The sequence below is a fragment of the Sander vitreus genome, chromosome 9, assembly GCF_031162955.1.
Source record: "Sander vitreus isolate 19-12246 chromosome 9, sanVit1, whole genome shotgun sequence".
NCBI lineage: Eukaryota > Metazoa > Chordata > Actinopteri > Perciformes > Percidae > Sander > Sander vitreus.
The window spans coordinates 23,456,059-23,528,147 of record NC_135863.1 but is presented as its reverse complement, the minus strand read 5'-3'; the positions used below and the strand labels follow the sequence as shown (position 1 = coordinate 23,528,147).

At 40.3% G+C, this 72,089-nt stretch overlaps 2 protein-coding genes across 2 annotated transcripts; both read right to left on the bottom strand.

The window, feature by feature from the left end:
• Positions 1-29,226: 29,226 nt before the first annotated feature.
• hs2st1b (heparan sulfate 2-O-sulfotransferase 1b) lies at positions 29,227-43,240 on the bottom strand. The gene is made up of 7 exons (XM_078259402.1): positions 42,617-43,240; positions 38,714-38,952; positions 34,345-34,430; positions 33,130-33,268; positions 32,924-33,021; positions 30,140-30,297; positions 29,227-29,537 (listed from the first exon to the last, which is right to left on the bottom strand). The coding sequence occupies exons 1-7, from the start codon at positions 42,738-42,740 to the stop codon at positions 29,311-29,313; spliced, it is 1,071 nt and encodes a 356-aa protein (XP_078115528.1). The 5' UTR covers positions 42,741-43,240; the 3' UTR covers positions 29,227-29,310.
• A 14,172-nt stretch (positions 43,241-57,412) lies between these two features.
• LOC144522945 (claudin-18-like) lies at positions 57,413-62,974 on the bottom strand. The gene is made up of 5 exons (XM_078258190.1): positions 62,755-62,974; positions 60,194-60,358; positions 59,971-60,109; positions 59,084-59,197; positions 57,413-57,554 (listed from the first exon to the last, which is right to left on the bottom strand). The coding sequence occupies exons 1-5, from the start codon at positions 62,972-62,974 to the stop codon at positions 57,413-57,415; spliced, it is 780 nt and encodes a 259-aa protein (XP_078114316.1).
• Positions 62,975-72,089: the final 9,115 nt, after the last annotated feature.

Sequence of the window (72,089 nt, the reverse complement as noted above, 5' to 3'; positions counted from 1 at the left end):
TCCAAAATGCAAAATGAAGTGAGAATGGTCATCTGTATAGTATATGATTAAAGCTATATGTTTAAACAGTGGAGAATAAGCTAATGAATTCATTATGTGCCATGTTTAAGATAGAGCTATGCACACACTGAACATAGTGAGTATCCATTGGCACTGACCCATGTAGAAGCAAAGTGACTTTGGAAATGGATGAGTGTATTTTTGATTATTGTATGTAGAACATGGCTGCGGTATTGTTAAAGCTTTACAAGTTTGCATGAGAAAAGTTGTGCTGCGAAAGAGAACAAGGATAAAAAAAATTAAGTTCTGATTACAATTATGGGACGTGACACTTAGCTGATTTCAAATCAGCAAGGCCAAATTTCACAAAGCCTGTCAATGGTGGCAGCAAGCTCGCCAGATCCCTCCCCAATCAAAAGTTTACTCTATATAATTTTACGCAATCAGATTTCTCCACAGTCATCCAGTGCAATCAGGTAATCAGAGGGGAGCATTAACAAGACAAATGGGGTTTAAAAAGTGGGTGCACTCTGTTTGCAGGAACTTCCTATGGAGAAGCCCCCTCCCCTCCTTGATTACTTCTATCACCCTCATACAGAGCAACATCCCCGCTAAATAGCTTTTCTACTACAGTACAGGCAGTATGTTCCGTAGTGATTGACTTTACATGTAAAATTCGACAGGTAAATTGTTACTCTTAAGGCTATTTATGTCAAGTGATTAACTGCTCCAACTTCAGGTTCTCTGAATGATTTATATTGTACAGTAATGACACTGCAGCCCTTTTCACACCTTTCATTAAATGTGAAAATCCTGTGATCCAAATTGCACAGTCAGTGACTATTTTTGCTGGATTTGTGCTGACTGCTGTCTGTCTTCTTGTATACAGTGTTTCCTACATACGCTCTGAGTACCATACTGTAGATTTCTAGAATGATGTTAATACTAGGTTTGGGTTGCAGCAGCTATTCTTAAATACATGACTCCTAGATTCCACCAGGCGTGTCTGCGCTGCGTTCCGCCACAAGCATTCACGTCCACTCAAGAAGATACTTGTGATCCCACCAGCCGCGACGCGGCACGTCGTAGAAGCATTCCAAAAGGCGACTCTTCGCTCCGTTAAAAATACGTGCCAGGTCTTTTTTTGATGGAAAAGGACGGGCAGGGAGTGGAAGGGCTGAAGCATAATCACCTTGATCAATAATCACATGAGGAGAGAACAGAGAGGGGAGGGGCTGCTCCTCAGTCACAGAACAGAAGAGAAAGTGACTGTTTTGGCAGCCGCAAGATAGAAATACCTCGCATGCTTGCTGGACAATACAATACAATACAATCTTTTCAACAGAAAGTCGCCAGATTTGTCGCTAGTCGCTTTTGTGAAAAAGTCGCTAAGGGGGTTTGAAAAGTCGCTAAATCTAGTCGCTAAGTTGGCAACAATGTTAAATTGTCTGTACAGGACACAGGAGTCTTCTACCCGGAAGTTGTTGTAAACAATAACTATAGCACCTCCCATTAAAAGCTATCACATTTTTGAGAGATAACATGTTAATTAGTAAGCTTTAGAGATGGTAGTATGTGGATTGTGTTACCTTTGGACAGAGCCAGGCTAGCTGTTACCCACTGTTTTCAATCTTAATGCGAAGCTAAGCTAACCAGCTGCTGTTGGTAGCTTAATATTTACTGTACAGACAAGAAACTGGTATCAATCTTCTCATCTAACTCTCAGCAAGAAAGCGAATAAGCGTATTTCCCAAAACTATCTATTCCTTTAACCACAGGAAACTTCTATAAAATAATATATTTGGCTATAATTATATTGGTTGGACTGTGACGTATATCATAGACAGAGGTGGGCCATTAGGCACAGCAAGGCCTTCTCTGCTGGCCAAGAGATTGTCAGAATCAGAAAATGATATATGTATATTTTTATATTATATATGTTTAATTTAAAAAAAAATCTCTCCCCCTGTGGTGCTGCTTCCAGTGCTTCTCATAAATTAGAGTTTTTATCCAATCAGATTTCCCCCCTGTGCTGTCGCCGGGTGAAAATCTCAGGCCTACAGAATATTGAGTGAATCCCTCTGCTGTTTAAGCAAATAGGGACAATGTTGTCGATTGTCATATTCTTTAGTCAATCAAATTTCGAGTTTGCCTTGTTGGGCGTATTCTTTGACAGGCCGGAGCCTTCTAGCTGGCCCAGCCATCTTCGTCAGGATGTTTTTGGGCCAGTTAGCCAACTAAAGCAAAACTAGCTAGCATCACATGACCGTTGCAGTAATGTTTGTTGAAGTTTGTTTAGAGTTTAAAATGTAAAGTTATTGAAAGAAAGGAGCATGAACTTTTTCTTCAAATGATGGGCAGCTTTGATAAGATTTTTATGCATTTTAGTAAAATGATTTTACTAGCTATTACTGCTTGTTTTAGATTGTTGCAGTTGGGGTAAATGATGACCAGATTTAATCTTTGTTTGTGCATGATGGCATATGTGTGTTTAGCCAGGGGTGTCGGACTGGGGGTGGAAATGGGACTAAGTACCAAGCACATCCACAGCTATTCATTCCAGCATCTTTTTGGGCCCTCCTCACATGACGGCCCAAAAAGATGCTGGAATGAATAGCTGTGGATACAGGGAGGGGCCCATAGAGAATGCCTTTCTACAGAATTTTGTGCTTCGCCCCTGCATTTAGCCCAGCAGCTTGGCTGGAGTTTGTGGGAAAGCCTGTTGATTCCTGATTGTGTTATTTGTGTTTAACAGCATTTTTTTTATTACTTTGTGGTTGTCCTATGAGTAAATGTGACCAGGGTTATATGTGATGCAGCATCCTGTCATACTGCGTAAAAGTGATGGCTTCAGTCACCGTGTATTCATGTGTCTGCACAACCCAGTCTCACGGCAGTTCGTAAAATGTTCATGTAATTTAATCTATTGATTCGTGTACACGGATACGTTTATCTCGTTTTTTTCGTGATGGTCAGCATGTTTTTTAAACTAATGTATTTCAATGGGAAGCATCTTTCGTGATCACAGCACGATTCGAAATCTGAAATGAAGCCGATTCACGGCAGACTGCCGGAAAACAGGAGCCGAACAAGTCCACCCATCCCCGGAAGAACTACAAGTACACTAGCTTTGTAGGAGGTTCTGGGGAACGTCTCTAGTGGTAATTGAAGTTTTAAAATATATTGGTATATTTCTCATAAGTAGAAGTTGGCAGTGTAGAATTTTGGATACGTCCTGGGGTTTTTTGGGATGGGGAAGACACTGTTTAAAAACTGAATCGTTAAATAGGTGAAAATAGCTTATTAACATATTTGACAGTGCTTACAGTGGGTAAACTTTGGTGACCATATCTACATGACAGTTGAGGTCCAGAGCTTTCTATAACAGCTAGTCCTATGTTGTAGCACCTTCTGTTGCTAAATGACAAGCCTTCAAACATGGACTGCTGTGAGACTGGGTTGGCAACTATTTAGGTGTTGAGCCTTGTGTCAAATCACTTTATTCCATACGATAATGCCCTAGTGTCATGGTAAGGTTATTCAAAGGTTTTTTAAATGCTAAGGATAGTACTGAAGGCCCAAGTGTAAAACACATGGCCCGCCACTGATCATAGATAGATAGATAGATTATACATGACAGAGATTTATTCTGTGCAGCACCTTATTGGAATTGTGTCTTTTCTCCCAAAACTTTTCTCACAGTTATAATGATACATTCCTTGGTAATCTAACAGATTGACCTCTTCACACACTTTCATTGGCTCTGAAATAACTAGGGAAGACAATGTGGAGATTGACAAAAGACAACAGCAAAATGAAATAGGCCCTCTCTCCGGCCCTTAGGGTCTTTGCAGCTATTCTAATTAAGCCCATCCAGATACAGAGGAGCTGGATTGGGGCAGTTTCTCATCAGGGTCCCTCCATGAGCTTCTTTTGTCATGAGCACACAGCCAATTACAAAGCTCAACAATAGAGTGGGGAAGTCTTATACCCTCCACAAAGATGTGGGACTATAGAGATCTCAATATATCCATAAGCATGAAGTGACTTTGTGAAAACACTCTCACCTTCCTAAGAAGTGAAATCATATATGCGTTCTGCATTTTTTGGTGGACATTAGACTTAGAACAAACTTGCGGGTTCAATTCCCTGCAGTAAACACATCATTTTATGTTTCCAAGGGAACACTACAGATCCAGTAATAGAGTGGTTTTTAAAATATGCATGTCCCACTAATTAAAATGAAATATATTTCTGTGTAAAATAAATCTGAACAGTTCCCACTCTACATCAAGACAAGCCAAAGATAACCTCACTTGTTTATCATCTTTGCATATTAGTCTTGGCGAATAATATGAGTGGCTGTGTAATCTCCGAGCTTGCCAGACCTTAGATTATGGAGCTGTCTCTCATTTTATTCATTGTGCACAGAGGGTAATTACCCAGAGATAAGTGTTCCTCTATCAGGGGTCCAGTCACAGCGCTTCGAAAGCAATCTCCTCAGACACGGGTCCCTTCCCATGGCTATTTGGGCGACACAGAGTGGGAAGTGGGTGCTGGAGGACGGCGGCTGAGCGCTGTGGTTGCCTGCGTGCGAATGAGGCCTCCTGACAGTCACGGCCAGGTAGGCCAATCTTTCAATCAGACACCCTATTTAACATTGCAAAGCTCTACTGCCCTGCCTCATTTATAGCCGCTTAGGTTGCTTGTGATGAAAAGCAGATAACAGTGTACAGTCACCCTTCCACCTCTTTCCTCAGATGGAGGGAAAACATCCTCTGGGGCCATGGACTATTATTTTTTGTGTCACATAAAAAATGAATGCTCCATCGGATTTGTAGGAAAATGAGACGTTGTGTCAGAAAGTGCAATTACTCACTGAGAGAGGATTCTGTTTTCTGTGTGATTTTTGATGAGGATAAGTGAGGCAAGATTAATGCTTCTAAGAAAAATCAATGAGTGAAAGAGAAAACATATTTTTGTGTTGTGAATTTGTATCCAAAATGTTTGACCTGGTGACACACACACACACACACACACACACACACACACACACACACACACACACACACACACACACACAAACAAATTGATGTAAAGCAAGGAAACAATAACCCTCCCTCTACATGGAGGAACAGACAGACTTTAAATAACACTGTTCAACATAACAGCCCAGAAAGAGAATGGTGTTTATGCATTAGATATGAAGACATTTCTGAGGATGAAGCGGTCATGCTTGACTTAAAAGCCCAATCAATAATATGTGTGGTTGTGTAGGCTAACTTACAGGTAATTAACTACATAGTCTATATACACGACGTTCCACTTCCGGGATTGCTCCGGCGCCGCCGGAAATTACGCCTGATGTCCAACATTTAGGCTGGATGTCTGGCCTCCCTTTGTGTTGGCATTCTAAACTCTGCTGGATTTATGAGGACTATGGTTAACTGCTCCTCAGATCTCTGCAGGGTAATACGAGACAGCTAGCTAGACTATCTGTCCAATCTGAGTTTTCTGTTGCACGACTAAAACAACTTTGGAACGTACACATGTTCCACCAAAACAAGTTCCTTCCCGAGGTTATTTTGCAGAGGCGTCGTTGCTCCGTACAGCACTTAGCGCCGCCCAAGACGATTGTGATTGGTTTAAAAAAATGCCAATAAACCAGAGCAGGTTTTTCTCCCATGCCGGAATGCGAGACTATTAACTACATGGTGAAAAAAAAAATTGTTGTCTGTGTTTAACACACATTACTGATGTAAACTAACCTTTTGCAGCATCAGACCTGTCAATCAATTTGGGTATCATAGCAGGATTGGATTACAGATTGTTGCAAGTGGCTCAACCGATCTAGCTTGTTTGACACGTAGGACCGCACAATGTGTTGCTGTGATTTGCAAGGTGTGGGCGACCAGTGGTGGAAGAAGTACTCCGATCCTTTGCTTAAGCAAAAGTCATAATTGGCAACTACAATGTAGGGCTACTCGTTAACGCTTTAGAATAATACAGCCCGCAATGTACACTGTAATTCTTCTCAATTTACAGTGTGATTTTTTTTTGGGACTAAAAAGGCTACATTTGTTCAATCAACAATTGTGACATATATTTACATTTATAGTGACGACACCCTCTAGTGGCCAGAAGCCAAGCAGGAAGTAAGGTGACGAAGTATAAGTGTGCCACATTTCTATGGAAGTAGGTAGGTTGGGGAGGTGGACGAGCTTAGCATACAGATTGAAAACATTGGGAAACAGCAAGCCTGGCTCTGTCCAAAGGTAACACAATCCACCTACCAGCACCTTTCTTTGAGTAGAGCTGTAGAGACATTTGCATAAATCTTCTCAGTGCTATAATTCCAGCTTCATTCGGAACTCTTTTACATTTACAAACACAGCCCTGTATGTACCGTTTGTCAAGTTTATTTTCTCTGAGCTGAATAGCCGCTTCTATATGCGTTCAAGGGACATAAGGAGACCTTATGTCTACCACGTCACAGTCACAAAAGTAACTCTACTATGAGACTATTGATGAATAGCATTGATTGGAAGTTTTTGATTATAGAAAATAAACATCTTACCTCAACACACTGAATGGAGCCACCTCATAGTTCAAAGCACTTCTCCTCCCAAAGCACATATTGAAAGTATGTGCTGCAGCTTTACCTAATTCTACATTGTCACATGAACATCGTTACCATGGTCAGCATATTTAATGGAAATACAAAGATAACATCTGGAATGACATGTTGGTTACTGATTGAAAATATTTCAACAATATGAGTTCTCACGTGGGTCAGGATCTGATTCAGACGAGCGAATGAAGTCTCTCCTTGAGCTCAGAGTAAAGCAAATCCACAACAAAAGCCATTCTGTCACTTCTGAAATAACATAAAATGTTCTGCACGTAGCCTAGCTAGGTCTACTGTAGGTTTGGTGTATAAATATAGTATGTTAAATGCAATTAGGTTGAGCAGACAGTTCGAAACATTACAAGCTTGCCTCAACTCAGCTGGCTCGGCTTGCAGACAACTCACGAGTCCTCGATGACTCGTGAGTTCTCGCAGCCGGCTACGTTGTCATGAGTGGATCTGACTCAGAAGAGCGAGTGAAGTCTCTCCTTGAGCTCAGAGTAAAGCAAATCCACAACAAAAGCCATTCTTTCACTTCTGAAATAACATACAATGTTCTGCACGTAGCCTAGCTAGGTCTACTGTAGGTTTTGGTGTATAAATGTAGTATGTTAAAATGCAATTAGGTCGAACAGACAGTCCAAAACATTGTAAGCTCGCCTCGCCGACAACTCGTATTTTTTTTCAAAAAACTTTATTATTCAAGTACAGATACGCATACACATTGAAAACATTAAATGCATACATACATACATACATGAAAAAGGGGCACATGAAATGTACATTAAATAGGTTGTAAGTCATTGTAAATGTTCAGAGTCCAGATGACTTTTATTATTTGTCAGTCCTATTAAAGTTTCAAAATATAATGTCAGGCCTAATTGCAACACAAAAATCCCCTGCGGCCAAAATTATAAACCACCATTATAAGAGAGATGTCTGTAAAATGATTTACAGGACACCTACAACTGAAAACAAGTTCAAGTATTACTCTTTGTATTATGACTTCTCAATTTATGAAGGTTCCATATTTGTAAAACTTATCCAGAGCTTAAAAAAATATATTTTTATTTGTGTGCGTTTAAGGTTTACGTTCTAATAAAGCGGTAGCTAATCTGCCCGAACTGTCTTATTTTCAAAATGTCTGATCGTCAGACTGCTCACGTTTGTTGCCCTCTCTGACTTATTTGTAGTTATGTCCTTATGTAAATTGTGAAATCTTGGCAGTTACTGTTGAAAAATCTTAGATTACAGTATCAAAGTTTACACCCCTGATGGGTTTAGTGAAAACTCAGCTTTACATACATTCAAATCATCATACGTTCTGAAATGGGTCTGAATTGTTTTTACACATTTTTAACTTGACATTGATAAATGGTATGTAGGCTATTAACATTAAATTAATGAGAAAAGATTTATTTATTTTACCCCTAAACTGCTTTGTAAGATAAGATAAGATAAGCCTTTATTACGATGTATAACTATAATAACTATAACTGTTTTGTAGAATCCTTTTCAAGTCTGATAAATCATTGTTTTTCCAAGGTAAGTGTGGAAAGTGAGTAGCTGCTGAATTGCAGTCACCTTATGAACTGACGGTATACTGAAGGTATAAATATATAAAGTCCAACAGTTATTTGCCAAAGATAATGCTCAAGTCTCTTATAGCAACACATACTGTAGATGCTACTTAACTTCAAATCAGTTGTCTCCAAATGTGAACTCTGGAGCAAAGTCGAAATAAGGACACTTCCTTTCGAACCAGCCATTTCATTTCCCCTGTACCTTTAGGTTTTTGCCTCAGATGATCCCACTGAGAGTCTTGTGTCACTCGGGCACCCAGAGCAAACACAGACTGTCCCTGCGGCTGATGTTGTTTTACTTTTATTTATAATGGGGAAGGTTTTGCTAAGCTTGCATATTCTTTTCTTGCTCTTGTAACCGCATATATCTAGTTGTTGGCCTTTTGAGCAGCATTAGCAGAACAAATGGGAGCAAAAGTGGTTGTTTTTGGAGGCGAACACATTACTCATTCCTTTTCAGCACCGAGATTTTCCCAGCTGGTGTGGGGAGTCCAACAGATACAAATCCTAATTCTTTCACTTCTAGGCTACTGCTGCCTTGGTAAAAGCCCACTTTACTCATCCAAAATATACTTTGTGTGTATTCAAATTGGAGTGAATAAGGGGAATAAGATAATACCATGATTGTTCTTATATGTGGACCATCTACATTGCATCTTTAGTAAGTTCTCCAAACCGCACGTTGCCTTTCTCCCCTGCTGATTCCATACAGTCCAACTGAATAGCATCATCACATATCCCTCTTGCCAAAAAAAATACACTCCTTCTCACAGACAAGAGAGTAACAGCACCAAACCATTTCCTGGTGTCACATGTTTCAACTCCGCGAGGCTGAAACAATTCTTTCTTTCATTATGATGAAACATGAGATGCCAGATAATCTCGTAAATATGTGTTGTATTTCTTTTTCTGCACTCATGCTGGTTAGGAGAAAGAGGCAGGCCTTTGTTTGGGGCTTCCTTGCTCACAGGAAGTGATTGCAGTGAGACAGTGAGGGACACTCATCTCTTGGAAAGGGGGAATGCGCAAAGACGTATCCCTTTTTGATCAAGGCTTGCTGACGGATCGCCCGGAGAAAGGCAAATGGGGATCATACCAGGGCCTGATGACAAGAGGCCAATTTTGATGTCCCTTTTCTCTCATTGCGGTGCTTCTCTTTCAAGCCCAAATCTGGTTCAGCAGCCTGGGAAAATGGCCTTTTACCCACCTTTTCTTGTCACAGAGTTGACAGGACAACTAAGAGCTAAATTGAATTTAGATGAATGTTGAGACTAAATAAACTGCTTGTGTCTTAATTCGAGTTGCAATGAATAGGCTCCTGATTGCTTCATGGAGTATTTTTCTCATCTATTTTGCCGGATAAAACATTTATCAGGAGTCTTTTAGCTGTGGTCATTCTTTTGTCTTTGTCACTGGATTTGATTAATGTGCTATTCATTCGCAAATGCAGTCTGCCACAAAATGCACACAGAGAAGGGGAGAATTCGGCCCCTGGAAATCCATAAAAAGTGGACAAAGTGAGAGTAAAGCACTGAAATAAAAGCTGTCTGCTAGCAAAAACAAGTGCCCCGCTTCGTTTCATCCCAGATTGTTTAATTGAATAATGTTGACCCATGTGAGAAACATTATATCTGAGCAACATCAAGCTCCATATTCAGTGTAACTCCAACCTCAAAGGCCACATGTTCTCGCCGTGTTTATAATGCATTAGTGGAACAAACTCTACACTGTACTCTCTTTACAAATCCCACCTGGCCATGTATTAGTTGCAGATGTGGCTCTCTAATTCATAATGAACTCATAATGGCTTTGTTAGTGCAAGATTGTTTTCCTTTCCCCCCTCACACACACGTAGATGGAGATAATCTGTACTGGAGGTGTGGCAGTGCAGGAGAAGATATTGCACGCAGCATGAAACATAGACTTTGGAATGTGTTGTTGCAAGACAGCAGGCTTTGAATTGCGTTAATGTGACTCACTCATCATGAATAGAATGGATCTGTATTATTAAATACCATTTTTTCCCCCTTTAGGGAGTCACCTTTCTGTATCCGCCAAGATGATAATGACTTCTTATAAAGGAAAAAAATAAAATCCACATATGAGCTCTCCAACATACACAAGAGAAACCGCAGAAGTTCAGCAGCTTGTTTAATTGAATGTCTGACTGTATTTGCGGCAGATGAAACCATGACACAGAACTGCAAATTAATGACTGCATATTTTGATCGTGCGCTGATTTAAAGGAGAGCTCAAGGACTAGACATACGATAAAGTAGAACAAAGGATGGAGATCTAAGGGCATCAATTAACAGCCTGATTCAGCTTTTATGTCAAAGAAACGTGTGTCTTTTTTTTTTGGCTGCATAGAGTCATATTGACTATATTAGTGCGTAGAAGTCTCACTTAAATATTATGTTTATTACACATATTGGTAACGTTATATCAAAATATCTGCCCAGTGAAAGTTATGAATGCATATACTTGCGTGACAATAACATATGAATGAATGTGTTCTGTTGTTTAGTATTCCTACATCACAGCATATTCCGTTTTCACCACGTTGGACAGCAAAAGTAACAAAAATTGAACTCAGTAGATTGATAATTGACCGTTCGCAAAGCCCTGAGTCCCCCTATTTACCGTTGCTATGTCTGTCAAGCTTTCTATTCCCTCAGTGACATATTTACTTCTCAAAATTCTTAGTGGTTCATTTTACACAAAAACAGGCTCCTCAATTCTTGCCGGCTGATATGACAACTTTAACTACCATATTTATCGTGGCTAGCTGGCTAACTAACTAGCTAATCAGTTTTAGCTTGATTTGAATCGGAAATACATACATGAAACAGCTTAAATACTGAGGCTAAATGATGGAAAAGTCATCTGATCCATGTAGAAGACAAATAAAGAAAAAAAAAATTAAATAAAGGAATGGAGTTGTTTTTGTACTGCAGGATAGAGCGAGTTAGCCCTATAGTTTTACATAATGTACAGCATAATAAGGGACAATTTAAGATCATGTGGATGTTATATCTGACATAGCCTAGTATGGATGCTTAGTTTATGGAAAAACATACTTGGACAAGCAATGCAGAGGATATGATGATGATGAGATTTATGCTTCATTGTTCATACCTTGAATCAGTTTTACTATTTTATGACATGAGGTTTTGAGGATGAGAACTAACCCATGAATGGCTAACTTAACAATATATTGGGTAACATTTGGGAAGGGGTTAATGGAGAGTACATTTAACAAAATCACGACACAGCTGCTAACGTTAAACTGAACACTGTAGTAGGATCCAGAACAGGCTCCCAGGCAGGGGGTAATTATTACACAGTGGATGTCCCAGTCCTGAAGGGAGCAGTTTCTATCTTAACCCTAGTCTGGCTCAACGGAAGTACATTTCCAGGATAATTGCCTAACATCTGGCGCGTGTGTCCCTCATCTGCCGCGAGCTGTGTGTTGCCGTTCTCAAACTCCGTTCTCTTCGGGAAACATCGACAAACTTTGAGCTAACAAGCCACATGCTGAAAATGTAATTGTACATTAAGGCAGGCATGCTTGGTTCTTTTGGTGAATGATTGTAAAGCTTGCCAAAGAATGTGTTTACGGCATTTACTCTCTAACTGGGACATTTTCGGACAGATATGAGAGGATTGCTGTGGACGAAGTACACACAGCGATACACTGGTAAGAGCAAATTACATTTAACCTAGTCTCGCAATGCCAGACCTTCCTCCACAGCGCTGTGGAGGAGGGTCTGGCTAATCCACACAGCATTGGGAGAAAAACGTGCTCTGGTTTATTGGAATTTCTTTAAACCAATCACAATTGTTTTGGGCTGCGCAAAGCACCGGGCGGTGCCGCTGCAAAATAGCCTCAGGAAGGCACTTGTTTTGGTGGAACGTGTGTACGTTCAAAGGTTGTTTTAGTCGTACAACAGAAAACTCAGATTGGACAGCTAGCTGTCTGGATTTACCCTGCAGAGATCTGTGGAGCAGTTAACCAGTGGTGGAGGAAGTACTGAATCTCAGTACTTAAGTAAAAGTACAAATAACCAGAGACATATTTAATTTAGTAAAAGGAGAAGTACCACAATGACAACCCTACTTAAGTAAAAGTAAAAAGTACCTGATTTTAAATGTACTTTAAGTATTTAAAGTAAAAGTACTTGCATAACGATTTATTCTCTTAATCTTATTTGCATATTACCAAAAACAAAGTTGGTTAGTTCGTTACCTTGCACCTTGGTCAGTGAGGGCACTGTGTCTAGCGACCCGTGATTTACAAAGGGGTGGTTCAGTTATTTTGATGCTGAGCTTCGACAGTATCCATACTGTCCACTACCACAAACAAGGCCTGGCTTTCAAAAAAAGTTCCTATCCTAACCAGCATAAAACAGAAATATGTTGTTAGAATCGGAATGCGGTTGGTTTTATTCATGCAAAATGTAACGAAGTAAAAGTCAAAAGTATGCACTATTGATTCTACTTAAGTACAGATACGTGAAAAATGTACTTAAGTACAGTAAAGAAGTATTTGTACTTTGTTACATTCCACCACTGCAGTTAACCATAGTCCTCATAAATCCACCAGAGTTTTAAAATTCAACACAAAGAAAGCGGAAGGTAATGGTACATCTGGCAGAAAAGAGTGACAACAGAGCAATCCCGGAAGTGGAAGGTCGTGGATATAGACTACATTTAACCATCTATCCAGCTTATTTAAATAGATCACGTTACTGTATTGTGTGAACAGTTACCTTAATTTAATATTGTATGCAGCGTTTTCTTTTGCAGGGTCCAAATTCTCCACCAAAACAAGTTCCTCCCCGAGACTATGTTGCAGAGCCACCGTCGGTGCGTCCGGAGCTTAGCGCCACCCAAGACGATTGGGATTGGTTTAAAGAAATGCAAACAACCCAGAGCGTTTTTTTTCTTTTTTCTCCTATCCTAGAATGTATTTGTGGTGTAGCCAGATTTTACTCCACAGCGATGTGGAGCTAGGTCTGGCAATGCGAGACTATCTTAATCCTAACCCAAAAAAAGAATGTACTTAGCTAACGATATGCCAATGGGATATGGCTACATAAGCATTAGCTGGACTTGCTAACATTTGCACCTTATGCTAGAACACCAAAGTCTTTAAATGCCAGGTATTTTCTTCATACAGCCCCATGCACGCTACATCGGCCTGTGGAGAAATCCAAAACTTGAGAGACCTGCCTTGCCAAGTTACAGTTGCTAAGGTATCTAGCGAATAGTCAATTTATGTCAATTTCATGTCAGGCTCAACTATCAACATGGAAATCCCTGCTGTAGCCTACACACTGCCCAATTTAAGATCAGCCTATAACTCCTTTAAAAAATCTGCTTATGATTTTCAAATACCAACAGACGGTGCCAAACACACAAAATGTATTGAGCAGCTTATTTTTATGATTTATCTGTATGGATTTGGCCAATCGCCTCTGCTCAAATCAAGCTCTGAGGAAAAAGGAGCAAAGGAAACATTTGGAAGCAAAAGGTCTGACCATGGATCAAGTTTTTAATTTATAACTAGTGTGTATATACAGAAAGACCTCTCATGTATTAGAGAGCTGTGCTAGATTCAGATATAGAGCCTGGCATGTGCAATGCTGGAAATCACATCTACTGTAGTGGTAATACTGAGTGCCAGGTGCTTTGGAAACCTCTCAGATTTCCATTATTTTGCACTGTAGACTGTGCCTGCATGCATACAGTTGTTTTCACAGAATAAGAGCACTTTGACAAAGAGATACCTTATTATACTGAGGAGTATGTCATCCTGCTTTCAGTTGGAAAGCATGTTGATGACGTGCAAAGAACAAAGCCGGAACACATGCGGTGTGAAGTATTAAATTAAAATGTGTCTTCCCTTGTAGATTTCACCTCGCCACTTTGATGTCTGACCTTTGAGGAAGAAGTGTATACATCTGCACGATCTGTTAGTGCAACGTGTGTATGTGCGTGTGTGTGTGTGTGTGAGTGACCAGGTTAAACATTTTGGATACAAATTCACAACACAAAAGATGTTTTATCTTTCACTCATTGATTTTTATTATATTTTATAATCCAACAGCAATCAACTCTAAATGAAACAGGGATGATGAGGGTGCTATTTTTGTGTGTGCGTGTGTGTGTGTGTTTGTGTGTGCGTGTGTGTGTGTGTGTGTTTGCGTGCATGCGTGTGTGTGTGTGTGTGTGTGTGTTTGTGTGTAATCTCATTAGGGAATTCTACCCCTGCGAAAAGATTACGCAATAAGGAAAATAAGGATGATAAAGAAAATGAAAGAAGGAAAAAAAGCATGAGGAAATCCAGAGGAAAGGAGGACTGGGGATATTGTAATTAGTTGCACCTGTTTCCTTTAACCCAGCTCCAGTTTCCCTCTACAAACGCATGCAGATTACCCATCAAAGCCCCTCGTCGCTGCGTCTACTCAATGGATCCTTTGTTGCCAGTTGTCAGGGAGGCGGCCCACAAAAGTATGTAACACAAGCAGGCCACATTGCTGTGGAACTTACAGTACATGCAAGCCTCCACCGGCCACAACAAGAATAATAGGGAGTGTTTGTAGACACGGAGTCTACATCACTCCAGTCTCCATGTAAGACACTGGTGGCACTTCTTTTCAGATGTGACCACAACAGTTGCATCATCTGTCAAAGCTCTTAAATGGGTCTGTATTCGCTGTAAGGGAAGAAGAATGCGTTCTGCCACACAGGCCTCATATCAACTGTGGAAAGATGAATTTGCGTGTTTGCACGCTCACTGAGACACATACGGAAATGTCTATTCAAGGGACTGTACTACTTGTGCTGATACTACTAATAATTGTAATGCATAGTCTCCAACAGTTTTACTTAAACATCATTTAGTTTGATTAAAACATATTACCTGACTCTTCTGGGGAAGTTTTTATAAATGAATACTGTTACCATCTCTCCTGGTTCTCTTTATAACATTTAGTAGTCATATTGAAATCAGGGCTGTCAAACGATTGATTTTTTTAATCGCGATTAATCGCATATTTTATCACATGATTAAAATTCTATTATTTTGCATTTCAGAACAGTTTTTAAGTACATATTAACAATCGAAAGCAATTTTTACCAGTGTATCTTGATTGGGAATCAAATGGATGCAAAGATTTTAAGATTTGTAATTATTTATTTTACTGTAAACAAAAGACAAATGTGTGAATCTGTCATTATTGCACAATTCCAAGTACCTAACTAAAAAACTAAAAATCCCTATCCTTACCAGAGTCAATATAGTGTTTAGTAACTCCTAAGTAATGTTGATTACTCACTGACGTCCAGTGATCACCGGTTAATGAGACAGCGTTTGCAGCACCTTGCAGCAGTGTGGCTGCTTTCCCCGTGTCATACAGGCTGTGTGTGGGGGGGGCTGTCCCCCTCGGCGGCAACGAGACGGGTCAGAACATGCCAACCGTAGTACGTCTTTAAGACCCGAGTCCTCTACGATGCTGACAGGTCTGCAGTTAGTTGCCACCCGTTTCGCAAGAGCTGTAGTCATTTTTTGGGGTTTGGTTTCATCCACAGGTCGGCAAGCAGCACTCTCCAAAATACTGCTTTGCCTGAGTGGGTAGCATGCTAGCTGGTAGCATCACGTTAACTGTACTACTATGCTTAGCTCCGTAGATGGTAGCTTAGCTCAAGCTTGACGTGCTTCGGTGATATTTTAATTCGGCTTTACACAACGTGCATATGGCTTTTGACTTGTCTACGAGCCGTCTGGGAGTTTTGGAAAATAAAAAGCTCCATTCAGGATTTCATTGCTGCTGTCTTTCTCCATCATGCCTGCAGCAGCAGGATGTGTTACGAGGAAGGATGGCAGCTTGATGATAAGTTACGGTGCTGCAAAGGGTCAAAATAGTAGCCTGTTGGGCACGACGCAAAGCCGAGTGAAGTGTAAAATAAATTAATAAATGCCGGCATGCGATTAAAAAATAATCGCACTGCGTCGGCCCTTAATCGCATCGCGATTAACGTGTTAACGCTGACAGCCCTAATTGAAATATAAACATATCTGAAATGATTAGTCTGGTGAGGCTTTATTCTCCCTATTGTCACAAGTCAAATCTCAGAATGCACCTAGAAACTGTGATCAAGGTGCAAAAAGTGCCCCTAAGACATTAAAGCTTTATTGTGTAACTTTTTGATATTAATGAACGTCCGTTACATTCAAGTCATTGCCAAATTAGTTGATACAAAGCTAATTAAGAGTATCATCGCCACACAACTCTCTCTGTATTTCTCAGTATGGCTATGTTCAGAAGATTCTGGCGTCCGGTGACTTTCCCGTGCAGAAACTCGAGTGAAGATAATTACGTCTTCTGAAGAGTCCATCATGTTTTTTAATCCTCTGTGTCCTCCTTGGCTACTAGCAACTGCATGGAGGAGGGGCGGGTGGGTAGTGCGCAGTCACGGAAGCTTTGTATCGTGTGGACACACTGACAGTTTTGTTGTCATTACTTAGAATTCCTCTTGGGGGCGACAGAAACTACGCACTATAGCTTTAAGAAAAAAATTATACTCTACTTATACGCAGTTTGGGCCAATATCCTGAATCTAAAATCTTAATCCTATATCAAGGTGTTTCAGGCAGTTGAGAAGAAGTGCTTTCTGTGGAGAGAAAGCTCCATTTGGAGTGAATTGTGTTTTTAGTACTTTATACATCTATTACATACACATCATAATAGGTCCTCTTAAAGCCATTTTTATTTTCATTAAATTCATTTGATTTTCATTAACGTCTGTAACATACACTTACACCACCAACAGCGCTGTTACATATAAATGTACTAATAATAGCAATAGTATGCCTTTTAATTACTCATGTTGGCACAAGTTGGTGAGTATTGTATGCATTTTAATCTGAGCTCATTTCACATTACAAAACAACAACTTTATCCACTAATTGCTATTTTGTGAAGTGCCCCCAAATTGTTGTAAATGCCATGATTTTATAGACAGTGTGGGCAAAAGTAGCCCACTGAATATTTTGTTAATTTCCTACACTGGTTGTGTGTGTATCAAAGCCTGATGTAACTTCTGTGCCATAGCTCTCCATCGTAGTCCAAAAACAATTAAAAACCCATCACTGTTGCACTGGGTGACATGTTCCTTCATTACCATGAACACCCACTATAGTTTATTAATGTTTGGTTAAAAAAATCTCTCTGGCACACTAAATGTGTATTAATCTGCAGCTGAAAATAGTCCCCAACAAATGCACTATTTATTTATGTTTGAGTTATGTTGGCTAAAACATTGCTTGTCCAGCTGTTTAATTGAATAGCTGAGCCTTTCAATAAAACAATGTCCATGACCCGCTTTTCTAGATTAATGTCTTTAGTTAGTCTGGTTCACCAGATGTAATGACAATAACTAGAATAGAGAATAATACCAACCATATCCTTTTAAAAGACATACCATGCTCATTTTCAGGTTCATACTTGTATTTTAGGTTTCTACTTGAACATGTTTACATGCTTTTATGTTAAAAAAACAAATACCAATATTTTTCTCATACTGTCGATCTGAATATACTGTAACTGTATCGTGCGCGATCACGGAAGACTTGTATCATGTGGACGCGCCGACAGTTTTGTTGTCATTAAGTAGAATTCCTCATGGGGGCGACAGAAACTACACACTATAGCTTTAAGTTAAATAGTTAAAATTGGATGTATAAACAAATATAAAGCCTTATATTTTCCCTTTCACACTAATCAGTGAAGTAAATTCATTTATTAAATTACAACTGTATTACTCTACTTTCACTAGCTCACTTTATTTTTTTAACTTTCAAAAATAAAAAGCATTTAGCCCTTGGCTGGATATTTACTACAGTGTTATTTGATTTGATGTGTGCGATTACATTTTTGACTCATCTCATAACCTATAACTTTATTTTGTCCCTGTTTTAGGGATCCATGTTGAGGGGTCAGTTGGAATAAAGTTTTCTTTTCTTTTTTGTTTTGTTTTTGTGAAACATCTCTCTTGTTTTAGGTACTGGGTCACTTGTACTTCTTATTTAGGTTTCTTTTCATCCTTCATATATTGTAAAAATTGGATGCTCATAATTTGAGTTAGTTTTCTACATCCTCTTTGCTGCTGAGACACCATACTGTCATTACCTTTGTCAAATTAATACATTGTGTCTTATCTTTAACCTGAAATAATCACTAGCACATTACTGTAGTTAAAGAACTGCTAATGAACTCCTCACAATGATGTTGACAGCGGCTGCAGCAACATGAATGAATCTCAGTCATACTGTAGACTATATTGAGCTCGTGACTGATGGCCTCCACAATCAATATCATGTATGGATTGTCCATGTTTCAATTTGTAGATAATCTGGATCCAGCAGCTTTCCCATTTCCCCCCATATGGCCAACACATAATTGAAAACACTTAAAGGAGTGTTATTTTGGTTGGGGTGTTCCTGATCCTGGATCAGCCAGTCCTCTGCCACAGATGCAGCAGGCAGTCTAATAGCATTCACTTAGCGTTTCAATAAGAGAAGTACGGGGAGGAGTGACGGCTATGCGCTGCTACAGTGCCATTCTCCGTCACTGAATTGGACGCTGATAGGTTCACGTGCTCACCTCATGGAACGTATCTGACAATGAGCGCTGCGGCGGAGGCAGGGGGTAAAAGGGGGAGAGAACATTCTGCATTCAGGCGCTAATTAGAAAAATTAGATCTATGAAAGGCAGCAAGTGATCTAGGCCTTCAACCTACGTCTGTGTACCGCTGTAGAGGCACAAAGAGGAGGCAACAATAAGCACTGAGGAGGAGGGATGGGGGGTGGGGGGGGATAAATAATTTAATCCATTATCTACTCTGCAAAGCTCATCAGCACAGCTACACAATGGCCGCGATTGAATTGCTGATTGCATTTTCTCTCCTACCCTCCAGGAGAAAATGCCCATGCTCCACTATGTGCTCTCAGCCTGCCAGCACAACCAAGAGCGAGAGAAAGACAGAGAGAGACAGAGAGAGAGAGAGAGAGAGAGAGAGAGAGAGAGAGAGAGACAGAGCAGTGTAGAGTGTCTCCCACCAAGGTCAAACTACAATACAGCAATCTAATTAAGAGTATCAGAGAGTTTCCTGTATAGGGTCAACCTCCCTGTTGTGCTCACAGGCTCATATTGTCCATTATGTATTACATCATGTACTCCTACGTGTAAATGATGGATGTGATGCTGTGATCTCCCTATCTGTAATATTTTTAATTGATAAGAGTGTATCTATGCATGCATTACTGCTCAGGTCTGTGATTTGAGTTGTCGACCTATTTGTAGGTCAGTCCACCTACTTTGTTCCAAACTGAAATATTGCAACTATTTCAAGGATCGCCATGAAGTTTTGCGCAGACATTCATGTTCCCAGAGGATGAATTGCGTTAATTGTGGTAACCCGTTCTCGCTCCTAACTCCTCAAATACTGATGCTTTGTCAGTGGCACTCAGTGTCTGATACCCGGTACCTGATGGCATGGGACGCACCGGGCAGAGCAGCAGTTCGGCCACGGCGCTGTAAGATGACACAGTATAAAAAGCGACAACGGTAGCGAGTAGTATGAAAGACCGAAAAACAACATAAGGAGGTAAGTTGGGGTGGTGGATGGGTCAAACAACACAGGACTTTCAGCCAGGAAACCGGGTTACGTGTTCCATTCTTGTCCCGCATGTCACTTAACCCCACCCACGATATTTTCCTAACCCTAACTATCCTGTTCTTATCCCGTGTGTCACTTAAATGTACATTTTTTAACCCCGCCCACGATCTTTCCCTAACCCTAAGTAAGTGGTATTACCCTGCACGTTAAAAAATTACGCCAATGGTCCTGACCCAAAGCATCAAAAAATTACGCCAAGGGGCCAGACCAAGCACATTGAAAAATGATGCCAAAGGGCTATCCAGAGCGTCAAATATTGCCGTGGATGGGACAACATTTAGGGGGCTTTCACACCTGAAAGTCCGAACCAAGGTCCAGACCAAAGTTCATGTTTCTGCCATTGATCCGGTAAGTTTTGGTTTCAAACTGCAGTTACGCAAGCGCACTAAAGATCTATATGTGACAAAACTAAGTCGTGGCGTCATCACAGACGTGAGCTGCATCTCCAGATACTTATAATGAATTGGTTTGTAGATGGGCTTCCCCGTCCTTGTGTATCCTCTCTCTGTTTCAGAGACACCTACACTGTACATGTACTACCACTTCACAAGTAAACTGCTGATTTATTCTCAGCTCTGATAGCGGACAGCTGTCTGCTCTGACCGCATTCACCGTCACACACTCTCTCATGTAGCCTACACACTAAGCACTGAGCTGTTCCTTAAGGTCTTAATAATAAAATAACACGATGATAGCCTGCTTCCTGTATTTGGTCCGAAAGATCCCAAAAATGATTTCACACTAGAAACGAACCGGACCATGGTTCAGTTTGATCCGGACCGAGACTACCTCTTTTGGTCGGACCAAATTCCGTCTGTTTGGTCCGGACCGCGGTCCGGGGGAGGTTTCACACCTGTAACTTTGGTTCGGATCAAACTGTAAAGTCCGAAGGTCCGGACCAAACGAGGTAGGTGTGAAAGCCCCCTTAGTTGAAAGCCCCCTGTGTCTGACTGAGACGTTTAAACAGACTTTTTCTGTCAGTAACTAACACCAAAGGCAAGGTTTTTGATGTGCTGGGAGTGAGACTGTGTTTGACTTTGGGGATCCCCTGGCAGATATTCCCCAGAGGATGAATCCTACTGATTGCCAGACTGATCTCATTAAGTGGCGTATGTATGACACGCCAATTCGTATGCCATTATTGCCGTGTTATCAAGACGCATACTCGCTTTTTAGCGTGTTTAACAACGCCTTTTGGCCTCCATTGACTTACATTGCCTTGCGATTGCGTTTGAATTTACGCTGTAGCGAGTAGTATGAAAGGGCTAAAATCCGTGTAGGGAGGTTGGTTGAGGTGGTGGATGGGTCAAACACAGGACTTTCACCCAGGAGACCGGGGATCATGTCCCGCGTGTCACGTTTCCTTCCTGTCCCGCATGTCACGTTTCCTAAACTCAACCGTCGCTTTCTTCTTTTACTAAAGCCAACCACGTTCTTATTTCCCTAAACCCAAACCGCGTCACGTTTCCTAAACTCAACCGTCACGTTCTTCTTTTGCTAAATCCAACCCCGTTCTTCTTTTCCTAAACCCAACCCGTCCGCTGTATACGGCTCTCAAAATGCGTACAGATAACAAGCCACTTGGCTTTAGAAAGTGGGCGTGTATGTTTACGCGAAGTCATGATGTCATGTTGTGATTGCGGTAAATCGCTAACCAACGTAAATTCACATTTGTGGTTTTGGGTGAAATGTCTTGACAACTAGGCCTATAGGATGAGAAGACTCTTCTAAGCATCTGGATAAGAAAAAGAAATCCAGTCTGTGGCATAATAAAAGATTTTTACCCCACTTCCTAAGTGCGACTCCATTTACTTTACCTCTCTTAAAAATGACGTTCCCATATAACTAAACTGCAGTCTCAATTACGTTTCCCGGGAATTAGGTTTGTTTGTGACATATTACAAATACGTTTCTAGTCCACATAGGGAAGTGCGCGTATACTAACACAGGACATTCACCCAAGAGACCGCTCTTCGTGTCTTGTGGTTGACTTAACTTACATAACATTGTAACATTATGTTGGAAAGTAACTTATGTGATGTACTTGACTTATGTCACATACGTAACATACTTAAATAACGTACCCTGAACCAAACTAAATAGTTTAGTTTCAATTCACATCGTTAACGTGTTTAAAACTGTGACGGTTTCACAATGTGCTCCTGTTGCTGGTGTTGAAACAAACGTAATCTATGTGTAAACATGTTTCCCTTGAAATGTAACTGACAATGCAGTTCAGTTGTATGGGAATTTCATTTTGTCAGAGACAGGGTTGACCTTTCACGTAACCACGGGCTACCATTTTTGTTTGGACTAGAAATTTTAGGATTAGAAATGTTCTTTTTTATCGGGCGGTGGACGGAGTATTTGTTCATCCAGATGGTTTGGAGTCTTTGAGGACTCCAGAAATTCTTCCAGAACAGCAATACGTCCTGTTAATCGACCTTCTGGGGGTTTCAAACATATTGTAGAGAAATGGATGTTCTGTGAATCGAATGTAGCGCACGAGAGCCCCAAACTGTGTACCTTGTGTCAAAGTACAGCTTCACCGAGCTGCTAGCACGACTGTAGACACTTAGCGTTTCACATCATCAAATGTCAATATGTAACAGGCTAGAAGGCAAACCATTTATAGATGAATCTGGCAATGCTTTATGATTGTGATTGCCCCCCGTCAATTGCAAACTCTTATCTGCATCAGGCTCCAGTAAAAATAGGAATATCACGAACATTAAAGTTTTCTTGGCCCAGTGCCTCTGACATGCTGGTTTAATTTCACCTTCCATTTTCAGTGTGGCACATTTACATAAAACACAGCGAAAAGTAGTACACATAATGGTCCCCTTTGGCTAAGCGCTTGAAGGCCCTGTCCATAGTCCCAGTGAGGGGCAGTCAAGCTGCCTCTGCTCTGCTCTGTTTGTTTTATGGAGCAGTAGTGAAACCACTTCGAGGTCAGCTAGCTGCAAAAACTGTGCTGGGTCTCCTATGGTCGACTGAAAAAAGGATCAAAAACCGATCCAGAGGGCCATTTTTTTTTTTTTTTTTTTGAAATCCAGCCAACTTTCATTGACGAAAAGAGGTCATTACTCTGTGCTTATCTAACAGGATAAAATGCTCTGGATGGGTTGTAATGGAGACATTTTCTTTATGTTAGGGCTGCTGGACCGGCTGATCAATCCGTCTTGCAAAGGTGGTTGTGCAGGAAAAGGCAGATTATAAAAAAATAAAAAAAAGCCCAAAATGTCCCCTTTCACAACATGCAGTAATATGGGTACTCCATTTGCACACCCTGAATTAATTTGACTGCTGTCATTATGCAAGTAAAGCACAAATTGTCCAAGACCAAGTGAAACTATTTATAGCGTTCACAAGGCCTAGAGAGCCAAGTGTGCCTAATGGTGTAATTTGTATTGTTAATGGTAATGCACTATAAGTTTGTTCCATTTGGCTTTGCACAGGTGCTTTAATGGGGGCTTGGCGAACCGTTTCAGTCAGCCTGAGATCCCATGCTGCTCCGCAGAGGCTATTTTAGAAGGACCATGGCTCCCTCTGGTGGCTCAGAGCAGAACAGCGAGATGGAAACTGATGCCAAAAGTGTACACTGCAAACACGACCTGGAGTCAAGGTTAGCAGAGAAGCATGTTATTTTTTTGCTGAAACAAAAGAAAAACCTTTTGATCAAATCAATAGATCAAATCAAATACATTGTCAGGAAGGAGCTGCTTAAAAACAGATCCCACAACCGTCAAACAACAACAGCGCTAGATAGACTTTTGAAATATCGTGTTCCTAATTAACCTTCAAGCTCATCAGCCACAATCAATATAGAGTGTAGCCCTTTTTTTTTCTAATTGAGATGAAGTAATTATCAGACTGTATTCATCTCGTTAATGAAACAATGTTCCAATACGCCTGCAGCTAAACTGTTAATTGAGTTCTATTTTCTGAGACGGGCAGCCTCTCCTTGTGTCCATGGCCACAAAGCGTCAAATATGGGTTGGGGCCTTTGTGCTTGTCTCTGTGTAGACACAAGAACAGGCTGTGGACTGGTGGAGCATGCTAGTGTTTCTCCCTGCAGACACTCCCTCACTCCTGTCTATTCTGCCATCAGAGGAGGAGGCAAGAGTTGGTAATACTGCTGACTTCAGCAGATCATCTCGTCCCAGTCTGTTATTTCACGCTTTCGGTGGTTAAGTACTCCCTGTTGAGTAAGATATAGCGAGGCAATTACTCTGTAATTATGGAGCCAAAAAAAAAAACGAGAAATGGAGTCAAAGAGTTACTGGGCTCGTGTAAATCACTGCAAGGGACCCGAAAAAGGGTGCGAAAACAAGCCCGATGGTCCACTTATGGGAGTAGTCATCGACCCTGTGTACTGTATGAAATAAAACCTCCTATCCTGACAAAATCCACTTTTAAAAACCAGTGGGGGGAAAAAAGGCTAAACATATATTCAGTGTCCACTGAGGCCTAAGATCCCTAATCAAAAGTGTTTCTGTTCTGTTCCCAGCTGGTCTGGTCTGGTCTGGTCTGGTCTGGTCTGGGCACCCCCCCCAGAGTCTTGGTTGTTTATGTAGCCAACCTAATGCTTGTTTTTTTAAATTCGGTGCTTACTTGTTCAATTAGTTGTTTGTTTTTGCGCATTATATATTCATTCTATAAACCCCGAGGGGTTTTCTTAATCTCACCTGCACAGTCTTTTTTTTTAAATTTTTTTTATATTATTTTATTGTGTTACTGTTGTCTTGATTTTATTGTGGAAAATAAACAAATTCAAAATTCTACTCAAATCCATACTTGTATGGATTTGAGTAGAATTTTAGTTTAGTTTAGTTAAAACTAACTAACCAACCAAAGTGTACGGTGAAAAATTAAAGGGGCGCTCCACCAATTTTATGCATCAATGTTTTCAATGTATTAGTCACAATGAGTATACTCTCTATAAACAGATATCTGCAAATTAATGCAAAATCTTAAAAACGGGACAAGATTTTGGTATCGGAAGCGTTCTGGTTTCCGTTGTTGTCCGAGTAGTATTGGCCAAATCGCGTTTGAGCGGGCTTTGGTTGCATGCGGGTAAACAGTCTGTGTGGAGAGTAAAAGAGGGAGAGTGCATTGGCTGAAATGCAGTCTCGGAACCCATCGGCTATGGTCTGACGATGACTTAGCTTTTTAAAAATTGTAGCTGCATTCCATTGAGAGAAATGGTCGTCAGATGGATAGCCGATGGGTTCGGAGACTGCAGCGAGTACTACACAGTAGGGCTGCATGATGTGAGGAAATATGCGATAACGTTGTTGAATAACGAGATAGCAATATTGCTTGCGATAAATAGCTAGATAATAAAGTGTACTCTGCTTTCAGTATACTGCTAAAATACAACAAACTTCTTGTTCTTGAAAAAAATGAAACATTGAATTTAACAGAAGAAGGCGTTGATTAAAAAAAGAATAGTGGTAATAGTTACATTTTAAAGTGCAGCTTTCTACCGATACTCTCTTTTAACTAACTCAAGTTGCTCAACTTGATATCGCGATGACGATAAAAAAAAATAATAAAAAAAACGATTTGTTGTGCATCCCTCCTACTCAGCTTGTAAAAAAGGGCTTAGAGACTACATAGCCTATTTTTTAACAGAAACCCTGCATTACATTTTTATTTTATTTTTTTAGTTTTTTTTATCAAAAATGGCACTCCTTACCTCCAGCTTCTCAAATGTGAGGATTTTTGTGCTTTTCATTTAATATCATTGTAAAGTGAATATCTTTGGGTTTAAGACTGTTGGTTGGACAATACAAGCTATTTGTAAAAATCATCTTGGGCTTTGGGAAAATGTGACCCGCATTTTTTAACCCTTTTCAGGGTTTCATCAATAATGAAAATAATGCCCTAGCGTTGAGTATGAAAGACATGAACAATTACCTGGGGAATTACAGAGTTGCATTATGGGACATGTAGGATCCAGGTTGTAGTTTGACCTATTTTAAGGACTAAAAGTCAGGACTTTTTGCCCGGACAAGACTGAAATACCAATCTCCCATCTAATAGTTGTTGGATTAAAAAGAATCAATAAATACACATATTCATGGTCCCCAGAGGATGTATCCTAATGGCTTTGGTGATCCAGACTTTTCCTCTAGTGCCACCATAATGTTGAGTTGTGGTTTTGAGTGAAATGTTTTAACAACTGTCTAAACGGACTGCCATTACTTTCTTACACACATTCAAGCACCCCCCCCTCAGGATAAATGCTAACTCAGAGGTCTTGTCTAGTACATTTATGACTAAATACTTCTTCATATACCTCTTTATTCTACTTATGTATTTATTTGGATGTTATGGTATTTTTCTTTTTTACAATCTACAGTTAATGTACTTCAACTGTTTAGAGCTTTTATTTATTTAACTATTTATTTTATGTTTTGGTTTTAATTTTATTGCCTCCGTTTCCTCACTTATGGTGGCGGTTCAGCTCAGTTCCTATTTTTTATTGATTTTTTTTTTTCCTCTATATTTTCTATATTTGAGTGATAGCCATCTGTGGAGGTTCTGCCATAACTGCTTAGTGTTTGGACTTGTGATAGTATTTATGCTGAACAAACGTACATATCATGAACGTCAACTCACAGGCAGGGAGGGTCTAACAAAAGATTATATCGAGTTGCACTATGGGAAATATAGGAAGCAGGAATTTTAATTTTTAATTTTGCTTTACCCATACTCGGGACTAAAGCGCCTACACATGATAGGCAGCAAAACCACTGTGTGCTGGCCGTTCCATTCATTTCCTATGGGGAGAGCGGTGCCACCCACCTGTGCGCTGCGCTACTCTTGGCCTCACGCAACGCTCAGATTTGCCGCTTTGCGCTGCGCTCAAAGTTCAAATTATTTCAACTATGACCTAGCTGCTGACCTTTTGAAAGCGCAACCAATGAGAGAACAGCTGTCATTACCTAGCAAAGAGAAATAGCTTCCTTGCCACCCTTGATGACGAAAACCTGCGCGGTGCGCAGAGAGCAAATCGCTTATCATGTGTAGGCGCCTTCAGAGTCTCTGCTGCTACAGTTTTTTTTTTTTTTTATATATATATATTTTTTATTTTTAAAGAATATTTTTTGGGGCATTTTTAGGCCTTTACAGGACAGCTGAAGACATGAAAGGGGAGAGAGGGGGAATGACATGCAGCAAAGGGCCACAGGTTGGAGTTGAACCCGCTGCTGCTGCTTCGAGGAGTAAACCTCTACATATGTGCGCCCGCTCTACCAAATGAGATAACCTGGCCACCTGCTACAGTTTTATATGGAAGAGAAATTCAAAATGACTGGAGAACGCCTTTAAATCCCAGTGATAACCAACGCAGGACACCAACGTTCCATTCCTGATCAGTGTGATCATGAGTAATATGACACAAGCATACACATTTAACACAATCAACAAATCTTATAAAGGGAATACAGTAAGAGTAAAATGAGCCAAGACATTTGCTGTTCTCTATTTATGTTCATGTTCTTAATGGGGTGTGAAACTGAAGAGAAACAGGAACTGCAGTTCATAGGAATACACAAAAAAAAAAGAAAAAAACATGATTGTGAGATCACTGGAAAATATATGCAAAAGAAATGTCCTTAACTTGATAAAGGCACTATCAGCTCTACCTCCACACATTTTCTGACATTTTTTAGTCCAAACAATTAATTGAGAAAATAAATTGACAGACGAATCGACAATGAAAATAATCGTTAGCTGCAGCCGTAAAACCCTGTCCTCTAAATATTATTTTTCAGGAATCCCTTCTCCTGTCCAGGCTGTGGTCCTTTCACAGGCTAAAAACAGCAGCTATCAGTTATATCAACGATGCACATCACTATCTCTGTGATAAAATATTGAAACGATGTGTCTAGAAATTGAGAACATCTCAGAGGGATTGAAAAAATTCCTTGTCACGCACCAAATGATGCAATGGTCCACTCTATTGTCTTTTGCTACTATTTGGTCCAAAAACATGCTCCCTGCATGTTAATACAGTATGTACAAACACAGCTCTGATTTTTTTTTGTTTTGTTGTTGTTGTTTTGTAACAGTTTTAACTAGTGGTGTAACAGACCATAGTTGGTCCGTACGGATCAACACTCACGGTTTGGAATGCATGTGAACCGCGGTTGCAAAGTTTAACCATAAAATAAAAATGTAAAATACATTTTGACCGTTGCCGTTACCTAAACTAGGCTGAAAAATCGCTATGGAGGGTTGCCGTGAAAAGATACAGGCAACGCAATTGTCTGTTCACGTGAACGACGCATGTTCAAACCTAAACAACCGGTATCTACGGGACGGAATAGCAACCCGGATATCGCAGCCTCATTCCGGTGCCACTTGAATATCTGCGCTGCTCTCTGATGCTCCGAAACAGACGTTAGAAGAAACCGAAGCATCGCTGCATGCCACCGCTAACGTTACACTTGGCAGCAGGTAACGTTAGCCTGTTAGCTAGTAGCAGGCTTAAACACGGTTCAAATGCTGACAGCTAAACGGTGTAAAGTGTGAGTGTATTTCACTCCAACGTCCAACACCACGTCCACAGTCTGCCACTAAAGCTGTGAGCTAAAAGACACAAACTAGCACTTGGTCACTGCTGTTGTCGGAAAAACAACACGTGACGTGACTAAATGCTGCGTTTTCTTGAAACCTTGTGGTGCATTCAAAGTTGTTGTAAAATACCCTTTTCTCATCCATTTTTGTCGTTTAACAGCAATTTACTGGTGCAAGAAGTCAATATTGTTAAAAGTTGTTATTAAATATTTTACATACATCATTTAAATCCCCCCCCCCCCCTTTTTTTTGAGCTGATCTGAAAATTGATCCGAACCGTGACTCAAAAACGTCATCCGAACCGTACCGTGAGTTTTGTGATATGTTGCACCCCGATTTTTAACTTGTAAACAAGATTTTGTCCACCTAAAATGTAAAGTGTGCAAAACAATAATACTACAGGGAGCTGAACAGCTTTGGTGCGCTTATGTCCTTTTCGAATCTGTCAGAAAAACACATTTTTAAAATGGTTTTAAACTTGTTGAGGCTTGCTGCTTTTATGCCGACGCTCCACCCAAAACCCAAACTTCATAAATCAAAGGCTGCTTGTGTTTGGGTTTTCAGATGTTCCACATAAAAAAAAATGAGTCGCATCCCTCGTAGAAATTCCACTGTGCACTCTGAAAGGGATTTCCTGTACTGTAACAAGGTCAGAAAAAGCGTTCACCAGCATCTCTTGATGAACTTCCTCCCAGTGTAAACAAATTCTCACAGAGTCCTGGAAAGCCCCTGTGCAGCCCGCGTCTCTCTTTTCGATCTACACGTTTAGTTCCCTTTGGGGTAGATCTTTTCATAGAAGAAGCTCTGAGCCAGGACATAAAGTTCCCCATCTTTTTCCCTGACGGCGTGAGCACGCACAAACTGAAACTGTTCAAGTGCAAACTCGTAAAACTCGTTTTCGATTTTCCAGATGTCAGACTGCTGCAGCTTGGCTATTGTCTCTTTGGTGGGGGGCTTCTTTTCAGTGGTCTTTCGCAGATGGGACTTCTTCCCTGGAGGAACATGAGAAGGTCGAGTGAGTCTGTCAGTCTAGACAACACGGGTTTACTGCAGGTCGCTGAGCCAAAAAATAAGCTCAGTAACATCAAAGCTTTCCTTGATGGTGATTTCACTGCCAACAGAGCTCACTAGTGGACACCACAAACAGTGTTTCCATCGACATGTTTTGTGAAAAAAATTTGAATGAAAAAAAAATGAATTACATTTCATCAGTTAATTTTGACCTGGGGATATCCTGGTTAATATTTGACATACACCAGTCTTTTTATAATCCAAAACTACTAATAATTGCTCATCATTTTACTCAGAAATTAGGTCTAATTGAATGTAATTGACTATTCACTACTTATATGCACCAAGTGTAAAACTAGTTGTAATGAGTTGGAATGAAGTTGGCTAAAAAAGTGTAACACAGAATTAAAGGGTTATAAATTATACTTTACTTTATAAACAAGCAAACCAGACCAGGGGGGACAACAAGGGCATGGTCGACGGGAAGACAACACAAGGGTTAAAAGGTTGTGAGAAAATTGCATCGAGAATTTAAAAATCGAGGAAGGTATGGACTAGTGAGATGAGTGTGTTGTGCTGCTACCTGTTCTGTAGAGCTCTGTGGCTCCCCTGAAGAAGCGCGGCAGGGCTGCCTCCAGTATCATGATGAAGTCCTCCAGCTCCTCCGTCACTCCCACCAGCAGGTACTCATTCACCAGATTGGTCTTGGCCTGTTCCAGGGCCCATCTGCTGCCTGCATTCCTGCACACAAACATAGTATCAATAAATGAACTGTGTTCAGCATGAACAGCACTTCTCTAGTCTTAATGACTACTCAAAGCGCTTTCACATAGCACAGGAACCATTCACACACACATTCATACACTGGTGGCCGAGGCTGCTGTACAAGGTGCACACCTGCTCATCACACACATTTACACTCCCTACGGTGATCGGGAGACATTTGGGGTTCGGTGTCTTGCCCAAGGACACTTTGACATGGAACTGCAGGGCCAGGGATTGAACCACCGACCTTCCGATTGGTAAGTGACTGCTCTACACCTGAGCCACAGCCGCCCCGCTCCTTTGCTAGTTTAACGGCGGAAAGGGTTAAAAAGGGTTGTACTTAGTGTCTTCAGAACAGGGACATGTAAGTAGTTCTTTTGTAGATTATGGTGAACTTGTGTGTGTTGTAGCAGTGTTTTGCCATTGAGAACGAGGGGGCTAACCGCTAGCATGCTAGCACGGTTTAGCCCCCTCGTTTCGGCTAGTGACGTAGAAAACCCTGCAGATTTTGACCAGCTCACCCGGAGACTGAAGGCAGGACACATTCAGAAACCCCTCTCTCAATCAAAACAGCGTGGATGTTTTCTTTTCCAAGTTTGTATGTGTGTGGAAGCACCAGAGACACAAAATAACCAAATCCCAGAAAAAGTGATTTTTTTTCATAATATGGGCACTTTAAATTAAAATGTCTCTTTATTTTTTCGTCTTTTTAGGGCAGCAGTAGCTCTGGCAGCAAAGGGGGATCCACATAAAAAAATATGATTGTATTATTTATTTAAACTTAATATGGTACACATTTAAAAATATACCAAATATTCTATAGGCTACGCTGTTGAATAATAATAAAATACAGTGTGTTCAATGGAGGAAAAGAAGTTGTTTATTATCCAGACATTTCAATACCGTGAAACCGTGGTATTTTTTTGCTGAAGGTTATCATACCGTCAGAATCTCTTAACAGCCCAACAGCCTAATTATCACCTGAATCTGCAGCTCCGTTCGGCTTTAAAAGGGAGCTTCAGCTCATTGTTTTGGTTTTTGAACCTGCAACTTTACTATTTTGGTTCGCTCTCATAGCATCGTTTTAGGGCACGCTGGCAGCTATTTCAGAAAAAAGGCCCCGACAGCTCTCTGTACACTACCTGCTCAGCACTTAATGGGCAGACAGACACAGTTAGCGACTAGCTGGTGAACATGGTGGAGCATTTAGCAGATGAAGAGCCAGATATTCCCTTCATTAGTTGGTAAAGACCAAAAACAGAGAGACACTAAATGAGTGAATATTGGCCAGACGCACAACTCCAAATGATAATGTTGAACTGTAAACTGCTGGATCTGTAAATAAGCAACTAGTTTAAGAAGAGTAGTTTAAGAAAGTAGAATGTGTGGAATGAAAAAGATGTGATCCCTGCTCTGCTTTTGATCTCTTTTTTTTTGTAACTGTCCATCCAAAATTGTTATAGGTGTGCAAGGGTGAGAAACTTCAAACATGTCATTTACACTTGACAACTACCGAGCTAGACACACAAGTGATCACCTATGTTGATATTGTAGATAAAGACCTGCCATGTTTCATGAACAGCAAAAAAAAAAAAAAAAACATATTCAACACATTCAACACTATCTTTGGCCAAACGTAAAAGTACAGACATAGAGGTTGTATTTAACAGCCACCTGCCTTAACTTGTACCCACTGCAGCTTGTTAAGACACCGAGGACTTGTTGTTTTCAGAGGTTAGTCTCGCATTGCCAGACCCTCCTCCACAGCGCTGCGGAGGAGGGTCTGGCTAGTCCACACAGCATTCTGGGATGGGAGAGAAACGTGCTCTGGTTTATTGGCATTTCTTTGAACCAATCACAATTGTCTTGGCCGGTGCTACGCGCCAGACGGAGCCCTGATGCCGCTGCAAAATAGCATCGGTAAGGAACTTGTTTTGGTGGAACATGTACGTTTAAAAGTTGTTTAAGTCGTGCAACAGAAAACTCAGATTGGACAGATAGTCTAGCTAGCTGTCTGGATTTACCCTGCAGAGATCTGAGGAGCAGTCAACCATTGTCCTCAGAAATCCACCGGAGTTTAGAATTACAACACAAAGAAAGCGGAAGGTAACGGACATCCGGCCCAAAAGGACATTCGGCGGAAATTCCGGCGGCAACGGATTTGAAAAATTGCAAACAATGAAGTAAAAGCAATTCATTGTTCAGTCCTAATGTGCTGCATCGTATAAAGCTTTCCACAGATCTACGTTCTGTTCCTGATGGGGCAGGTTGTAACGATCAGGAATAATCTAGCTCACCCTCCTCTTGTTTTCCTCTTGAGACTAGAGTCTCAAGAGTTAAACTGAATCAGGCTGCCGACAGCTTGTTGTTTCTTACCTGTTTGAATGAACAGAACTTTGACACTTTTGAACTGTTGCCCGATTTGTTTTTCATTTAAGGTATACATCCTTTGTGTTGGCTGACATTTGAGTGTGTTGACTACAAACTTTTGCCAGGATATTTCCTGGCTGGCACCCCAGCAAAAATAAAACAAAGTAAAATCAAAGTTGCACAAAAAAAAAAAAAAGACGTCACATTAAAAACGCTCACTCAGCCCACTCACCAGCACTCTGAATGGTGGCCGCAGAAGAAGGGGATCTGCAGCCAGAGCTTCTCAGGAGCACAGTCAGACCCCCCCAATGACACGCACTCATCAAAGGTCTGAAAGACAACAGAAACACTCGCTATCATACATTTCTGTGTGGGCAAACAATGGGCGTTGAACAAAAGGGTTTATTTGAGTAAGACTGATGCACTCTAAATCCAGACCTTTTTGTCTCCTTGTTTCCTTCGCCGAAGCCCGGGTCTGTAGTCGTCTCCAAAACGCAGGAAGTAGTAGTAAGACACCAGGCGCTCTATGGGGTCCCTCACAACATTTATGTACATGGGCCTACCCTTCGCCCCATATCTGGACAAAAAGAAAGGGGTTGACATATTTTAATTGCATCGAACAGATACGTGAGGACTAGTCCAACAGACATCAGACCATGAAGCTGCCACCTAATTAACAGTAGGGCAGCACGATATGAGGAAAAACGTTGTAGAGTATTGCGATAACGATATTATTCAGGGTTTCCCTCCCACCAGGCCTAAGTCGCCCCCCACCAGACCTACGCCAGTGGGAATTATTTTTGAATGTATTTTAAGACGTTTTTTTAAAAACTACAATTACAGTGCGGCAGCTGGGTGGGAAACTTAAGACGTAGTCATATTTTTAAATTTCCAGTTAGCTTTTAGCACTGACTTACTGTAGGGCCCTGTGGAATCTCTCTCTACATTAATGCTCCGTTACTGGCTTCACGCCTGGCCCTCGTCAAAAAAAAAAAAGACACTTGCCACCACGCTAAACAACTTTTCTGGGGGAAACACTGTTATTTGTGATACATATACAGATATTAAAGTGCACTCAGTTCTTTCTGCTGCGTTCCGTATTCTGCTAAAATACAACAAAAGGCTGGTTGAATTGAAAAAAAAAAAAACGTATTTTCAACATTCTTTTATTGAACTGAACACAAAAAGGCATCACTGGAAAAAAGAATGGGAGTTGCATTTTAAAGTGCGGTTTTCTGCTGATACTAACTAACTAACTCTTAAATCTCTGTCTTCTGTGATATGTCGTAGCCTTTTGCGATGTGTATATTGCGCAAGTTGGTATCGCGATGACGATAAAAAAACGATACACTGTATATCGTGCAGCCCTAATTAACAGTGTTTATTGCACTATAGAAAGCTTTTCCATCAGTGAAATGGTGGCAACATCTGGGAGAACTGAGACTTTGAGTTAACAGTCTCTCTCTCTCTCATTAGGATAATTACCTGTGATCACTGAAATGATAGTGTCAGGGCAGATAAGGACAACAATGCTATTAATCAACACTAAAGCACATGTTAGCAATCAATACATGACCTCCCTTTTATCTGCTCTGCTAACTGTTTGTAACAAATCTGGAAATAATGGCATTACAGAAAAAGGAAGGGCTTTACTTTGAGAAGTCCAGATAAGCTACATGGCCGTGGTAGAAGCCGGGCTTCATCTCTCTCCATGAGCTGACATTCCTGACAAAGCGCACCTGTAGCCAAAGATAATGGAAACTAATTATGGAGCAGCAGCAGGGAAACTCCAGCAAATGGAAACATAGCAGCAACAACAGAAAAAAAAAAAAACACCGGGACAGAGAAGTGAAAATGTCTGGCTTTGCTGAGGACTGATACATTTGTTTTTCTGCTCAAAAGACACACTCTTTTTCACATTTTAAAGGACGTAGCGAGTCTTTGCAGTCGACATTGTGAGATTCTCTCTCTCTCTCTCTCGTAGGCATAATGTAGGTGGCGGTATGAGCCTTAAACTTGGTTTGCGATCCGCTAATTAAAGCCCCCAACGTTTGTAGTTGTTCTGTATTGCCCTTCACAAACTTGTCCTTTTTTATGAATACTGACCACTACCATCAATTCCAAGTATTCCTATTGGCTTGGAATTTTACATTTGCACTTGCATGAACTGGGGTAGACGCTCCAGAATAATGCGCCATCTTGAAATACGTTAGCCGGTAAGGGACATACAGGACATACTGCTCCGCCTTTCGCGTTTTCAACTCACAGATGCTGCTAATGGGCATCGTAGCTTTCCGGCCCCGGCAAGTTTGAAGAAGGAAACATGGAGGACCACACGTATTCAAAATCCAAATTTCAGGAACAGGAGTCTTCTTCTTCACCCAGAAAAAGAAAACGGATATTGAAAAGAGCAAGAGACCGGCGTCATCAGGGTGAACATTGGAGCTGCTTTGGACGCTGCAGTCTCCTTTTCTTTCTCTCTCCTTTTCTTTCTCTCTCCTTTCCGTCGGGTGGCGCACGTGCCCGCTCGTGGTGTGAAGTGTGCGTCCGCGCCACTCTCCGACATGAACTCATCCATGAACTCCAACAACCACGGCTGATAGACGGCCTTTTGTACACCTTTGCTTTTTGAAGCGTGAAGGCTACCGTAGCTGCAATACTGCGTGGCGAGTCAGAGATCAGATTTATAATGATCTCAACGCTAGATGGGAGTAATTCTCACACAATGTAGCTTTAACACACAGAAGAAGAAGTTGCTTTTTCCCACATCAAACTTTTTCCCCGCAGAGAAGATGGCTGGAGTCGATCCGGAGTTTAATGGTTAGTAAGTTATTACCGGTATTTATTCAGGGTTTTTACTGCATAGAGAAAGGTTTTAGCCAGCGCCAGAGGAATATCACGAGCACCAAAACGTCTGATTTGCAGCTGCAAGCGTTTGCAGAGTCAGACTGTACCGGACTCTCCAGATGACCATGCTGCTCTGGGGACCGGCGGCGCAGCGGGAAACCACTGCCGACGGACGCAGAGCTCTCCGTCCGTCGGAGCTCCGACTGCTGTCTGTCTGCACGGCGGGCTACGCTGCTTGTCTATCAGTATTAAATTGAGACAGTTTTATAACCTGCAAAAATAAAAACGTCTCGTATGTCACGTTAAATACTTTTCCCCGTGTTTTGGTACAGTTCATTTTAACACCTGATGTGCTTTAGCAACATTGAATATGCAGAGACGTCGTCTCGCTCCGCCTCTCTGCTGAGGCCCGTTCACGTAACAGCAGCAGTTAACTGTATTTCACACTATGATGGTTACATATGCAGTAATCAGCAGTTCACATGCATGCCGAACTGTAGGGGCAGTCTGTTACTCTACATCACGGACAATTTATTTATCAATATTTCAAAATAGAAAACATTACACTTCATAACGTTTTGTATTCATAACACTAATGAAGCCCAGCGCAAATTCTTTCAGGAAGACTTCTAATTACTGCAATCACCTCTCTCTCTCTCCCTAAAGCTATTCAGCTGTTAAGAGGCGTTCACTCTTCAGTAAACCAATCAGAATTGGCCACGAAATTCATGATCCAATCACAGCATGATATCCTGCTTTAAATGTCGCGCTCCTTGCTATCAGCTGTCTTCTCAGGCAAACGTGCAACCCTCCTCCCCCCCTTCCACCTCCGGGCGTCGTCAACCACTGCAATCTGAGTCCCTTTCCCGGCAGACAGGTCCTTCGTTCGGCCTCCGGGTTCCCTCTATGCCATCACCAGTGTCTAGGCTCCATCGGGGGGGAATATGTCTGTTTCTCTACCCCTTTAAATATTTTTAATGATGGAGTCTAATTCCCAAAGACTTTGTACATTTCATATTATGCTTATCTACAATAAATATTTGCATATCTGCAACGAAGTCTCTCCTGATTGAATTGTATTATTGTACAAATTAGCTGCAACAGTAATAGCAGTTACCTTATGTAAGTCACTCATACACTGTTCAACTGGAGGAGCAAAACATGCTTCTGACTATGTTGTCAAGTGTAGTCAGATACGAAAGCCCCCTTCCCTTACTGCAGTACACCATTATATTTATATAAAAAAAAAATTTTTTTTTAAATACAAAATTTGAATTGTTACCTGCAGAATTTTGTATAAAAATATTTGCAGTTCAATTAATATAAGAAGCATGTGCACCTCCCACCCCGGGTCAGCTACCACCACAAATAGAATGTAATACTGTGGGAAACACTGTAATTTAACAGAAGATTGTAGTTATGTGTCCTACTGGCGCATGGTGGCCCAATGGTTAGCACTGTGGCCTCAGAGCAAGAAGGTTCTGGGTTCGAATCCAGGTTGTTTCGGGCCTTTCTGTGTGGAGTTCGTATGTTCTCCTAGCCTGGTTGACACCAAACCCTTCTCAGTTGTAACTGAGAGTGGGTCTGACGCTTCAACGTTGCATCGTGTAAGGCGTGTAAACTCAACGGTTGCGGTTTGTGATAAAACTGGTCAAATTCTATTAGCATGAAAACAAATCCCAGAGCCAGTAGCAAACTCGGACACGTGTCATTAACCCCTAGGTTCATTTTGCGCCGGATTTGTCCTTTAAAAAGGTAAAATTGTGTAACTGCTGTAATAAATTCTGACCTTTCATGTTTTTAATGGGATTTTGACATCCCTGTGATCTGGTATTAGTTTGCACTGCTGCATCTAAATACAAATACAAATACAAAAAGGACTTGGCTTGGGTGGTGAAAACGCCACAGAGGATTGTGGGAGCTGTGCTCCCTGGCCTGGATGCTGGGTATGCTTTCGGTCTCTCAATCTTACAGAGGAGAGCCAGTAGTATCAGCATGGACATGGAGTGGGGATTGGTAGCTGGAGAGATGCCAGTTCACTTCCTGGGCACTGCCAAGGTGCTCTTGAGCAAGGTACCATACACCCCCCCCCCCGCCAACCGCTCAGGGAGCTGATCCAGCAGTGGCAGCCCACTCACTCTGACATCTCTACATTTGTGCATGGTCCTGTGTGTGTGTAATTCAGGCCTGTGTGTAGTGATCAGTCCCTCCAGGATTCCGCTGCCTTTTTTTGAGATTGCCTGATTTTGCGGGGAGCTCCTCTAAAAAAATTACGATAACAGTTGCAATTTTTTTATCAAATTTGAACATATGCTCAGGCCTTATGTCCCTGCAGCAAAACTCAACGCATTTCTCTGTGAGGGCTTGGAGAAGTAACAAAAGAGGACACTGAAGGCTGACTATCATCTTTTCTGCCATGGCAAGCCTGCTTCATGTGTCTGTTCATCGTCAAAGTCCCCGTTTTTTTTTTGCTGTCATAGGCGAGCAGCGTGCAAAGCCAACACTTACCTGTATGTTGTCACTGCCCATGACTTGTTTAAAATGGTTCCATACCTCCGACTTTCCTCCAAACTTGCTCAAAGTTAATTCTCCTTTTGTTTTTATTTTTTTCTTTACATCTTCAAGCTCCATGTTGCATTTAAGCTACACAATACAGCACAGCAGGCCCGGTGCGATGCGTGCGAGTGGAGGAGACGCTGCGCATGATTATGGCATAGCTTTCTCCCCACCCAATTAGGCTAATAAAGTAATGATTAAAAAAAATGCTCGATGCTTGCCCGGCCTGAGGACAGTGGTGGGAAATATCGGCCCGACACGTTCGGGCAGAGAATCTAAAATCTAGCTCCCCTGAAGAAGCGTGGCAGTGTGTTTTAAACCAAAACGTAGCAATGTTAATGTAGCCTGAGGAACAGCTTCTTCCCCAGAGCTGTAGCCTCCACTCCCCCCTCTCTCCCTGCACAAAAACATACAAATTGTAGCTGCTAAGGACTACTGTCACAAAAGCACTATAACACTTTAATAACTCTGCAAAGGCTCATATGGGTCTTTTTTATGTGTGTTTTTATCTTGTTTTGATTTATGTATTTACCGCTGCTGCACTAACTGCCACCAATGTAATTTTGTTGCGTTCATACAATGACCATGACGTATCTTGAATACTGGCTGCTGATCTTACCTGGTCCTGTAGAGACATGACAGGATTGTTTTTGGTTGTATTGATGTGCAGGACATGGAAGTGATTCTTCCCACACAGGTCGTAGGCGATGTTAGTGAAGGATGTGCTGGCCGTCTTGGGCACTCTGTTGTAGATGATGACCATGTCATCTTTTTCTGCCAGTGGTGACAAATCCCGCCCAGCGTCCTCACTGTGACGCTGCTCTACTTCAGCCACCTCGTGTCTGGCAATGGTACGTTCTGTACGGGCGCAAAATAGATATAAATACAATATTTACCATCAACGATCGATCATACATACAATTTTCATTGTTTGGTTGTTTGCGGCAACTGCTCCTAAACTGAATCAATATCATCTTTAATTTCTATGATTATGGAGTGGCTGGCATTCTCTGCTGCCTGGATTTTAATGAGCCAAAAAGTGAGTTGATGCTTATTGTTATTCTCATTTGGCAGCGTACGCAGCAGGTGTGAGGCCACCAAGACAACAATAAAGACACAGGTACATCTGTTAACATAAATGAACAAGTACTTTTAAAACAGAGTATGTCTTAAGGAAAACAAAGTTTTCAGATACAATCACATCAAAACAAGTAGGTTCATGATAACATTGACAGGAGGCATAATTAAAAGTGTTTTCTCACACTTCTTGTCTCCACTGCAATGCTAATTAAAGCCAATTACTGGAATGACCTTCCGAGTATCTCCCGGCTCAGCTGCGTGCCGCTCAATGTAACGCAGTCATCACGCTGCCGAAGCAGCCCTTCAGTGACACCGTGAGGAGAGAGAAGCCACGTGTCGGCAGGATGTCTGCAGGGTTTTTCCTGGCTCAGAATGTGACTTTTTTTTTCACAGATATGAAGCGGGGTGGGGGAACAAATTTCTGCATTTGAGGGAAATCACAAAACTGAGGAGCCAGGTGATAATGCTGGGCAATATATCAAGTTTATGTCGATGAGGCTAGATATCATCTTAAATTTTGGATATCGTAATACACGTATGGTGTCTTTTCCTGGTTTTAAAGGCTGCATTACAGTAAAGTGATGTCATTTTTCTGAATTTACCAGACTTACTAGCTGTTTGAATCTTTGCCTTTATCCACTTCGTCATTGTATTCACATTATTGGTGATTATCAAAACTCAACTCTCAAGTCAACCCCTGCAATATCGACATCAATGTATTTGCTCAAAAATGTCGTGGTATTTGATTTTCTCCATCTCGCTCAGCTCCACGAGGTGACAATTAAAAGTGGACATATTATGCCTTTCCGTATATTCTGTCATATCTACAATGTTATGTTGGATTTTCAAGTTAAACGTATAATGAGGTGAACATATTTTAGAGAAATCCCTGTGAGCTAAAACGTTCAGATTTCCAACTGTTCTGAACGCTCCGGTTTCAACAGTTTTTTCTACTCTCGGCTAAGTGTTACGCAACTCTAAGCCGGCCTTCTAGATTGGTCATCTGCTCCAGGTAGTGTTTTTTTTAAGCCATTCCGGTGTTAACATTGTTGCAAGTAAATGCTAAAGGCAGTAAAATATGGCATTTTGGCTGCCAGTGTTGAAAAATTGTCCGATTGGGTAGTGTTTGGTTCAGAAGCCTTTATCTGCAATATTTGACAGTAGAAAGTGCTGCTTCGTTCCACTACAATCGAACATTTGCATACTGCTAACTATTAAGTAGCTGCATGCTAATGTGACATAGCTGTAATCTTGGCGGCCAATGCAGGTCATTTCCGGTCACTTTACTGCTGGGACATGTCCAGTTGTGTAATATTTGGTTTAGAAGCCTTTATTGGTGATTTTTCACGGTACAAAGTCCTGCTATATATGCTCCGTTGCAGTAGCTCCAGCTTCAACTAGCTAGTGAAAAAAGAACTGGAGCGCACCGGAGATTCCAGGAAACACGCTGGCCAATCGGAGCAGACTGGGCTTTTTCGGTAGGAGGGATTAAAGAGACATGCGCTATCAGAAATCAGTATCAGAAAAATAAAGTTTTACATTAAAGCATGTAAACATGTTCTAGTACAAACACAAAATGCAAGTTTTATCCTGAAAATGCTATATAATAGTTGACCTTTAAATATAATGGAACATATTGCAGTAAGGGGGCTTTTACATCAGGGACATGGGCCCGGATCCGAGTACAAATGACAGCCGAGAGAGTAAAATATTAGCGGCTGTGGGTGAGAGGGGAGTTGACTGCTGGAACTTTTTAGCGCTGGTGATTTTCCTTGGGTGCTGGCTAAATCCTTTTTTTTTTTTTTTTAGGGGACGCCAAAAAATCCTCTATGCAGAAAAAAGCCTGGTTTGTTGCATTTTTGAAGGCAGATGGATGTTCTCTTGTAATGGCCTGTTATTTCCCTCTTCTTAAAGACATTATACAGTAAATGTGCAGGTTAGTTACTCTCATTCCACTCAATGTTCAGCTTTATTGAAGTGCAATATAGTAGTACTACTGTACAGTAAGATAAGATATAACTTCATCCCGAGGTAAATTACTGTGCAGCAGTTGCAATACAAAGTGTGAAGAGTGCAAATATAAAAGTATAAAAGATAGCAATGTTATATGCAGGGTGGCAGTCTCATAAGTGACCAGCCAGCAGTCTACCTATGATATTAATTTAAAAAGGGAGAACCAAAATTCATTCCACAGTAAGTAAATTTGTGACATAGTTGGTGTCCATTTCTAAGATTCCAAATGAAGAAAAACGAGCTACAGGTGTGAAGAATTTAGCTCTTTTTTTGGTTTGAAGTCAGTCACAATAACTCACTGCAATACATTGGGCTTGATACGCCGGATGGACTTGCTGCATATTTGGCTAAACAATATTCAAGCCTGAACACTTTGAGGGAATGCAGGTTTCACATTGAAATGTTTTTGTAGAGCAATGTATCATACAGCAAAGAGCTATTATTTTGAACAAAAATGTATACTATATCATTTCATTTAATTGCCTGGTTTGATTGTAAATTAAATATATGGCAGAATGTAAGTTTGTTTGCCATTTGCCACGATTGCCATCTCGAATTTTACTGAACAAACTAAATAAGAAGACATAGAGATAACCAATAAGTAGCTAGTCTAAATCCTTGATGTTGCATCCGCGATTGCTCCGGTGCCGCAGGAAGTTCCGCCGGATGCATGTATTTTCAGTTTCCTTCCGCTTTCTTTGTATTGGAATTATAAATTCGGTGGATTTATGGGGACTATTTTTGACTGCTCCTCAGATCTCTGCAGTGTAAATTGAGACAACTAGCTAGACTATCTGTCCAATCTTAGTTTTCTCTGTAGGACTATTTTGCAACTTAGCACCGCCCATGACGATTCTGATTGGTTTAAAGAAATGCCATTAAACCAGAGCACGTTTTCCTCCCATCCCCGAATGCTATGTGGAGTACCCAGACCAGAGGGTCTGGCAACGCGAGACTAATGAGTAGCTATTGTTAACAATACCAGTTGATAACAACGCATTACGCCGTTTTTTGTGCATGCAAACAGCGTAACAACATGTCCACAGATAGAAGTTGAACATGCCTGTGTGAACGACTGATTTAGTGACACAAATAAGACAGAAGTGCTTATAACTTTATGTTACTGCAGCTTTTCACAACTGTTGATGCAGGGGGGCAGCCATGTTGGATTTTGAACTTTGTACGAGTTCCGAGCTCGTGAATCCGAGGTCAGGGGGCGTGTTTACGACTTTGACCTCGTTAAAACTGAGTTGCGAGGTAAATAGAACGCGGCATAATAAGTAGCTAACGTTATAAAAATCTACGTATTTTTTGTTTGTTTGCTCAATATTATTCAAAGACTTAAACGGCACTTTCCGTAAGCATAATACTAGCCTAACGTTACCTTTGTTTTGGTCTTACCCTTCTTATATACTGTCTATGGTCTTACCGAGTTTGGCTCTTGACTCCTCCAGTTTCTGGATCTGGTTCTCAATAAAGAGCATGGCCACTCCAAAAGCCAAAACAGCCAAAAGCTGGAACTTTGCCGGCATCATGATCCTTAAAAGCCCCATCAAACCACCACATGAATAATACCGTGGATAAAATTAACGTTAACTTAGCTACTGTAAACAGTGGAATGTCTCAGATCCACTGCTAATGGCTATTACAGCAAACGTTACTAAGTTACGCTGCTAACCAACTACCGTTAGGTTAATGCAAACTAATTTACTTAGCTGTTAGCTAGCTAGCTGTTTAACGCCATTAGTTGACACCCAACAGCCGTCAAACAGGGTTAACTCAACGTTAGCCTTCTCCGTTTACTATCATAAAGCCACCTAAATTAAAGCTAATGCATTATCTTAAAAACAAACAAAAAAATGAAGACGGTAGTCACTCCGCATTGTGAATTCGGGCTTGCTTTCTTTTGACCCTGCCGATAGTCAACGAGCCTCCATTTAATGCGACTTTTGCTGGAGGAAAAATAAACCGATAAAAGCGACTCCAAACTACAGTTAAGTACAGCAGTGTACAGGACAGGGGCTTGTTGCAGCCAGAGCCAGCAAGTAGCATCACTCACTTGAGGATAGCTTCTTGTTCTTCTTCTTTGTGTTTACTGGAAGTTAAAAAAAAACAATGTTAAACGTGCTTACCGCCACCTACTGGACCGGGGTGTGTACCATGGCAAAACAGAAAAAAGGCTTACCCTTACATCTATTTGATCCAGAAATATTGCAGTGCAAGCAGTGTTTTAATTTTTTTTTATTTTCCTCTGATCTATCACTAACTCTCAGCAGTCGTTTTAAGCTCCATTCCTCCGCTGCCTCATTAAACTTATCTCACATCTCCATCTCTACATATTTATTAAAATGCAGAACATGTTCTCAGTCTCCCAGTACATTACACCACTGACACAGATCCAAAGGTCTCCTTCTAATTAAACACGTTGTGTTGTGAAACATGCCCAAGCCTTAAATAATTAAGTTTTGTAAGTAATTCAGTTTAAAAAGCACAGTCCCTGGTGTTCAGGCATGAATATATTATAAGTGTAACTATGGTTCTTGGAATTTCAGATGACAGTCTAAGTTCTCATTGCTTTCAATCTTTACTAAATCTTAGTGTGGCGGTTGGGGACAAAAACTAACCCACAACATCATATTATTTTACTTTTCTTTTATCTCTACTTTCTTGTTTTAATACCAAATTAAGCAGTAAAACAATTCGAAACAAAATCTGGTTTATTGCAAAGAAGGTTTTCCCATACAAGGAATTTGCTTTGGTGTTTTTGTGCACAATAAATGGCTTTCAAGATTTGTTATAAACAATCACTGCGGGCTCTGGATGGGAATGCACCTCACAAAAGGAGCCTAATCCACTTAGCATACCACTTACTTACCACTTAGCATTGTTTTCATATAACACTGTCAAACTCACAACAGACAGGTTAAAAAAAGAAAGTTTCAAAATGAATGCAGCAGAAATAGGACTTCCTAAAAACTTCAGTAATGCGCCTTTCGGACCTTGAAATTAAACCCTCTCATGTAATATGGCTTAAAAAAACGTCAACGTTAAACGCTGATGCAGTTTTAAATGTTTTATTACCACGAGTTTACAGACGTCTCTGCTGATTGAGTATCACCTGTGACCTGAGCCGAGACACACCCACCAAACGACAGAAAACATATCTCAAACATAGACTTAATATTTACAGTCTATGCAGTCTCTCTCTCTCTCTCTCTCTCTCTCTCTCTCTCTCTCTCTCTCTCTCTCTCCCCCCCTCCCCCTAGAGGTCTGGAGAACTTCCGTTGTGTAATCTGGACGCTGCGTTTTTTTGCTGCATTTGTTTTCTGTGTTTGTGTGCTTTTCTTTTTGCATCGTTTCATATTTGAAGCGCGTTTATGTATTTGGTTGTGTTGTGTGTATTTGCAGTGCGTTTATGTATTTGGTTGTATTGTGTGTATTTGCAGCGCGTTTGCTGAATGCTGCGCATGTGTTGTCAAATTAATGAAGTTGTTTTCTTAATTTGCTTGTGTTTTGTCTATTTGTGTGTGTTTTCTTAAGTTGCAGGGCGTTTGCCCCTGTCGGCCACCGTACCTAGCACATTCATTCATTCATTCATTTTCCAGTGTCTCTTGTAAAGCTGCCATACAGGTTCTTTATATCAAATATGAATAACAGGATTATTACATTTGTTAATAACCCAATTGAAAAAGTCCTTGATTCAAATTTAGGAATATGTATGTTTTGTTTTGTTTTAAAACAAAGTAAAAGTAAAGAGTACAAGTAAAAGTACTCAGTATATGCAGTGGTCCCATGTGTATTGTACAATGATATAGGCCTAATCGCTTTCATTTTAGTATTTTTTATTCTAACAGTAAGGTGCACACTGTGAGGGTCAATGACGTGATTTTTTTTCTGTACATATGGGTTCGATATTTTTACTCAAATGGTCAAAGAATAGACATAAAACAAGATGTTTACAGCATATGGTGAACACCTGATCTTTACCGTTGGAAATATTCTGTAATTTACCAAACATAACCTCACAACTTGTTCTTTTAAACCATCTTCTGTAGAAAACAGAGAGTCAACATCAGTCAAGAAGCACTGCATTGACATCTTGCTTTCAACTTTGGAGTCTGGGTGGAATTTGTTGGCTAGTTGTGTCGCCATGCAATGTAATGACAGTTTGGCAAACTGTGTGGCAAAAAAAGCTCTTTATCTTGTTCCCCACTCCTTTCAAGGGCAGTTTTTCTCTGGATTCCGGGATGATACATGTTCCTCTGGGTTCTGGGCTAACGCTTGTCTCTCTTTGTTCTGGGCAGCATCTTTCTCTTCCAGACTCTTAACCTCCTGAACAATTACCTGAGCGATGTCATCTGCAATAATTTGAATCTCCTGGGAAGATTGCAGCTGGGCATACTCAGGGTCGGGCATATCATCCAGAATAGGTTCTGTGAGTCCACTGACCTCATTTGTAATATTTCCTGGACAGCTATAGTTGTTGCATTCACAAAGTTGTCCTCTGATGCTCTTGAGACTAGGGATTTTGATTGCACAGATCTGGCTGCTGACTGCCAGTGATCAGTGTCTGCTTCCTCTTGATCTTCCATCCCAAGTTGTCCATCAGTGTCCATCTGTATGGAGATGTCCTGTCTTGTCCGTGGTCTACGTGGTCCAGGTGTACACAAAACATCTTTCATCTTGCCCATGAATGCTTTCAACATATCGCAGGCATGACGGACCATCACATTAAGTCTGTGAGGGGGTGTCACACGTTCACTAAATACAGGCTCCGCGCTATTGCTGATGGCAGAGTCAATGCTTTTTGCAACCTCTGTAACAATCATGCTGTTCAAATCTTTTGAGCTGTCACAGTGGATAGGGTCCTTTACTTGCAGAACCTCAGCAAAAGTCTGACGAAGTGTGTCGCCGAGACTGGACCAAACATGCGCCTCAGACATTATTTGGCTATATTTCTGCTCTAGTGTGGCCAAAATGGATTTCGACACTAATGAAATTAGGTCCAAAATCATCTCCGCCAACAAGATTGATGTGGCATCATCCGCTGCACCTTGTATCACCAATCTTTGCTGTTCCATTGTCATCCTTTTGAAAAAGGACTCAATCACTGGACGAATATCTTCCACTCCGATCTTCGATATCTCCTTCGTCTGGGAACTTTCCATTTTGTTGATCGTATTAGATACTTTTTCTGAATTGTTTTTCAGAAACTGTTTTCTCAGAAGATTTTTCAGCAGATATGAGTAAACCATTGTGTAGAATGATTTCCCCCGATGCATGAATAGGCAAAATAGAAACGCTTGTCTTATAGGCAAAATGTCACGATGTCATTCACAGATGAAAGGCATAGATATGTGGATGAAAGGCATTATCACACCTGATGTCAGCTCAAAGGACTTGCCAGGTAAGCTCCGCCCCCAAACAGCTGCTGCAGTTTAGCAAACGTTGCTAGGCACCAGTGGCGTTCTCTGACAGCTCTTTTGTCGTTTTCAACTGGAGGCATTTAACTCTGTTTAAGTTTTCAAATCTATTAGCTACCGATATAAAATATCCCAACGACAGTTGTCATCTGCAAAAGCAGACTAAAATTATGTTTTTGTCTTCTTATGTAAAGGCCTACGAACCTGTCCAAAAGAAATTGTGCACGAGCCTTCACAGTCACGTCTTCTTATGTCTGACCTCAAAGAATCATTGGCTATGTCCGGAATCAGTCACTCACTCACTACTCCCTGCTCACTACATCGGGGAGTTCTAATTAGAGCACTAGGGAGCTCAGCGGTAAAATGAAAAAAAACACTTTCAGACACTACACTGTCATTTTCTCTGTGCCAACCATTACGTTATTGCTGTCATGCAAAATAAACATCCAATACCGTTGCTATGGTAGCGTTACCTTATTCTTCCAAAACAATAATCCAATCTACGATCCAAAAAACGAGATTCAATGAGATTCAATGGAATCACATTGCTAGGCCACAGCCTGGCCCCTTGTTAACTTCCTGTCAGTTGATGTCATTCAAATTCGCTAGGTGCACAACAATGGAATTAGAATTGAGCTGGACCACTTCCGGCCACTGCTTCCATTGATAGCGCTCTCTAGCTTACTTAACATACCATCCAGCGTACTGAAAAAAAACATGAGTCTTTTTGGTATTAAAGACGGTAAGCATTTGAAACTTCAGCACCAAGTAAAGAAGACTTCTCTTCACTGCTGTGTACCGCTGTGTACCAATTCATCGCGGCATAATTCCATTCTGAGTTTCCATCGTTTCCCTGTGGATGAAGAGGTGAATTCTGTGTGGACAGCAAAGATTCGGCGGGGGAACTTCTCCCTGACTGACAGTACTTGAGTTTGCAGTGTTCATACCTGGGGATTTTGTGGGACCGAGATGTTTAAAGAAGGGCGCAGTCCCTTGTCTGTTCGCCTGGAACAATTTTTCTCTTACGGCACCCAGGCTCAATGTCTGGCAACGTCACCCGAGACCTCTGACCCCAGAGTTACTGCTGGCAGACATGTCTGAAGAAAAGGACAGCGTTCAGCCTATGGAAGTCACCGTTACCGACCACGACTACTGTGTCACTCCCAACACCGCCGTGCTAGTTTATGAGCTGACGAGGGAAAACGAAAAATTCAGGGGGAAGATTGAGGAGCTGCGGTCTACTTTTAGAATCCAACGCATCGCTGGATCCGACGAGGATATTCTTTTTTATACAAGGTATGTTTATTATAATGTTTATTATACTGATTGCCCCATCTCCCTCTGTGTGTGTGTGTGTGTGTGTGTGTGTGTGTGTGTGTGTGTGTGTGTGTGTGTGTGTGTGTGTGTGTGTGTGTGTTCAATTGCCATGGCCCTTGTCTTGGACCAACTCTAACTATCAAATCTCCACAGATCTGTTAATGTTCATTTCTGTTTATTATCATTGTTTATTGTAATCCAAATGTGTTAATTGTGTTGTTATTTCATTTTATGTCAGATTTGCATCATACAAATCTTCCCTGGCCTTTTGGAAACAAGTGCAGCCAGCTGCAAACACAACATTTGTCAGAATCTACTCAGCCAATGCTGCCTCTGCCAATGCTGCCTCAGGTATCACCCCACACCGAGCTACAAAACTGCTACTCATTGATGAATTGCTGCTATTTCTGATGCATCTTTCTGTGGGCCTGCCTCTGAGGGATCTGGCCAATCGTTTTTCGATTCACCGGACCACCGTCAGCAGGATTATAACATCATGGACTCACTTTTTGTATCAACTGCTGGCTATGGCTGGATGTCAAAGCATACCTTCCACCAGAATGTGCTGCATTTCCTGACACACAAGTGATCCTGGACTGCACAGATATATTTTGTCAGACCCCCTCCTCTCTCCTTCTGCATAGCGAGGTTTATTCTTCGTATAAAACTAACTTCAAAGCTATGATTGGCATCGCATCCCATGGTCCCATCACCTTTGTTTCCCCGCTCTATGCAGGCTCAATGAGTGACAGGGACATTTTTAAATTGTCTGGTATAACCAAATGCCTCACACCAGAAATGGCCATTATGGTGGACAAAGGTTTTGTAGTGGACAAACTTGTCGCTGGAAAGGTTTACCGACCTGCCTTCCTGGTAACCCAAATGGCCAAAGAGGATGTCCAGCGCACTCAGTCCATTGCCCGCCTCAGAGTCCACATTGAGAGGTGCATCAGGAGGGTCAAGGAGAACAAACTGTTTGAAAAGGTCATACCTCTGTCCATCTCTGGTTCTATTGACCAGCTGTTTTCAGTTGCTTGCGTCTTTGTAAATTACCAGTATGGGCCCCTTGTCAAGGCAGAGGCAAGCCAACGGTAATACATCTCTATTCAATACCAGACTGGCACCTGATAGACTTTAGACTTTTCTCTTTGGGCCTTGACACACTGTATTAACTGTACTGTTTTGTAACCTGTGATATACCTTTCAGTAAATTTTTAGATGTTTACTTGATGTTTACCTTGAATTTTATTGCCTCTTATACAGTGGCTGGGCCACAAATACATCAGACATTTTCATAAATAAATAGTTGCATTTGTAAATGAGCTAAACACCCAACAGTAACATGTATAGGTTTGTAGTGATAACTATATGCACAAGCATGCTACAGGCATGTATATTTTAGTTATGTTTGTACATACACAACTGTATGACTTAAGTCAGTACTGGATAAACATGAACAGAGAACTGTTGACATTTAACTGCACACAGAAATAGTCTTTGAGCTGAACACTTAACAATAACAAGGCACCCTGTATAGGGTTGTAATGACAAATATATACTTTACATAAACAAAGGGCACCTTGTATAGGTTTTTAATGATAACTATATACATAATAAACATGAAACTATTTACAGACACATGCATGTGTACTTGAGATGAGAACAATTTTACACAAACACGTACCTAGGGAGAATGGGGTGATTCAAGTTTTCATGGAACATGATAAGTAAAAGTTGAAAAATAAAAAATCCCCCTTCTCCTTGATGACTGTAGCCACCTCTGGGTCCTTGTAGATCCTTTCAATGACCATGTCCTCCTTTGCAAAAACAACAAAGTGACACCAGTCCATACCTGTCAGCAGGAGTTGCCCTTGGAGCTGCCAGTAGTAGATGCGTTGCTTTTTCAGCTTCATGGAGTCATTGTGGAGCTTCAGGTATTTGCAGTCAACATAACTCTTGACATTGGGGCATTTACCTCCAACAGGCCAAAGGGTGGGTTGTCTGTGGGGTCAAAAACAACACCATCGGGAGAAGATCCTAACCAGGGGGCATCAGGGTGTATGACAAAGCCACAAGGCCAGTAGCTGTTGTTCTTCACTTTATAGTACTCTTGAATGGCCTGTGGCTCCAATGCCAGACCTCTTTTGCCCTCCTGAACTTTGCCCAAAGCTGACTCGACCAGCAAGACATCAGCACTGATGGACATGGTGGTAATAAGGGGTGCTATGTCAGGTGAAAAGCCTTCATATGCTTCTGTCACTTTCAAAACATCAGGATCAGGCATATCCCCCCCGCATCGCCTTGTAGAGAGTGCTCCTATGCAGAATTTTATATCACAATTCAAATTAGTAAAGATGTACCTAAACATATCTGTGTGACAAGCTATCCGCTCGTGCTCCAGGAAAGTGAAGAAAACGTTTGTTTGTATAACACAGTCTCCCCCCCCCCCCCAACGCTGCTGTACAGACCGTGCTGCGCGACGTCATTTTTTTCCTTAACCTTTATTGTTCGACCGTTTAGTTTTATTCACAGTTTTTTAATATCCAATATCCAATGCTGTCCAAATTGCTCCAAATGTTCCAAAATCGAGTTCATTGGTTACCCAGGAAACCAAGTGCGAAGTAGATTGGACGAACGGTTCATGAGATATTTCAAAGACAGACGCATATACATACATACACACATACACTCACACATACAGAGGACTTAAGATTTATTAGATAGATTAAGCAAAAGAGAGAAGTAAAGGCTGTCTTCTGTGGATAGTAGGGTTAGAAGAAGTCTAAGCAGTAAAGTATCATCACAATTGCACATCTGTGCCATTTATTTAAATTTTGGGTATTTTTTTTTAAAGGTTTCATTTCAGTCTGGTTTATTTGCATGGTTCAATTAATGATTACAACTCATAAATCCAAAAAGTTGTGATATAATTGCAGTGGCACATTCCCTGTTTTGCTCAGCAGACCCTGTGTCCCTGGACCCAAACACTTGACTTAGAAGCGGTTTGTAGTTTTACCTTTATCTAATAAAGTGATGACACAAGACTTTGTCAAATAAGTTAGAGGATATAAACCCACTAAGGGTTGTAGTGAGGTGCTGATCACTGGATCCATTCTGATCTGAAGAAAGCCTAAGGGCCGAACCGTTGTCAGAATAAAGATATGCAGAGTGTGTGACACGGTTTACCTATTTAACTCTGATTCTCTGGCAACATGGTGAGGTATTTCATACAATAAAGCAGCTGATGACCCAAACCTTAAATGTCAAATTACCAGCGAAGACCACTAAGAGGAAGCAGAGATACAATCTACACAACTGATAGTATGCTATATCAAATAAGTTTGCTTCCTCATCCGCTTTGAGGAGGGAAGTGTGTTGAGATACCGAACAATATTACCAGAAAAGTGTGGATGTATCAGGTAACCACAAGTTCTCTTCTCATTTATTTTCTAGATCTCAGTTTTTGATAGGCTCTGCTTTATGAACACAATAGGTCAAACTGTACAAAAGGTCATTGGATGTGTCAGAATGATCATGGAAAAAGTCATTTGCACTGAAAATCGGTACTAATAATGTCACTCTCTGGCCATATATGTAATGAGCTCTAAGGCCCAACATAGAGGAAAGTATGGGACATTTCGTGCCATATCTTAAAATGTTCAACATCAAGTGATCCATTACAAATTTACTCATGGTTTTAATTCCAGCTTTGCCTTACACCTACAGTATCGAGCTCCTGTGTAATAATGTGGCGATGGGAGCATACTTACAACATAGCTTAGCTTCCACCCACAGCTTCATTGTTTTTCAGAGCTATGAACTGAACCCAACTTTTTCTTACCTTTTTGTATTTACAAATGTTCCATTGCTGTTTTGTTTTTTTCTTTTTTTCTTTATGTTATTTTATTTAATTCTTCCTCTGTTTAATTATATTCATGGTACCTTGCACACTTGATTATGTATCTTTAAGGCATACTGTTTCTGCCTTCCCTGCTCTACTTTTAAAGCACTTTGGGTCAACTGTTGTTCGTTTAAATGTGCCATACAAATAAAATTGACTTGACTTGACTATACTTAGCGTCAGGCTTCTGTTCGGCCTGGGCTGGAACACATCTGTTGTCTGATCTCGAGTCATTTTCCATTGACAACAACACCTGTCACTGTAACTCCACTCTAATCCTGTGTCACTTTAACCTGTTTCATGCAGCTAAGAACGATGCTTAGCTACTGGAGGTATGGTAAGAATTGGGAGAGACTGAGGCAAAGGTTAAAATACAACAGTCTACAGCTCTTTGTCGTTGGAAGTGCTGTTGCATAACTGACATATACTGTAACAACCAAACAAGTAGTAGTATTAGCAACAGTCCAGAGACATATCTAAATCTAACTTTGAGGAAATCTGAAGCCTTATCAGCCATTATATAAGACGTTATTGCTAATTTTAACTTAAAGGACAGCGAAACAAGCTAATTAACTAGTTAACAGGGCAATTGTCCAGCTTGTATTTACCTTCACAAAAGTGCTTGTTTTGCCACTGACAGGCTCAGATTATTATTCTATATAAGTGTCTGACAACATTATGGAAAGGATCCCTTCAGAGATAGACCTTTAAAACCTCTTTGAGACCTGTTCTGTTTAACCAGAAACAGATCTGAAGTAGCTAGCGCTAAACCCACCAGACTCCATTTAAAAAAGCAATACCTTTAGTGTGTATGGAGCCAACATATTTTTTACATGTAAATCGGTAAACTATGTGTATATTTGTGTGAGTTGTGATTGTTGGAGAAGTGGAAAGACGACCCAAAACAGCTTTTCATAGTTTTATTTTGTTTCTGTCGACTTTGAATGAAGTGTATTTTACGATGCTAAAATGACTGTTTATTTACATGGAGTCTGGTGGGTTTAGCGAATGCAATTTCGCAGATATTTTTATGTTTAAAAAAAGGATCTTACTCTTTAACAGAAAGGTCAACCTCCTTGGAAATCCTGTCCATAATGCTGTCAGACACTTAGAATATTAATCTGAGCTTGTCAGTGGCAAAACGAGCAATTTTGTGGTTAATACAAGCTGGACAATTGCCCTATTAACTTACATCGTAGCTTGTTTCGCCGCTGCCGACTGCAGCGATCTCGCTTAATACTGGACCAATTTCAAACATTGTTCTTCCCATCAGTCACTTAGACACAAACACATAGGAAAATAGGGTCCAGGTTGAAAAAAAACAGTAGTTACCCTTTAACTGCTAGTAATATCTGAGTTTTGATCTAATTACAGTAGGCTATAATTTGCAGCTAATTTGTAAATTACAGGTTTACCAACATGTTTGTAATGTACAGTTTGAAGTCATTGTCTTGTCATAATCTCACAACAAGTTGCTTCAACCCAACGGTCTTTATGTACTGTATGTAAATGAGAAATCTGCCTCTTATTATTTGGGGCTAATCTTGTAAGTGGTGGTGATCAGGCTGCCAGGTTTAGGCAAGTTCATTACACCAAAAACGTTACTTCAATATATTTTATTGGAGTACAAAGATGGTTTTAATTTTGCACTTGTATGTCAAGATGAACACAAAGTCAAAGTGGGTGATCTGTAAAAGGGCGTGGTGGATATATGAAGAAGGGCATCGGGGATCTGATGCATCTCTTCTTACAGAGTTCTGCGTCACATGTTCCACTAACAGTAAATCACTGAATCACATGTCCCGCTTCACTAACAGAGCAGTGATGCATGTCTCAGCCAGTAGGTGGTGCCAGAGTTCCAACGATGAGGATATACTTGTTGGATCTACATAGTCCAACCTTAGCAAAAACCAAGAAAAAGTGCTTTTTTTTTTTTCATCTGAGGAAAATGGAACTTAAAGTGGCAAACCCAGGTTTAGTTAAATCTCCATGTAGTATAAAAAAGATCAGTTCAACTTCTTTCTGCAATTAATACATATGCTGCTGAATCTCTTTTTGGCACCATCTTTCCTAATCGTTTTTTTTTAAAGAAGTGCTCAGATAAAAATCACACTGCAATTAAATTTTTTAGAAACAAGGAACATTTAAAGGCGATTGACTGTATGATCGCTATTGTACCCACTTTGTTGTTGAGCTAAAAGCAGCGTCATGGCTAAGTGATGATTCGATCATTACTTGTATGACAGAAGAGACCATTAGAAACCACCCAAAATCTTGTGTTTTTGAGATATGAAAGTCAAATTGCTTATCAACCTATTGTATTTTTGTTAGTTAATACTTGAAGAACTGTATGACATAAGATATACATTAACATAAAATACAGTTACCTAATAATAGGGTTAGGTTTAAGAAACACTACAAACATGGTAAGTTGATGAAAAGATGTAACTAGCAGTCCACCATTAATAGTGGTGGAATGTAACTAAGTACATTTACTGAAGTACTGTACTTAAGTACAAATTTGAGGTACTTGTACTTTACTTTTCTTTTCTTTTCTTTTCATGCCACTTTCAAGTTTATAAAATATGACGTTTTATTATAAATTAAACTACCCAACAATATATAGCCCTACAAGTACAGCTGAAATGATTAGCTGAAAAATCACTTACTGTATTTGATTGACAGAACTGTTTGGATTGTCTAAAATGTGATTTTTCTGCATTGAGTACTTTTAATTTAAATACTTTTAGTACATGTTCCTGATGATACTTGCACACTTTTACTTAAGCTACATTTTCAATGCAGGACTTTTACTTGAAATAGAGTATTCTTACAGTGTGGTACTAGTACATTTATGAATTGAGGATCTGAGTACTTCTTACACCACTGACCATTCAAATCCAATCCTCTTGGTAACTAGATTTAAGTCTGGACTCTAGACGACTGTTCTTATTGATACATCCATCCCAGGTGGAACAACTCATGTCCATAACAGGGCAGGTAGTTCTCATCAAATGCTTTGTATCAGATCTTTCACAATCTGCAATGCATTAGAAAATATCTAGTCTATATCGATGATGTTACATTCCGGAGTTTCAGCCGGATGTCCATTACCTTCCTCTATTTTTGTGCTGGAATTTTAAAATCCGGTGGATTTATGAGGTCTATGGTTTAACTGCTCCTCAGATCTCTGCAGGGTGAAGTTCCCTCCCGAGGCTATTTTGCAGAGGCACCGTTGCTCCGTCCGGCGCTTAGCAATTAGCGATTGGTTTAAAGAAATGCCAATAAACCAGAGCACGTTTTTCTCCCATCCCAGAATGCTGTATAGACTAGCAAGAACTTCCTCAGCAGCTCTGTGGAGGAAGGTCCGGCAATGCGAGACTAAGAAAATATCTAAAGAACTTGTACATAAGTGTTACAACAATCTGCCTTCACCCGAACCCTCGATCCACGAGCCATACTGGAGATATTAGACTATGTTCACTGCCAGCCGAGTCACGCCTCCTCTAACATGGAGGACACTCTGGAAAGACTAAGTAGAAAAGGAGCTTAAAAAAAGGTTTGTCATTGTTTTAATGAAGAGCCAATACTTTGCTATAATTTAATTAGAACAATGAATGACTCACTTTAAGTGCATTTATTGTGTTATCAAGAAATGTGATTTCATGCAAATCATCTAAACCCTTTTCTAGCCGTTCCCTGGGAAATAAAGACACATCCCAGAGGAGTGTGTTGCCTTGGTATCAAAAACAAGGAGGAGTTTGAAGAGCCAACATTTTCTTTTTTCTAAATTTTTTCATTATTTTTATGTTATGGTATTATTTAATTAATTTCTTATTTTATTCACTTTCTTATTATTTTGTCACTATAAAATATACAAACACTTTAGGAATACTATAAGTAGGGACAATATCATATAAGCAAATGTAAATGTACGTTAATTTCTGCATTCCTGCAATAAAGTAGACTCTTATTTAAAAAAAAAGGCCAGTCCAGATACATACAGCGCACAGCATCTGACCATTGAACAAGGCTTACATCAAAGATGCAGTGTCTGTTTGAGGGGAACCATTTACTTTATTCAATTACCCTGAAACAATGTGACAATTATTTTATTTATCATGCGGTGCTGGAGGGCTGGAGATAACAGCTAAGTGCCATGGATACACTGATGACCTCTGCATTTTTTATTGATAACACTAATAGGTTAAACAACAACAACACAATAATCAAAATAATAATCAACGGTTTTGAATTGTGCACAGTGTAATGAGAATGCGTTGGTGTATGCATGTCTTCACAAACCTTGTACCACCTTGTCCTGAACCGTGTTTCAGAAAATGAAAAAAGGCTAATTTAAAAACATTTTATTGAGCTATTTATCTTGGACCAAATCAGGCAAAATCGCTTTGTCACTGGTTAAATATTTGTAAAAAATTGGGTGACCAATGGCATTGATTTATTATAAAAAATGTAAATGACGAAATATGGCGACATGATGTTCCTGTCCAACGGTATATTAGTTATTTTAGGAATGTAACTTTTAAAAAGTGTAACTACACCTAGCCTATAAAAACATATTACGTAATACATAGGCTATTAGGCTACACAATCTTTGATATCAGCATCGGGTTGCAGGTGCTATTCATAAATCCAACACTAAGTTTGTGCTTAAAGTTGTTCCTAAGTCCTTAGGAACAGCTAGTGATTTAGTAAATTGGGTGGCACCATTTAACTTAAAGACATGACGTAGCTAGTCAAGACGTTATTCTGTAAATCAATGGCTACAATACAAAATTCCCAGACAATCCTTTGTTAGTGTAAGTACGACTTTGATTTATTTATATGTACGTTTGTACATGTTGATATGGAGACATATGCTTATATCCGATTAAGCTAGCCTAAACAATGTTATTTGGTCATTTAAGCTAACGGTATTGGCATAATGATTTATAATTTGAGCTATGTTGGGTTCATTTTTGTAAAATGTATTTTCACAAAAGTTTACATCATTATTAAATAGCATTTTGATCAAATGCAGGTAGGATGTATTGACCATATTATTTGTATTACCACTTTTCCACTTAAATGGGTGCTATATTAGCAAGCTAACGTTCATTTAGTTGTTGGTTCAGTTAGCTACGCAACAGCCACACCTGGCAATTACTGGGCCTAATATTTAGTAACAACTAATCTCTAGATGAGAAATAGTTTGTGTGGTGGGAATCTTTTTAATTTAGTGATGTATAATCTCCACTTAGTTAACACTTGGCTACATTTAAACCTACAGTACAAAAAGCTAGTAACGGCTCCAGGTTTGCAATTAGTCTGTCATGATCTTTATTTTGTGTCACGTGTCAAAAATGTCACAAAACAAATCACAAAACAGCATGTGACAGGATTACATGATGTTATTTAAAACACAATTAAAAAATACCTTAAATGTTTTGCAGTTCAGCCAAATTATAGTAGAAAGAAACAAGAAAATAGTCTCGCCTCATGAACACGGGTAAAAGACAAGAGAAAAACATCATCACAGAGCAGTAGAATATAAAAGAGAGGTATCTATAGGAGTGAAATGATTCTACACGTAGTCAAATCTCTGGTTGGACTGCCTTCCCTCCACACTCTGGGCCTTGTAGGAGTCATTGATGGCGGGACGGGGTCTGGTGTCTGACTTGTAGATAGTGTGGTGAGAAGCAGCTTTGTAGGCCATCCCGTCGTACCTGAAGAATATAAAAAAAAAAATATATATATATATATATATATATATATAAAATTTGCGACTTTAAGAGTCGAAGCATTAAGAGTCCAGTTTGACGTGTTTTAAGATGCCGGAGTGAATTATAGCATCCAGATCAACCCGTTCTCACTCTGAACTCGTAAAATACTGATGCTTCGTCAGTGGCTTTAAGCATCAGATACACGCAAAAATCACCCATTTGCATCTGTTTGGGACGCAACGGGCATAGCATCAACTTGGCCACGGCGCTGTAAGATGACGTAGTATGAAGAGTGAAAATGGTAGCGAGTAGTATGAAAGACCGAAAATCCACGTAAGGAGGTTGGTTGGGGTGGTGGATGGGTCAAACAACACAGGACTTTGACCCAGGAGACCTGGGTTTGTGTTCTGTATATAACGTACATTTTATAACCCCACCCACCATCTTTTCCTAAACCTACAGTAACTGTACTGTTCTTGTACCGCGTGTCACTGAAACGTACATTTTATAACCCCACCCACGATCTTTTCCTACACTTAACTGTCCCGTTCTTGTGCTGCATGTCAGTCAGTACGTCCCGACCCAGAGCGCCAAAAGTGACGTCAAGAGTCTCGACGCTAAAGGAGACTTTTAACGTGAATAACAAACACCAAAGGCATATGACCATGCGTCCGTATTTTACGCGATGGGAGAGTGTTGCCTGTTCTTGTCCCTAAAACGTAAATTTTGTAACCCCACCCACGATCTTTACAAAACCTAACTGTCCCTTTCTTGTGTTGCATGTCAGTTAAACGTAGGTCCTGACCCAGAGCGTCAAAACGTGAAGCCGAGAGTCCTGACCAAGTGCGCTAAACATGACACTAAAGGAGACTTTTTGCGTCATTAACAAACGCCAAAGGCACCTGACCAAGCGTCGTTTTTTGACGCGATGGGAGTGAGAACGTGTTGGCCAGACTCACATTAACACCATCTCCTCATCAGTCTCTGGATATCCCATCACTCATGAATATTAAAACCATAGTTGCAACACTGCATTATACAGTAAATGCAGAAAAGAAAAAAACATACACATACCAAATGACTTGCATTTAGATTTTGCTGGGTATGTGTCCTTAACTTTCAAAAGAACTAAGATTTTTACTGCCCCACAGCTGTAAAGATGTACAGAGTACATCCAATTCAATTCAATTTTATTTAGTGTCAAATCATAACAGACGCTATCTCAGGATACTTTACAGATAGATTAGGTCTAGCCCACATTCTAATTTACAAAGACCCAACAATTCCGCAGGGGTGCTGTATATTTTTGTTCACCTTTATCAGAAGCCAGGACTCATTTTACAGCAGTGAGCATACAATCTGCACTAGTATTTTGCATGTAGCACCTGCTCCCTAGAAATTTCCTTTGGATCTCTGCTGCATTTAGCTGCTGACTCATCTGTTACTTTACTGTAGAGAAGTTCTGTTTAAGTTGCTGCCATCCCCAGCAGTTCTGTTAAAGGTCAGAAAAGGTGTCAGATGATAGAACCTACGCTGTGTTTCTATCTGGAGTCATTCCACGGCAGGCCAGACACATCATGACGCCTCCAACGACCAAGACAGCTCCACCGATCCAGCCCACGAAAAGAGCAGGGCCAAAAGTGTACCTGAAAGAAGATAATGGTTACAGTAAAACAAGACTGTCCTCCCCCGAAAGACCCTCCCATATGTTGTTTGCAATTACAACCCATATTTACGTTTATAGTGGCTGTAGTTATTATGACGGAAGCAAAGCAGGACGTAAAGTGACAAAGTATAAGAGCGCCACATTTCTGCATAAGGGGGCAGGTTGGGGTGGTAAATGGGTCAAACAAACACAGGACTTACACCCAGGAGAGTGGAGTTTGAGTCTTGTTTAAAAATAAAAGTGAACGGCAAGTTTGTTTTTGTTTTTACTTAACGAATGTGACGTGCAGCGTCACATGCATAATCGGGATTGAAGTAACATTAGATATTGAATGATGATCTTTTCTAAGCTTAACTAAGTACTTTTGGTGCCTTAACATAACCAAGTACTTTTCGTGGCCAAACATAACCAAACTGCAACTGTGACTGCGACTTTTTTGCTGACTTTTGTAGGGCTTTTTGTTGACAAAAATGCACCAAAAAGCTACTAAAATGTCCAAAAAAGAGACATGCAGTAATACAGTCAAAGATATTTGACTTTTTCAATTAAACAAAAGCATGTCAATAAACTTTGCATGTCTGGCCCTTGAGGTGATTCTCTTTTCCCGTGTGTTTCCCTTAGTAAAATTGTGTTTGACACCCCTGTATTAGAGGGTAGCAACAAACGGCCCATATTGTCGTATGGTATGGAGGACTTGTTGAGTAAAACGGAAAGTGCTGTAGCAGATAAAACGTCATCTTAATTTGACTTTACCTTGGAGTCAGATTTCCTGAGAGTCCACCAATACCCGCTCCTCCAAACGAGTTGTACCCACCATCGGCGAAGGTTGTGAACCGAAATCTTTGCACAATCAAGTTAGCAAAGGCCGACACCCCAGCAATGCCACACACACCTACAAATTAAGACCAAACAATGGAATTAGTGCGCAATGGTTTAGCTGTAATAACAGAACTAGACATTGTGTACATTACCGCACCTGCAAGAAGAAACATGATTCCAGAAGTCAGAGTCATTGTGGCTTTGATGTTGTCCTCCATGTTCCCCATTTTCAAGCATTTCATTGAAAAGATGCCGATCAGGCAGCCGATGGCTCCGAGAACAATACCAACAATCATCAGGGCCCGCACTGCTTGGAGCAGAGCTGAAAGGCAAAGGTACACCATTCAGAACAGTTCTCATCACATTAGTTTCTCATGAAATGGATTTGCAAGCTGTCAATGTAGAGTGGGGGAAAAATAACATAAGTGCATTTACTCAAGAACCGTATTATTTTTAAGGAACTTTGCTTCACTTCAGAGGGAAATCTTTTTACTCCACTACATTCATTTGACAGTTACTAACTGCTTTGCAGGTTAAGATTTTTATATCAAACAGAGCCATAATATTATACAGTTAAAAAAATGTATAAAACAATACTTGACCAATATAGAAAGGAAGGGACCTAAACATAGGAAATAAATGGTAATGTAAGTGTATTGTTGTATGTTGTGTATTGTGTAAGTTAATGGATGACCAAAAATTTCGTATACACATATCATTTATTTATTATTATTTATTTATTTATTTTATTTAAGCATCATGTTCCACCTGATCCTCCTCGAACTTATCCTTTTTTTTTTTCTTTGATAAATTCTGATTGATTTGTTTACGTTTGTGTTTCTTGTTTTTTTATTTTGTTTTGTTTCTACAACATGCTCTTGATGGTTCAAGATAAATAAAAAATATGCAAAAGCATATGATCAATAAATGAATGATGATGCATTTTTACACATAAACTTCTCCCACCACTGCCAATGTATTTAAAATTATTAAAAAATTATATATTACAACTAAAATATTACTATAAAGTAAATTACTTAAGGGGAGCTAAAATGTCTTAAGGTACATTAACTATTTGTGAAAGTGTTGGGTTGAAATGTCTTAAAATGTCTTTTTTTCAGTAATGACAAATAATAACATTATACTCATGCACATTAATATCAACAATATACTTTAAAGGAGATGTCTTTACAAATTTAAAAAAATTGAAGTAACAAGTAAACGAAGAACAAAAAAAAAACAGTTTTTTTCCCCCAGCAGCAGCGATATAAAATCTTATAAATCAAGGCACCATGTAAAACATCTTTCAACGGCCTGAGATATTACCTGTATTATTCTAGACTTAAGCCTTTAAGACCTTATGTACAATATGCTCTACACTACATTCAGCTGTTAAGTACAGAGTGTGGAAATGTACTTTACATTGTGTGACACTCCGGTAAAGCTTGTGCTTGCTCAGCTAAGCTTCGGATGTCTCATCGAATTTCCATTTGATTCCCGGAGAGACACATCTTTTCTGCAGTCCACTGCATTTTTATGCAGGAGAGGGAAATGGAGAAAATCTGCCCTAAAACCTCCCGAATATTCTTAAAAGTACCTTCCAAGGTCCATTGGAAAATGTTCTCCTTAATCCAACAGAAACGTTCGATAAATGTCATTTTTCTCTCTAAGTGTGATTATCTTACCTGGTAATCCTAGTATGGTGAAATAAGGCCTGCACTCTGTCACACCGTATGATGTCCCCACACACGTCTTCCACAGCCCAGAATAGGTGTAAATACTGGTAACAACTGTAAATGATCGGTCTTGCAAGCTCCACATGTCAATTGCTGTCGCAGCTGATATTAGGAATTGCCCCAACATGGACAACATGAATCCTATTAACTGAATCATGGAGGCAGCCATTTTAGAAGTCTGATCAAACAAGCGAAGCTAGCACCAATATCATGGCGTCATGAAATGGCAGCGTCTGAACTCCGGTTTATCTTATGTAAGTTTCAACAAGGAACTTATCAGATCTAACCTAAAACACGAGTCCCAGTTTCGGGAAACACTGATGCCGCCCACACACACACACACACACACACACACACACACACACACACCCCCCCGCTTAGTAATGAAGGGTGGGGTTCGACCTTTCATCAATAAATTTCCCATCATTCTAAGGAAACAATTAGCTCACATGGTTCGGTATATTAGATATTATTTCTCTCATTGCATTCACTTTTTTTTTTTTTACCAATTACAATTCCCCCACAATAATTAACCAATATTCCAGTAGACTCACATAAGTAATAGAATATTAAATGCAGCCATATTTTCCCTTTTTACTTTAAACTCTTTAGATCTGGTAACATAGTATATATATATATATATATATATATATATAGTATATGAGGGGTGGGAAAAATAACAAGCTTTGGTATCATCCTGCTCCTTTTCGGACAGATTGAACATATTATTTGTAAAACTTTATAGATATCGTTTTTCCTTTTGGTGTGTTGCCATGCACTTATTGTGTGTTTATATTTTATTTTATTGTTATTTTTTGTTCGAAATAAAAAATAGAGAACTAAAGAAATGATGATTTTCTGCGTTCAACCAGCAAACTATCAATCTTTTTTTAAATTATTATTATTATTCTAATTTTCTGGTTCCCTGAAGTATTATTTGTCCATGTTGCTTCTGTGTTGCCAATGACAAATACAAGCGTACCTGGCAGTCCCAGAATGGTGAAATACGGTCGGCACTCTGTGAAGCCAGAGCTCTGGCGGACGCATGAATTCCACAGGCCTGAGTAGGAGAAAATGGCCGTCACAGGGTTATCAAAGAGGTCTTCGGTTGCCCACTGGTCCATCCCCGTCGCTGCGATTATTCCTGCCACCCCTAACAAACTCAAAAGCAAGCCCATTACTTGACAGAGAGTGGCTGCCATGCTGCTGTCTTTTCTCTGCTGGCTGGGGACAGAAAAAAAGACTCAAAATTCTAGATTCAAAAGCTATTGGCCTCTCCTCAGAGGCTTGCTTGGCTCCTTGCGGCTGTGTGTTTGAATATGATATCGGCAGGTCTGAAGTCAAAAAGGACTTGACCAATGACCCTCCTTGTTTGCACACAGCCCAGTCATGTACAGAAGAAGTTGGGTGGAGTGTATTAGTGAAGATTAATGTTGCTTAGTATTTCTGGTCAGTAAAGACTGAACATGATGTGGTTCTTTAATTGCTAATTATTACTTGAATCATGTTTTTTTTTTTTTTTTTGCAAATTGCGTTTGTGAAAAGCCTAAAATTCAGTTGGTCGCTACCTACTTTTGATGGTATGATGATATGGGCCCTATTTTAACGATCTAAGCGCACAGCGCAGGTGCGTTAAGGGCGTGTACGAATCCGCTTTTGCAAGTTTAACGGCCGAAAAACTGGTCCGTGCGCCAGGCGCATGGTTCAAAAGGGTTGCTCTTAGTGTCTTCATTAATTCATAGGTGTGTTTTGGACATAACATGCAATAAACCAATCAGTGTCATCTCCCATTCCCTTTAAAAGCCAGGTGCGTTTATACCTTGGCTCATTGCTATTATGATGGCAGATTTGCACCGTAATATTTTTATTTTTAATCTTTTACTGTTAAAATAACAAAGAAATGCTGTGTTATTGACCTTAGACCAGGTTTTTGTTGGTCAATGGCGCAATCACTTTCCGCTGCCTCAAGATAGCAAAACGTCAAGAATGCACCTGAACACACCTCCCTGTAAGACCAGCACGTTCATGGGCACATAGATTGGCGCAGGTGCATTTGCTATCTAACTAAGGTGAAAGGTATAATTTTGGTTTCTTTGGCTTGGGGTTAGGGTGAATTGGACATAATTGTACCTCCCCCCTTGTGTTTGTGTGTGTGTGTGTGTGTGTGTGTGTGTGTGTGTGTGTGTGTGTGTGTGTATGCGTGTATGTGAGTATGGTTATTTATTTAGGGGCTTTGACAGAGCTGTTCTTAACTTTAGCAGCCATTCGTGTTTCTTTACCTCCTGACATTCAACATTCAGTCTTATATTTTAATGGTTGACAAAACCATGTACATCCAGCATACTGTATCCTGTTTACAGCTTATTGGCTGAGTCATATCCTAATTATGGAAAAACCAGGCAGGATACTCAGACTTACTCATGTAAATATTTTCTCCCATTTAAGGATGGTGTTGCTGTCACAATTCCAAGGTAACATTGAGCATTACACTGTTCTGATCCAGGATAAGAAGATGTATAAACACCCTGAAGTAAGGCATTGTACTATGAGCTTGAAACCACAAAAAAGTATGCTTGTATTTGGTTTTATCCATGCCTCTTGATGTCTTGATATACTAAACAGAGACATTCATGAAGTTTCTTTACAATACTAAGGCCTTTTAAGTGTTTTTGGTGTAATTATGTGCAGCTTAAACTAAAAATAAATTGTGTCTGAAGTTTATTTACTGGTTGAATATTGATCTACAGTATGTGTCAGCCAGGCTGTGTTAAGCGATACTAAATGACACTGTTGTTGGGGTGGGTGCTCTTTATCGTTGCACCAGTCAGACTAAAGTAAATACTGATATGATTGTAGTGAACTGAAACCAATTTGCCTGTGGCTGATATGTCGAGAACATGTGCGACATCAGGACTGTATCGAAACTAGGTTGGGGCCTTGTTCAGAGTAAAACACAGCCTGTATTATTCCCAGCTGGCATTTTAACGTTGAACTGTTACTGTTGAATCAATGTCAGGTGCCAATGTTGGATAACCACTGAATTTTGTTTAGATTTTGCAAATCTAATCAACATCATTCCAACGTCACGTTTGTCAACATAGGTGAATTCGCCAACATTGAATCAATATTGATTTTAGTTTAGATTTTGCAAATCCAATCAACGTTGAAATTTCAACGTCACTATAAAGTCGTGCTTTTCAACATAGTTTATTTTGTTAAACTGTTTTCACTAAAGTATTGATGTGTTCAACAGTAGCTTGAACTGGATACATAAACACTAAGTTTGCAGACACGCACAGTCAGCTAGGAAGAAGCCAATTGGTCAAAGCAAGACCAGGAAGAAGATTAATAAAGACATTTCACTGACGTAAGAAACATGCTTTATTACATGGCTGCAAGTGTGCCAACATTTCCCACAACATAATTTTACACGTGTCGAACTTTAACCTTTAGAAAAATGGCCCAAACATTGGGCAACATTGAACACGGCTGGTTAAATCTTCCCTTCTTGTTACTTCTTTCTGCCACCGCCACCCATCCTCTCTGGTGCATATTTCAAGTATTTGGCCATGTATTCGTCTACTTTTGTTGTAGTTTTATCAAATGAGCTCAAGACAGCGTCTGACGACGAGAAAAAAAAACAGATCAGTATTAGCAAACGCTAACCTCTCAAATTAAAATATTTTGCAAATATCAACTTTTGTGGCATTGCCAATGTTTCAAGTATATAAATTAGTATTTATCAACGTGCAAGGTCATTGATAATCATGTGCTTGGGCGAGCAACAAAAGGCAGTTGGTAGTAACCAGTGCTGCCGGTAGAGAAGTTAGTCTATAGCCCAGAATGAAGTATTATATATAATATTAGAGCATGCTCTGTAGAGTCCTCCAACTAAAATGATTTTTCTTATGAATTATTATTCTGCTTACTATATTCAATTATTTAAAACATTGTTACAAAACTACTATGTTAAAGCAAACTCACCAGAGATTATCTTGTAGAGACGGGTCTTCATGAAGGCAACCTTCCCACTTCTTCCTATGAGGCTCATTATGGCCATCATTTTATTTGTCATAGTTCTGCCATGGTAAAACAGATTTATATTAGAATATTATATTGCAATCAAGTTCATTATGAAAATGTAGCAGAGAGCAAGTAAGTGGGTGTGTGGGGACAGGTGCATGACAGTATATGACAGGGAACATAATCACTATAAACTAATGCAAAAAAGGAACATAAAGTTACTTACGCAGCCATTGACTTCTTTACATGGTCTGCAGCATAAACTCTGAAAAGGAGCAACAAGAAATTAAAAATATAACCCATAGGTGTGATTGGCAAAGGACAAAAAAGTCAGAAAATATACTGCACCCATGATGCTGTGACATTTTTTAGCATTTTTTTCAAATGCTATAAAATTGAATTAAACACCCAGTTTTACATTTTTTTTTAAATAAACCATTAAATGGCACTTTCTGGAGAGTTTTGTGCAAAGAAATGGAGAAATTGAGTCTTACATGATATGTGCAAAACTGCAAGGTTAAGAGCCTATACTTTGCATTGTTGTAGTATCAACAGGTATTAGGGCATTTAGCATTTACATTACTGTTAATCAGTCATCACTTGATTACACATTGCATTACCTTGTTATAATATAAATAATGTGCCACATGAAGAGACAGTGCAGCATATGACAGTAGCAACAGCTGGGTCTGTGGTGACCAGGTCCACCTCATACAAACTTCCTTCTCCCATTCTCTCTCTTTACTACCACACACACGCACACACGGTTGGTGGTTAAGCTAGCACACAACGGCGGTTCGCGGTTAAACTAGTCTGCCCGTACACACACACACACACACACACACACACACACACACACACACACACACACACACACACACACACACACACACACACACACACACACACACACACACACACACACACACACACAGAACAGCTGTTGGCGGTTAGCTAGCACACAACGGCGGTTCGCGGTTAAACTAGCTAGCTAGTCTGCCCATACACACAATATTAATTAACACAATACGTATTAATATATGGGCGAGAGTCAGGCACACTCAAAATTTATTTAGGAATTTTCTAGTTATAAAATGTGACTTCAAAAACTTTGCTTACTGTTTGAGCTGTTACCCCCAAATTCAGTCCGAACCGGTCCAGGTCAGAATCTGCCATAGAAATAGCTATCTGCTAGCCTGACGATGACGACACAGACCCACCTTGCGCATGCGCAAGCGGGTATTGTCTGGAACCGTCAGAGCCAATAGAATCCAGTTCTAGTCACCGCCTTTGTGTGATGGACAACCGCCGTCCTCCAATCAAGCCCTTGTATTCAGTGGTGTAGTCTACGTGATACGCAGGTATAGGCAATATACCCACTAAGAAAGCTCCAGAATTTCCATATACCCTCTTAAAAATGCCCAATGACATGCAACAACATACTTTCCATTATATTTTTGACATATTTAGAATTGTCACCTGTGTTTTTTTTTCTTCACATAGGCTAAATAAAAGGGATTTCTACTGTAAATTGGTGCATAAAAGTGTGTCAAAATACAGGAAATTAAGTCTTTGATGCTCAAAACTTCTCTGGGGGAAAAGGCACATTCTGGTCCATACAGTATAGGCCCATACATATACAGTACAGTATACCCACTACAATACATTAGACTACACCACTGCTTGTATTGAACGATGTTGCTCTCAAAGTACGCCGGGAGATGTAGACAGCGCTTTTATCACGACTCAACAAACGTTTAATTCAGAGTTGATCTTTCAACGTTGTATCATTATTCATGTATCAACACTTTTTCAACAGTTAATTGATCAGCATTGTTTGGATGTTGGAACGTTATTTTTCTACTGATAAATTTCAACAAAATGTTTAAAAGTCATGGTTGTAAAAATAATGTTGATTTGACGTACAACTCAAAAATTGTTGATATTTCTATGTTGAATCCGTAGTGAGTTAACAACACCACTTCAACTATTTGGTGTTCAACGTTGTTTTGACGTTTTGACGTTTTTTCATAAACTGACATTATTTCAACAACATTTAAACGTTTAATGTCAGTCGAATGCCAGCTGGGCAACGTAACGCATGCGCTTATGTGCGCGCACTCACATATCAAAAAAATGCATTGCCGATGGCGACACCAAATCCTCCCGGAGTTGTGCCTTTTGTCATTAGTTTTGCTTTCAATAACTTGTGTCAGTAAGCTAACAGCTACATGCAAAGTGTGTGGCACCAAGATAAATGATGCCGGATCAACAACGTCGGACTTCATCAGGCATCTCAAAACGCACCCAGATAGGTCAGTCACTCACACGCTAATGTGAAAAGAGACGTTACATTTAGCATATATCGTCACAAGTAACAAGCTAACCATCGCAAAGTGTTGTGCTAATGCTGGGAACAGGCAAATTGTATCCTATAGTTAGTGGTTGCTGAGGCTAAGAAATCCATGGCGCACAGGAGGCGGGACGCACGGATCCATCTCCCCAGGAACAAACGCTGTGTCGGGGGGGGGCAAACTCATGTGATGCGTAATTGATCCCGTGGATGATTTGTAGGCACAAGGTGTACCCGGTCTACCAAACACTGGGCCGTCTTGACTGTCTTAATTCTGCACATATTTCTGTTACTGTAGTCCTATTTACTATTTCATCCATGCGTGGCGCAGCGGATCCATGCGCACTGTCACCTGCAGTGGAGATAGGGCTGCACGATATTTTGTTTCATCGTCTACATCGCGATGTGCGCATGCGCGATAGTCACATCGCAGGACGTTGCGATGTTGACGCTACAACTTCTTTGCTGCTTGATAAAAAAGTAAACTTTCACCGTTCTCCTTTTCCATGATTGTTACCGGCCGACCCTTCCCCTTTAAGACAGGTGGTCATGTGACGTAACGTTAGTCCGACGGGTTGGGGGGTTGTTATGGGAAGTGAGGCTCTCCCGTGTGTAGAAAAGTACCGTAGGCGGCAGCTGCCGCTGACACAGTGATGCACATTCTTTTCCATGGGTAGTGAAGCTACAGTAGTCAGTGTTTTATGTTCGCTGCAAAGACAAACTAAATCACCTGATTAATGCAACGTTTTTTTGAGTGAAAAAGACGTTACATTTAGCATATATAATCACAGGTAACAAGCTAACCATCGCAAAGTGTTGTGCTAATGCTGGGAACAGGCACACTGTATCTTTATAGTTCCATAGTATCCATATGATGTGACAGACTTAGGTTAATATTTCACCAGGTCCGAGGTCTAGAGGGATGTGTTAAGTAGACCCCATCAAGTTATCCTACAACTGATTTTGATACTGTACTGTATGGATGGTAGCTACAAGAGATGCTTTGAATTCATAAGATTTAACAATACAGTGTTAGGGACAGATCAGATGGCAAAAGACTTGAGACTTGACTTGGACTTGCAAAAAAATGACTTGTGAACATCTCTGAGGGCAGCCCAACAAGCTGTAAAAAAACAAAAAAACATTGACAAATTATTATCTTATAAAAACGATATGGCAAACGTGCTAGCAAACAGCTGCCTATTTAAAAGTCAAGCAGACCTTTTGGAGTTGTGTTTGTGTCCACCTGATGAATGTATAAGACCACTATTAATTCTCCTTTTTACTTTATTTTGGTATAGCTGTGCTAGCATGACTGCTAGCGAACTAAAGTACGAGCACTGCTGAGTGACAAGCTATTATTAGAATGTTATTTTATGAACCACATCGGCCATCCATGCAACGGTTGTTAAGAGAGCAAAGCTACACGCTGAAAATAGTCTTAAAGTCTTAAAGAAAATTTGGACCGTGCAACAAGGCAGGCCTGCTTGGTTCTTTTGGGAGAATTACTGTAAAGATTTACAAAGAATATGTTTATGGCATTTACTCTCTAACTGGAATGTTTTGGGACCGATTGGTGGGATTGTTATGGACGAAAAACACACAGGGATACACTGGTAAAAGCAAATTACGTTTAACCATGTATCCAGCTTATATAAATAGCTCATGTTACTGTATTGTGTGAACAGTTAACTTAATTTAATATTTTATGTGCCGTTTTCTTTTGCGGGGTGCAAATGTTCCACCAAAACAAGTTCCTTCCCGAGACTATGTTGCAGAGCCACCATTGCTGCGTCCGGAGCTTAGCCCCGCCCCAAAACGATTGTGATTGGTTTAAAAAAATGCAAACAACCCATAGCGTTTTTTTTTTTTCTCTTATCCCAGAATGTATCTGTGGTGTAGCCAGACCTTACTCCACAGCGCTGTGGAGGTTGATCTGGCAATGCAAAACTAGCCTCAAGGTGGCGCAAGAAGAAAAGTCAGAGGATCGCCAAAGTAATTAGGATTCATCCTCTGGGCTATGAATGTTTGTACATTTCATGGAAATCCATTTAGTAGTTGTTGAGATATTTCGGCCTGGACCAAGATGGTGAACCGACCAACCGACAGACCTACCAACCAACCTAGAGTCATGCTGCTAGTATGGCTAACGATTGATTAAGGCAGCTTCAAGCTAATTCAGTGGAAAGAGGTTATTAAGAGGTTAAAACGTGATAGAGAGTACTCCCTGATTCAGTCCCACAAACAGTATGTCATATAGCAAGGCGCGTAGCATAATCTGCTGTTATTTTCTCTGACTTTGTTAAAAATAAGTTTGGGTGACAGACTTTAAAAGACATTTTCCACACCAACTTCTATTTTGAACTCCAGTCAAGAGCTCCATTACCACTCAGACTACAATAAGAAAACACTAGAAAGAGATGCTGAAATGATGAAAGGCTGTCTCGGGAAATGGTACAAAAAATGGCCAATTTACTTTCTTGCACCTTTTGGGTGTCTAAATGGATTTGTATTCAGTAATCAGTGCACATCTGCCTGGTGGACACTAGAGGGCAGAGTGAGTGCAGAGAACACAGGCGGCTGCCGCAGCAGGGAGCAAACTTGCTGGAAGTGTGATAAGAAGTCCTTTCACGTAACGTGGCCTGGAGTGAATGTGCTGTTTCTCTGAGGGCATCAGGAACTTCTACATAATATGAGCAGGTCAGGAGGAGGACAATCCGGATTTCAGTACTTCCTTCCGTGCATAAGGGTTCATATGACAGAAATCGGTAGGAAATGAACACACATGGTTAAAAATAAAAAAATAAATACAGGTTTAATGTGAGCCAGATTGGCAGACCAAGTGATCTAGTTGTGCTAAATGAGTCACACGAGTTCCAACTCTCTCACCCACTTCAAACAATGAACACTACCTGGGCAGCCAGGGAGACGAATGCACCCTCCACAAATCTGTTACATTTGAAGAATGAGAGAAAACTTCAAAAATCCCTAAGCAATTAACCAATCACAGTCCAGCAGGACAGTGTGACAGAGTGCACACATCATTGGTCGACAGGCTCGCATCCGTTATGCTTTCAGTGGGGCGAGATCTAAATTAGAGAGCCAATTAACTCTGCTAATAGCCCTCTCCTATTTAATCTGGAAGACAATGGGGATTGAAGAAGAAGCTTTTACAATATCCTCTTTCTGCCACGATTCTGAGGGTCTGCGTTTGCCTTCTTGTTTTCACTTCAATTAGCCCAGTGCTTTCTATGATTAAGTACCTATAATTATTTTTCAATTAAGGCTTTGATCTGCTGTGTACAGTATACAGCTCCTCAGCGTGCCTGGAAGAATGAGGATGAAACAGTAAATTTGTTCCCTTCTGTGTTGTGTTGATGAGGGTGCAAGTGAGATTAAGCTTGCAGAGCTGCTGAGAGAGCCGCCGCAACCACAGAACTTGATCAAACGTTGACAAGATTTTTGTACTTTCCAGAATCAAACTTTTTTATTTTCTTGGGTTCGTCGGCAATAACAGAGCTACTCATGTTCAACGCGTCAGTGATGTTGATGAAATGCTCATTATTCCCATAACTCTCGCATTTCTGATGATCAACCATCATCATTTGCCACAAAGTGTGTGTGTGTGTGTGTGTGTGTGTGTGTGTGTGTGTGTGTGTGTGTGTGTGTGTGTGTGTGTGTGTGTTTTGACCTGGGTGGCATAAAATTGGGTTAGGGATAAATAAAGATGTATTGAATCAACTTGTATTGCGTTATAGTGACATCCATCGGTGTATGTATTGCATCATCTCAGGTTCCCCTGTTGATTTTTTTGTATACTAACTACTACAAATTGTCATTTGTCAGATTGAAGTTGTCATTTGTCAGTATACTATGACAATTAGTAGGCCGATATGGTACATATTGAGACACATTTTTAAATAAAATCTTAATCTGCAAAG

What these genes read in the sequence shown, in the direction of transcription:
- hs2st1b (XM_078259402.1), bottom strand. Translation starts at nt 42,740, where the DNA reads ATGGGGCTTTTAAGGATCATGATGCCGGCAAAGTTCCAGCTTTTGGCT. An exon ending in GGAGTCAAGAGCCAAACTCG is followed by an intron (nt 38,953 to 42,616) that starts GTAAGACCATAG and finishes GCGCCCGTACAG; the next exon opens with AACGTACCATTGCCAGACAC. An exon ending in TCATGTCTCTACAGGACCAG is followed by an intron (nt 34,431 to 38,713) that starts GTAAGATCAGCA and finishes CTTTGGCTACAG; the next exon opens with GTGCGCTTTGTCAGGAATGT.
- LOC144522945 (XM_078258190.1), bottom strand. Translation starts at nt 62,974, where the DNA reads ATGGCAGCCACTCTCTGTCAAGTAATGGGCTTGCTTTTGAGTTTGTTA. An exon ending in CACCATTCTGGGACTGCCAG is followed by an intron (nt 60,359 to 62,754) that starts GTACGCTTGTAT and finishes TTTGCCTTTCAG; the next exon opens with CTCTGCTCCAAGCAGTGCGG. An exon ending in ACTCCAGATAGAAACACAGC is followed by an intron (nt 57,555 to 59,083) that starts GTAGGTTCTATC and finishes TATATTCTTCAG; the next exon opens with GTACGACGGGATGGCCTACA.